Here is a 70,881-nt window from a genome sequence, read left to right as displayed (position 1 = left end):
GAGCACATCCTGTTGTTGAACAGCCACTTTAAACAATTCCACTTTATATAATGTTTACATACCCTACATTACTCATCTCATATGTATATACTGTACTCTATACCATCTACTGCATCTTGCCTATGCCATTCGGCCATCGCTCATCCATATATTTATATGTACATATTCTTATTCATTCCTTTACACTTGTGTGTATAAGGTAGTTGTTGTGAAATTGTTAGGTTATATTACATGTTAGATATTACTGCACTGTCGGAACTAGAAGCACAAGCATTTCACTGCACTCGCATTAACACCTGCTAAACATGTGTATGTGACAAATACATTTGATTTGATTTGAACGCTGAGCTGTAGTCAATGAACAGCATTCTCACCTAGGTGTTCCTTTTGTTCAAGTGTGAGGGCGTAGCGGGAGTGTGAGGGCCTGGCGGGAGTGTGAGGGCGTAGCGGGAGTGTGAGGGCGTAGCGGGAGTGTGAGGGCGTAGCGGGAGTGTGAGGGCGTAGCGGGAGTGTGAGGGCGTAGCGGGAGTGTGAGGGCCTAGCGGGAGTGTGAGGGCCTAGCGGGAGTGTGAGGGCCTAGCGGGAGTGTGAGGGCGGTGAGGGCGTAGCGGGAGTGTGAGGGCCTAGCGGGAGTGTGAGGGCCTAGCGGGAGTGTGAGGGCCTAGCGGGAGTGTGAGGGCCGTAGCGGGAGTGTGAGGGCGTAGCGGGAGTGTGAGGGCGTAGCGGGAGTGTGAGGGCGTAGCGGGAGTGTGAGGGCCTGGCGGGAGTGTGAGGGCCTGGCGGGAGTGTGAGGGCGTAGCGGGAGTGTGAGGGCCTGGCGGGAGTGTGAGGGCCTAGCGGGAGTGTGAGGGCGTAGCGGGAGTGTGAGGGCCTAGCGGGAGTGTGAGGGCGTAGCGGGAGTGTGAGGGCCTAGCGGGAGTGTGAGGGCCTGGCGGGAGTGTGAGGGCGTAGCGGGAGGGTAAGGGCGTAGCGGGATTTCTTTTAAGCGTCTGGATTAGTGTCCCGATCCTTTAAAAACGGCAGCCGTTTAGCTCAGTGCGGACGTTGCCTTTAAATCCATGGTTTCTGGTTGGGATATGTACGTACGTACGTACGTACGGTCACTGTGGGGACGACGACATCGTTGCACTTCTTAATGAAACTGGGTGTGTCGTGTGTCCCCCAGATGTCCTTCAGCGTGTTGAGGCCGGTGGAGATGCTGTTACTAGGCAACAACGCAGTCAGGGACGGGATCACACTTCTGCTGCTGCAGTCTCTCTCTCCCTCTCTCTCGCTCACACACACACTCAGTCACTCCCAGAGCCACAGCTAGCCAGTGCTTTGAGGCAGCCTCTGCAGTGGTAGCAGCAGTAGCAATGCTAAATGCTGCTGTCTGTAGCAGAGTTGCTAGGGAACACTTGGTTTAGGACATCGCCATGGTAGACAACTCCCTTTTTAAACCATTCCACTGGTTCTACTTTACAATCTCCACCCAGCCGTGCACTGGTTAGGAAGAGATACCCTCTCCTTTTCTGTCCTCTCCTCCTTTCAGTTCCTCTCCCCTCTCCTCCCCTCCCCTCTCCTTTCCTCCTCTCCTTTCCTCTCCTCTCTCCCTTCCTCTCGCCTCCCCTATCCTCCTTTCCTCTCCCCACCCCTCTCTCCTCTCCTTTCCTCCTCTCCTTTCCTCTCCTCTCTCCCTTCCTCCCCTCTCCTCCTTTCCTCTCCCCTCCCCTCTCCTCCTTTCCTCTCCCCTCTCCTCCTTTCCTCTCCCCTCTCCTCCTTTCCTCTCCCCACCCCTCTCTCCTCTCCCCACCCCTCTCTCCTCTCCCCACCCCTCTCCTCTCCTCCTTTCCTCTCCCCTCCCCTCTCCTCCTTTCCTCTCCCCACCCCTCTCTCCTCTCCCCACCCCTCTCCTCTCCCCACCCCTCTCCTCTCCTCCTTTCCTCTCCCCTCCCCTCTCCTCCTTTCCTCTCCCCTCCCCTCTCCTCCTTTCCTTTCCCCTCCCCTCTCCTCCTTTCCTCTCCCCTCCCCTCTCCTCCTTTCCTTTCCCCTCCCCTCTCCTCCTTTCCTCTCCCCTCCCCTCTCCTCCTTTCCTTTCCCCTCCCCTCTCCTCCTTTCCTCTCCCCTCCTTTCCTTTCCCCTCCCCTCTCCTCCTCTCCTCTCCTCCCCACTCAAGTCTCACTGTTGTGACCTGTGTGTTGGATGGTGTAACCTGTGTTTTGATTGAGACGAGGGTAGGAGAACATGTGACCATCTGTGACATATTAATTTAGGGTAACCTAAACCTTGGAAGCTACTTTACTGTTTATACCGAATCCCCCTCTCTCCCCCCCTCTCTCCAGGAGAGCTGCAGGAAGTGCCGTGTCCAGTGGAAGGAGCATGCTGGGAAGTCATGTGATCAGGTCATGGAACGAGATGAGATACGCATGAGGGTGGCCTTGTAAGTGCCTGACCAGAGAGAGAGCGGGTCCTTCCTCTCTCTCTCTCTCTAATGTTGATGTAAACCATGATGGTGACCTTGTAAGTGCCTGACCAGAGAGAGAGGGGGTCCTTCCTCTCTCTCTCTCTCTCTAATGTTGATGTAAACCATGATGGTGACCTTGTAAGTGCCTGACCAGAGAGAGAGCGGGTCCTTCCTCTCTCTCTCTCTCTAATGTTGATGTAAACCATGATGGTGACCTTGTAAGTGCCTGACCAGAGAGAGAGGGGGTCCTTCCTCTCTCTCTCTCTCTAATGTTGATGTAAACCATGATGGTGACCTTGTAAGTGCCTGACCAGAGAGAGAGAGGGGTCTTTGCCATCTCCCCTTCATATGTTATTATGGTCCATGCAGGTGGCCTTGTAAATGCCTGACCAGAGAGAGAGAAGGGGTCCTTCCTCTCTCTCTCTAATGTTGATGTAAACCATGAGGGTGACCTTGTAAATGCCTGACCAGAGAGAGAGGGGTCTTTGCTATCTCCCCTTCATATATTATTATGGTCCATGCAGGTGGCCTTGTAAGTGCCTGACCAGAGAGAGGGGTCCTCACCATCTCTCCTTCATACACTATATATACAACAGTATGTGGACACCCCTTTCAAATGAGTAGATTCGGGGAAATTTCCCTGATAAGCCATTTTTTTTTTTCTTCTGCCAAAGTGATGAAAGTATCCGTTCCAAATACTAGGATCTGTTCTGAGTGCATCCTGTCACAATGCCTGTTACTACGGCCCACATTACGCAAGAGACCTACTGTCGTCCTGCAGGGTAGCCTAGTGGTTAGAGTGGAGGGGGGGCAGGTAGCCTAGTGGTTAGAGTGGAGGGGCGGCAGGGTAGCCTAGTGGTTAGAGGGGAGGGGCGGCAGGTAGCCTAGTGGTTAGAGGGGAGGGACGGCAGGTAGCCTAGTGGTTAGAGTGGAGGGGCGGCAGGTAGCCTAGTGGTTAGAGTGGAGGGGAGGCAGGGTAGCCTAGTGGTTAGAGGGGAGGGGCGGCAGGTAGCCTAGTGGTTAGAGGGGAGGGACGGCAGGTAGCCTAGTGGTTAGAGTGGAGGGACGGCAGGTAGCCTAGTGGTTAGAGTGGAGGGGCGGCAGGGTAGCCTAGTGGTTAGAGGGGAGGGGCGGCAGGTAGCCTAGTGGTTAGAGTGGAGGGACGGCAGGTAGCCTAGTGGTTAGAGTGGAGGGGCGGCAGGTAGCCTAGTGGTTAGAGGGGGAGGCAGGTAGCCTAGTGGTTAGAGTGGAGGGGCGGCAGGTAGCCTAGTGGTTAGAGGGGAGGGGGGGCAGGTAGCCTAGTGGTTAGAGTGGAGGGACGGCAGGTAGCCTAGTGGTTAGAGTGTAGGGGCGGCAGGTAGCCTAGTGGTTAGAGGGGAGGGACGGCAGGTAGCCTAGTGGTTAGAGTGGAGGGACGGCAGGTAGCCTAGTGGTTAGAGTGGAGGGGCGGCAGGTAGCCTAGTGGTTAGAGGGGAGAGGCAGGTAGCCTAGTGGTTAGAGGGGAGGGACGGCAGGTAGCCTAGTGGTTAGAGGGGAGGGACGGCAGGTAGCCTAGTGGTTAGAGTGGAGGGACGGCAGGTAGCCTAGTGGTTAGAGTGGAGGGACGGCAGGTAGCCTAGTGGTTAGAGTGGAGGGACGGCAGGTAGCCTAGTGGTTAGAGTGTAGGGGCGGCAGGTAGCCTAGTGGTTAGAGTGGAGGGGCGGCAGGTAGCCTAGTGGTTAGAGGGGAGAGGCAGGTAGCCTAGTGGTTAGAGGGGAGAGGCAGGTAGCCTAGTGGCTAGAGTGGAGGGGCGGCAGGTAGCCTAGTGGCTAGAGTGGAGGGACGGCAGGTAGCCTAGTGGTTAGAGGGGAGGGACAGGTAGCCTAGTGGTTAGAGGGGAGGGACGGCAGGTAGCCTAGTGGTTAGAGTGGAGGGACGGCAGGTAGCCTAGTGGTTAGAGGGGGAGGCAGGTAGCCTAGTGGTTAGAGTGGAGGGGCGGCAGGTAGCCTAGTGGTTAGAGGGGAGGGGGGGCAGGTAGCCTAGTGGTTAGAGTGGAGGGACGGCAGGTAGCCTAGTGGTTAGAGTGTAGGGGCGGCAGGTAGCCTAGTGGTTAGAGGGGAGGGACGGCAGGTAGCCTAGTGGTTAGAGTGGAGGGACGGCAGGTAGCCTAGTGGTTAGAGTGGAGGGGCGGCAGGTAGCCTAGTGGTTAGAGGGGAGAGGCAGGTAGCCTAGTGGTTAGAGGGGAGGGACGGCAGGTAGCCTAGTGGTTAGAGGGGAGGGACGGCAGGTAGCCTAGTGGTTAGAGTGGAGGGACGGCAGGTAGCCTAGTGGTTAGAGTGGAGGGACGGCAGGTAGCCTAGTGGTTAGAGTGGAGGGACGGCAGGTAGCCTAGTGGTTAGAGTGTAGGGGCGGCAGGTAGCCTAGTGGTTAGAGTGGAGGGGCGGCAGGTAGCCTAGTGGTTAGAGGGGAGAGGCAGGTAGCCTAGTGGTTAGAGGGGAGAGGCAGGTAGCCTAGTGGCTAGAGTGGAGGGGCGGCAGGTAGCCTAGTGGCTAGAGTGGAGGGACGGCAGGTAGCCTAGTGGTTAGAGGGGAGGGACAGGTAGCCTAGTGGTTAGAGGGGAGGGACGGCAGGTAGCCTAGTGGTTAGAGTGGAGGGGCGGCAGGTAGCCTAGTGGTTAGAGGGGGAGGCAGGTAGCCTAGTGGTTAGAGTGGAGGGGCGGCAGGTAGCCTAGTGGTTAGAGTGGAGGGGCGGCAGGTAGCCTAGTGGTTAGAGTGGAGGGGAGGCAGGTAGCCAAGTGGTTAGAGGGGAGAGGCAGGTAGCCTAGTGGTTAGAGTGGAGGGGCGGCAGGTAGCCTAGTGGTTAGAGGGGGCGGCAGGTAGCCTAGTGGTTAGAGTGGAGGGACGGCAGGTAGACTAGTGGTTAGAGTGGAGGGACGGCAGGTAGACTAGTGGTTAGAGTGGAGGGGCGGCAGGTAGCCTACTGGTTAGAGTGGAGGGGCGGCAGGTAGCCTACTGGTTAGAGTGGAGGGGAGGCAGGTAGCCTAGTGGTTAGAGTGGAGGGGCGGCAGGTAGCCTAGTGGTTAGAGGGGGAGGCAGGTAGCCTAGTGGTTAGAGGGGAGGGGCGGCAGGTAGCCTAGTGGTTAGAGGGGAGGGACGGCAGGTAGCCTAGTGGTTAGAGTGGAGGGACGGCAGGTAGCCTAGTAGTTAGAGTGGAGGGGCTGCAGGTAGCCTAGTGGTTAGAGGGGAGGGGCGGCAGGTAGCCTAGTGGTTAGAGGGGAGAGGCAGGTAGCCTAGTGGTTAGAGGGGAGGGGATGGCAGGTAGCCTAGTGGTTAGAGTGGAGGAGAGGCAGGTAGCCTAGTGGTTAGAGTGGAGGGGCGGCAGGTAGCCTAGTGGTTAGAGGGGGAGGCAGGTAGCCTAGTGGTTAGAGTGGAGGGGCGGCAGGTAGCCTGTGGTTAGAGTGGAGGGGAGGCAGGTAGCCTAGTGGTTAGAGTGGAGGGGAGGCAGGTAGCCTAGTGGTTAGAGTGGAGGGGAGGCAGGTAGCCTAGTGGTTAGAGTGGAGGGGCGGCAGGTAGCCTAGTGGTTAGAGGGGAGGGACGGCAGGTAGCCTAGTGGTTAGAGGGGAGGGACGGCAGGTAGCCTAGTGGTTAGAGTGGAGGGACGGCAGGTAGACTAGTGGTTAGAGTGGAGGGGCGGCAGGTAGCCTAGTGGTTAGAGTGGAGGGGCGGCAGGTAGCCTAGTGGTTAGAGGGGGAGGCAGGTAGCCTAGTGGTTAGAGTGGAGGGACGGCAGGTAGACTAGTGGTTAGAGTGGAGGGGCGGCAGGTAGCCTAGTGGTTAGAGTGGAGGGGCGGCAGGTAGCCTACTGGTTAGAGTGGAGGGGAGGCAGGTAGCCTAGTGGTTAGAGGGGGGGGGGCAGGTAACCTAGTGGTTAGAGGGGGAGGCAGGTAGCCTAGTGGTTAGAGTGGAGGGACGGCAGGTAGCCTAGTGGTTAGAGTGGAGGGGCGGCAGGTAGCCTAGTGGTTAGAGTGGAGGGGCTGCAGGTAGCCTAGTGGTTAGAGGGGAGGGACGGCAGGTAGCCTAGTGGTTAGAGTGGAGGGGCGGCAGGTAGCCTAGTGGTTAGAGGGGAGAGGCAGGTAGCCTAGTGGTTAGAGGGGAGGGATGGCAGGTAGCCTAGTGGTTAGAGTGGAGGAGAGGCAGGTAGCCTAGTGGTTAGAGTGGAGGGGCGGCAGGTAGCCTAGTGGTTAGAGGGGGAGGCAGGTAGCCTAGTGGTTAGAGTGGAGGGGCGGCAGGTAGCCTGTGGTTAGAGTGGAGGGGAGGCAGGTAGCCTAGTGGTTAGAGTGGAGGGGAGGCAGGTAGCCTAGTGGTTAGAGTGGAGGGGCGGCAGGTAGCCTAGTGGTTAGAGGGGAGGGACGGCAGGTAGCCTAGTGGTTAGAGGGGAGGGACGGCAGGTAGCCTAGTGGTTAGAGTGGAGGGACGGCAGGTAGACTAGTGGTTAGAGTGGAGGGGCGGCAGGTAGCCTAGTGGTTAGAGTGGAGGGGCGGCAGGTAGCCTAGTGGTTAGAGGGGGAGGCAGGTAGCCTAGTGGTTAGAGTGGAGGGACGGCAGGTAGACTAGTGGTTAGAGTGGAGGGGCGGCAGGTAGCCTAGTGGTTAGAGTGGAGGGGCGGCAGGTAGCCTACTGGTTAGAGTGGAGGGGAGGCAGGTAGCCTAGTGGTTAGAGGGGGGGGGGCAGGTAACCTAGTGGTTAGAGGGGGAGGCAGGTAGCCTAGTGGTTAGAGTGGAGGGACGGCAGGTAGCCTAGTGGTTAGAGTGGAGGGGCGGCAGGTAGCCTAGTGGTTAGAGTGGAGGGGAGGCAGGTAGCCAAGTGGTTAGAGGGGAGAGGCAGGTAGCCTAGTGGTTAGAGTGGAGGGGCGGCAGGTAGCCTAGTGGTTAGAGGGGGAGGCAGGTAGCCTAGTGGTTAGAGTGGAGGGACGGCAGGTAGACTAGTGGTTAGAGTGGAGGGGCGGCAGGTAGCCTAGTGGTTAGAGTGGAGGGACGGCAGGTAGACTAGTGGTTAGAGTGGAGGGGCGGCAGGTAGCCTACTGGTTAGAGTGGAGGGGCGGCAGGTAGCCTACTGGTTAGAGTGGAGGGGAGGCAGGTAGCCTAGTGGTTAGAGTGGAGGGGCGGCAGGTAGCCTAGTGGTTAGAGGGGGAGGCAGGTAGCCTAGTGGTTAGAGGGGAGGGGCGGCAGGTAGCCTAGTGGTTACAGTGGAGGGACGGCAGGTAGCCTAGTGGTTAGAGGGGAGGGACGGCAGGTAGCCTAGTGGTTAGAGTGGAGGGACGGCAGGTAGCCTAGTGGTTAGAGTGGAGGGACGGCAGGTAGCCTAGTGGTTAGAGTGGTGGGGGCAGGCAGCCTGGTGGTTAGAGGGGAGGGGGCAGGTAGCCTAGTGGTTAGAGTGGAGGGACGGCAGGTAGCCTAGTGGTTAGAGTGGAGGGACGGCAGGTAGCCTAGTAGTTAGAGTGGAGGGGCTGCAGGTAGCCTAGTGGTTAGAGGGGAGGGACGGCAGGTAGCCTAGTGGTTAGAGGGGGAGGCAGGTAGCCTAGTGGTTAGAGTGGAGGGGCGGCAGGTAGCCTAGTGGTTAGAGGGGAGAGGCAGGTAGCCTAGTGGTTAGAGGGGAGGGATGGCAGGTAGCCTAGTGGTTAGAGTGGAGGGATGGCAGGTAGCCTAGTGGTTAGAGTGGAGGGGCGGCAGGTAGCCTAGTGGTTAGAGTGGAGGGGCGGCAGGTAGCCTAGTGGTTAGAGTGGAGGGGCGGCAGGTAGCCTAGTGGTTAGAGTGGAGGGGAGGCAGGTAGCCAAGTGGTTAGAGGGGAGAGGCAGGTAGCCAAGTGGTTAGAGTGGAGGAGAGGCAGGTAGCCTAGTGGTTAGAGTGGAGGGGCGGCAGGTAGCCTAGTGGTTAGAGGGGGAGGCAGGTAGCCTAGTGGTTAGAGTGGAGGGGCGGCAGGTAGCCTGTGGTTAGAGTGGAGGGGAGGCAGGTAGCCTAGTGGTTAGAGTGGAGGGGAGGCAGGTAGCCTAGTGGTTAGAGGGGAGGGACGGCAGGTAGCCTAGTGGTTAGAGGGGGAGGCAGGTAGCCTAGTGGTTAGAGTGGAGGGACGGCAGGTAGACTAGTGGTTAGAGTGGAGGGACGGCAGGTAGCCTAGTGGTTAGAGTGGAGGGACGGCAGGTAGCCTAGTGGTTAGAGTGGAGGGGCGGCAGGTAGCCTAGTGGTTAGAGGGGAGAGGCAGGTAGCCTAGTGGTTAGAGGGGAGGGACGGCAGGTAGCCTAGTGGTTAGAGGGGAGGGACGGCAGGTAGCCTAGTGGTTAGAGTGGAGGGGCGGCAGGTAGCCTAGTGGTTAGAGGGGGAGGCAGGTAGCCTAGTGGTTAGAGTGGAGGGGCGGCAGGTAGCCTAGTGGTTAGAGTGGAGGGGCGGCAGGTAGCCTAGTGGTTAGAGTGGAGGGGCGGCAGGTAGCCTAGTGGTTAGAGTGGAGGGGCGGCAGGTAGCCTAGTGGTTAGAGTGGAGGGGAGGCAGGTAGCCAAGTGGTTAGAGGGGAGAGGCAGGTAGCCTAGTGGTTAGAGTGGAGGGGCGGCAGGTAGCCTAGTGGTTAGAGGGGGAGGCAGGTAGCCTAGTGGTTAGAGTGGAGGGACGGCAGGTAGACTAGTGGTTAGAGTGGAGGGACGGCAGGTAGCCTAGTGGTTAGAGTGGAGGGACGGCAGGTAGCCTACTGGTTAGAGTGGAGGGGCGGCAGGTAGCCTACTGGTTAGAGTGGAGGGGCGGCAGGTAGCCTACTGGTTAGAGTGGAGGGGAGGCAGGTAGCCTAGTGGTTAGAGTGGAGGGGCGGCAGGTAGCCTAGTGGTTAGAGGGGGAGGCAGGTAGCCTAGTGGTTAGAGGGGAGGGGCGGCAGGTAGCCTAGTGGTTACAGTGGAGGGACGGCAGGTAGCCTAGTGGTTAGAGGGGAGGGGCGGCAGGTAGCCTAGTGGTTAGAGGGGAGGGACGGCAGGTAGCCTAGTGGTTAGAGTGGAGGGACGGCAGGTAGCCTAGTGGTTAGAGTGGAGGGACGGCAGGTAGCCTAGTGGTTAGAGTGGTGGGGGCAGGCAGCCTGGTGGTTAGAGGGGAGGGGGCAGGTAGCCTAGTGGTTAGAGTGGAGGGACGGCAGGTAGCCTAGTGGTTAGAGTGGAGGGACGGCAGGTAGCCTAGTAGTTAGAGTGGAGGGGCTGCAGGTAGCCTAGTGGTTAGAGGGGAGGGACGGCAGGTAGCCTAGTGGTTAGAGTGGAGGGGCGGCAGGTAGCCTAGTGGTTAGAGGGGAGAGGCAGGTAGCCTAGTGGTTAGAGGGGAGGGATGGCAGGTAGCCTAGTGGTTAGAGTGGAGGGGCGGCAGGTAGCCTAGTGGTTAGAGGGGGAGGCAGGTAGCCTAGTGGTTAGAGTGGAGGGGCGGCAGGTAGCCTAGTGGTTAGAGTGGAGGGGCGGCAGGTAGCCTAGTGGTTAGAGTGGAGGGGAGGCAGGTAGCCAAGTGGTTAGAGGGGAGAGGCAGGTAGCCTAGTGGTTAGAGTGGAGGAGAGGCAGGTAGCCTAGTGGTTAGAGTGGAGGGGCGGCAGGTAGCCTAGTGGTTAGAGGGGGAGGCAGGTAGCCTAGTGGTTAGAGTGGAGGGGCGGCAGGTAGCCTGTGGTTAGAGTGGAGGAGAGGCAGGTAGCCTAGTGGTTAGAGTGGAGGGGAGGCAGGTAGCCTAGTGGTTAGAGTGGAGGGGCGGCAGGTAGCCTAGTGGTTAGAGGGGAGGGACGGCAGGTAGCCTAGTGGTTAGAGGGGGAGGCAGGTAGCCTAGTGGTTAGAGTGGAGGGACGGCAGGTAGACTAGTGGTTAGAGTGGAGGGGCGGCAGGTAGCCTAGTGGTTAGAGTGGAGGGGCGGCAGGTAGCCTAGTGGTTAGAGGGGGAGGCAGGTAGCCTAGTGGTTAGAGTGGAGGGACGGCAGGTAGACTAGTGGTTAGAGTGGAGGGGCGGCAGGTAGCCTAGTGGTTAGAGTGGAGGGGCGGCAGGTAGCCTACTGGTTAGAGTGGAGGGGAGGCAGGTAGCCTAGTGGTTAGAGGGGGGGGGGCAGGTAACCTAGTGGTTAGAGGGGAGGGACGGCAGGTAGCCTAGTGGTTAGAGGGGAGGGGGGGCAGGTAGCCTAGTGGTTAGAGGGGAGGGGCGGCAGGTAGCCTAGTGGTTAGAGTGGAGGGACGGCAGGTAGCCTAGTGGTTAGAGTGGAGGGACGGCAGGTATCCTAGTGGTTAGAGGGGAGGGACGGCAGGTAGCCTAGTGGTTAGAGTGGAGGGGAGGCAGGTAGCCTAGTGGTTAGAGTGGAGGGGCGGCAGGTAGCCTAGTGGTTAGAGTGGAGGGGCGGCAGGTAGCCTAGTGGTTAGAGTGGAGGGGCGGCAGGTAGCCTAGTGGTTAGAGGTTGAGGGGAGGCAGGTAGCCTAGTGGTTAGAGGGGAGGGACGGCAGGTAGCCTAGTGGTTAGAGGGGAGGGACTGCAGGTAGCCTAGTGGTTAGAGGGGAGGGACGGCAGGTAGCCTAGTGGTTAGAGGGGAGGGACGGCAGGTAGCCTAGTGGTTAGAGGGGAGGGACGGCAGGTAGCCTAGTGGTTAGAGGGGAGGGGCGGCAGGTAGCCTAGTGGTTAGAGGGGAGGGACGGCAGGTAGCCTAGTGGTTAGAGTGGAGAGGCGGCAGGTAGCCTAGTGGTTAGAGTGGAGGGGCGGCAGGTAGCCTAGTGGTTAGAGGGGAGGGGCGGCAGGTAGCCTAGTGGTTAGAGTGGAGGGGCGGCAGGTAGCCTAGTGGTTAGAGGGGGGAGGCAGGTAGCCTAGTGGTTAGAGGGGGGAGGCAGGTAGTCTAGTGGTTAGAGGGTCGAGGCAGGTAGCCTAGTGGTTAGAGTGGAGGGGCGGCAGGTAGCCTAGTGGTTAGAGTGGAGGGGCGGCAGGTAGCCTAGTGGTTAGAGGGGGGAGGCAGGTAGCCTAGTGGTTAGAGGGGGGAGGCAGGTAGCCTAGTGGTTAGAGGGGGGAGGCAGGTAGCCTAGTGGTTAGAGGGGGGAGGCAGGTAGCCTAGTGGTTAGAGGGGGGAGGCAGGTAGCCTAGTGGTTAGAGGGGGGCGGCAGGTAGCCTAGTGGTTAGAGGGGGGCGGCAGGTAGCCTAGTGGTTAGAGGGGGGAGGCAGGTAGCCTAGTGGTTAGAGGGGGGAGGCAGGTAGCCTAGTGGTTAGAGGGGGGAGGCAGGTAGCCTAGTGGTTAGAGGGGGGAGGCAGGTAGCCTAGTGGTTAGAGGGGGGAGGCAGGTAGCCTAGTGGTTAGAGGGGGGAGGCAGGTAGCCTAGTGGTTAGAGTGGAGGGACGGCAGGTAGCCTAGTGGTTAGAGTGGAGGGGCGGCAGGTAGCCTAGTGGTTAGAGTGGAGGGGACGGCAGGTAGCCTAGTGGTTAGAGTGGAGGGGCGGCAGGTAGCCTAGTGGTTAGAGTGGAGGGGCGGCAGGTAGCCTAGTGGTTAGAGTGGAGGGGCGGCAGGTAGCCTAGTGGTTAGAGTGGAGGGGCGGCAGGTAGCCTAGTGGTTAGAGTGGAGGGGCGGCAGGTAGCCTAGTGGTTAGAGTGGAGGGGCGGCAGGTAGCCTAGTGGTTAGAGTGGAGGGGCGGCAGGTAGCCTAGTGGTTAGAGGGGGGAGGCAGGTAGCCTTGTGGTTAGAGTGGAGGGGAGGCAGGTAGCCTAGTGGTTAGAGTGGAGGGGCGGCAGGTAGCCTAGTGGTTAGAGTGGAGGGGCGGCAGGTAGCCTAGTGGTTAGAGTGGAGGGACGGCAGGTAGTCTAGTGGTTAGAGGGGGGGGGCAGGTAGCCTAGCGGTTGGGGGGGGGGCAGGTAGCCTAGTGGTTAGAGGGGGGGGCAGGTAGCCTAGTGGTTAGAGGGGGGAGGCAGGTAGCCTAGTGGTTAGAGGGGGGAGGGGCAGGTAGTCTAGCGGTTAGAGTGGAGGGACGGCAGGTAGTCTAGTGGTTAGAGGGGGGAGGCAGGTAGCCTAGTGGTTAGAGGGGGGAGGCAGGTAGCCTAGTGGTTAGAGGGTGGGAGGCAGGTAGCCTAGTGGTTAGAGGGGGAGGCAGGTAGCCTAGTGGTTAGAGGAGGGGGGGGGGGGCAGGTAGCCTAGTGGTTAGAGGAGGGGGGGCAGGTAGCCTAGTGGTTAGAGGGGGGAGGGGCAGGTAGTCTAGCGGTTAGAGTGGAGGGACGGCAGGTAGTCTAGCGGTTAGAGTGGAGGGACGGCAGGTAGTCTAGCGGTTAGAGTGGAGGGGGGGCAGGTAGCCTAGTGGTTAGAGTGGAGGGACGGCAGGTAGCCTAGTGGTTAGAGTGGAGGGACGGCAGGTAGCCTAGTGGTTAGAGTGGAGGGGGGGCAGGTAGCCTAGTGGTTAGAGTGGAGGGACGGCAGGTAGCCTAGTGGTTAGAGTGGAGGGGACGGCAGGTAGCCTAGTGGTTAGAGTGGAGGGACGGCAGGTAGCCTAGTGGTTAGAGTGGAGGGGCGGCAGGTAGCCTAGTGGTTAGAGTGGAGGGGACGGCAGGTAGCCTAGTGGTTAGAGTGGAGGGGAGGGCAGGTAGCCTAGTGGTTAGAGTGGAGGGAGGGCAGGTAGCCTAGTGGTTAGAGTGGAGGGACGGCAGGTAGCCTAGTGGTTAGAGTGGAGGGGGGGGCAGGTAGCCTAGTGGTTAGAGGGGCGGTAGGTAGCCTAGTGGTTAGAGAGCGTTGGACTAGTAACGGAAAGGTTGCTAGATCAAATCGCCGAGCTGACAAGGTACAAATCTGTCGTTCTGCCCCCTGAACGAGGCAGTTAACCCACTGTTCCCTAGTAGGCTGTCATTGAAAATAAAAATTTGTTCTTAACTGACTTGCCTGGTTAAATAAAGGTACAAAAAAAATACAAAATTGTCCCACCCCCAAGTCATCTGATATGACTGTAAAGCTGATCTTATTGGCCAACACGACTGTCCATCTTTCATTTGACCCCGCCCCCCCAGTCTAATGCTATATACCACAGGTCGTAGAGGTTTAAAAACTAAATATTCTTTGGTGCGTTAATGTAATCACTGGAGTTTTACGTTTTGATGTTGTAATTCAAGCTGTACGTTATCGTGGAGAATATTGCCAATAGGCTACATGTGTTTTGGTAACAATCTAATGGTTAATTTTTAGCTCAAACACAGACCACCGGGAAGCTTTTAACCTTGTAAGATGTCTAGTGAAAACCAAGTGGACAGTGACCTCGTTGACTCTCTGGGCTGTGGTCGGTCACTGGGCCGACCGACCTAGTGACATATCAGCTATGGAGTCTGGACAATGACCTTGTTGACTCTCTGGGCTAGTGGTCGGTCACAGGGCCGACCGATCTAGTGACATATCAGCTATGGAGTCTGGACAATGACCTTGTTGACTCTCTGGGCTAGTGGTCGGTCACAGGGCCGACCTAGTGACATATCAGCTGGGGAGTCTGGACAACGACCTTGTTGACTCTCTGGGCTAGTGGTCGGTCACAGGGCCGACCGATCTAGTGACATATCAGCTGGGGAGTCTGGACAACGACCTTGTTGACTCTCTGGGCTAGTGGTCGGTCACAGGGCCGACCTAGGGGATTACCGTTCTCGTTTTCAGACCACATTGAAGAAAACATTTTATTGGAAATGGTTAATGTGGTCCATGCGGGCGCCTGGTCAGAAAGAAGGGTCCTCGTCCTTCCCTTTTGCTCTCCTTAAAACTGGTCCTGTAGAACCAAAGGGTGTGTTAAAACCTTCCTTTGGGTCCCCTGGACTAGGATAACACTGAGCCCTAAAACCTTCCTTTGGGTGTCCTGGACTAGGATAACACTGAGCCCTAAAACCTTCCTTTGGGTCTCCTGGACTAGGATAACACTGGGCCCTAAAACCTTCCTTTGGGTCTCCTGGACTAGGATAACACTGGGCCCTAAAACCTTCCTTTGGGTCTCCTGGACTAGGATAACACTGAGCCCTAAAACCTTCCTTTGGGTCCCCTGGACTAGGATAACACTGAGCCCTAAAACCTTCCTTTGGGTCTCCTGGACTAGGATAACACTGAGCCCTAAAACCTTCCTTTGGGTCTCCTGGACTAGGATAACACTGAGCCCTAAAACCTTCCTTTGGGTCTCCTGGACTAGGATAACACTGAGCCCTAAAACCTTCCTTTGGGTCTCCTGGACTAGGATAACACTGAGCCCTAAAACCTTCCTTTGGGTGTCCTGGACTAGGATAACACTGAGCCCTAAAACCTTCCTTTGGGTCCCCTGGACTAGGATAACACTGAGCCCTAAAACCTTCCTTTGGGTCTCCTGGACTAGGATAACACTGAGCCCTAAAACCTTCCTTTGGGTGTCCTGGACTAGGATAACACTGGGCCCTAAAACCTTCCTTTGGGTCTCCTGGACTAGGATAACACTGGGCCCTAAAACCTTCCTTTGGGTCTCCTGGACTAGGATAACACTGGGCCCTAAAACCTTCCTTTGGGTCCCCTGGACTAGGATAACACTGAGCCCTAAAACCTTCCTTTGGGTCTCCTGGACTAGGATAACACTGAGCCCTAAAACCTTCCTTTGGGTCCCCTGGACTAGGATAACACTGAGCCCTAAAACCTTCCTTTGGGTCTCCTGGACTAGGATAACACTGGGCCCTAAAACCTTCCTTTGGGTCTCCTGGACTAGGATAACACTGGGCCCTAAAACCTTCCTTTGGGTCCCCTGGACTAGGATAACACTGGGCCCTAAAACCTTCCTTTGGGTGTCCTGGACTAGGATAACACTGGGCCCTAAAACCTTCCTTTGGGTCCCCTGGACTAGGATAACACTGAGCCCTAAAACCTTCCTTTGGGTCTCCTGGACTAGGATAACACTGAGCCCTAAAACCTTCCTTTGGGTCCCCTGGACTAGGATAACACTGGGCCCTACAACCTTCCTTTGGGTGTCCTGGACTAGGATAACACTGAGCCCTAAAACCTTCCTTTGGGTCCCCTGGACTAGGATAACACTGAGCCCTAAAACCTTCCTTTGGGTCCCCTGGACTAGGATAACACTGGGCCCTAAAACCTTCCTCTGGGTCCCCTGGACTAGGAGAGGCTTTAGCTCCAACCCTGCTCTAACACGGTTCCCATCCAGCCCTTAGGTTGTTGTTATCGGGGGGTGTATTCATATGTGCAACACCGTAGCGAAAGTTTTTTTGCGTTGAAAATGAGTGTTTCTAAATGGACGAACTCGGCTGGTTCTGTTCGTCGTTCATAGTGAATACTACACTCCAGGTTTTAGTGCAGGGATGGAGCTAAACGCCTGCTGTTTGTCCTGTTCCTCTCACACCAGAGAGGGTACTGGGTAAACAGCTCTGTTTCCCGGATGACTGGGCAGGAAGTTTAGCAGGCGGGAATGCTTCCTGTCTCTCCACACTAACACACACACACACACACACACACACACACACTCTAATACACACACACACACACTCTAATACACACAGTGTTAATACACGCTAACACACACACACACACACACTCTAATACACACACACACACACACTAATACACACAGTGTTAATACACGCTAACACACTTTAATACACTCACAACAAACACACTTACCACACGCGTCCAGTACTTCCTGTTGTTGCTATCCACAGCTCCTCAGACTTCCTGCAGCTGACAGACAGGAAGTAGTCTGCCAGAACCATCAGATCTGACTAGTCAGGCTCCCATCTAGGGCCCCAACTGGGGTCCCAACTAGGGCCCGAACTGGGGCCCCAACTAGGGCCCCATCTAGGGTCCCATCTAGGGTCCCATCTAGGGTCCCAACTAGGGTCCCAACTGGGGTCCTAACTAGGGTCCTAACTAGGGCCCCAACTGGGGTCCCAACTGGGGTCCCAACTAGGGTCTCATCTGGGGTCCCAACTAGGGTCCCAACTAGGGTCCCATGTAGAGTCTCATCTAGGGTCCCATCTACCAACTAGGGTCCTAACTAGGGCCCCATCTACCAACTAGGGCCCCAACTAGGGCCCCAACTAGGGCACTAACTAGGGCCCCATCTGGGGCCCCAACTAGGGCCCCAACTAGGGTCCTAACTAGGGTCCCATCTAGGGTCCCATCTAGGGCCCCAACTAGGGTCCTAACTAGGGTCCCATCTAAGGTCCTAACTAGGGCCCCATCTAGGGCCCCAACTAGGGTCCTAACTAGGATCCCATCTAGGGTCCCAACTAGGGCCCCATCTAGGGCCCCAACTAGGGCACTAACTAGGGTCCAAACTAGGATCCTAACTCCTCTCTATCCCCTACAGTGAGGAGCGTATGACAGCGGCGCGGGTCAGGAAGTGTGTGAAGTGCGGAACGGGTCTGGTGAAGTCTGAAGGGTGTAACAGGATGTGGTGTCGTTGTGGAAGCTACATGTGTTACCTGTGCCGAGAGCCAATCAGTGGATACAACCACTTCTGTCAGCACGCTCGCTCACCTGGCGCTCCCTGTAGGCACTGCCGCAAGTGTTCCCTCTGGACAGACCCCACGGTGAGACACACACACACACACACACACACACACACACACACACACAGACCCCACGATGAGCACACACACACACACACACACACACAGACCCCCACGGTGAGCACACACACACAGACCCCCACGGTGAGCACACACACAGACCCCCACGGGGAGCACACACACACACACACACACACACACACACACACACACACACACACACACACACACAGAGACAGACCCCACGGTGAACACACACACACACACACACACACACAGACCCCACAGTGAGCACACACTCCACAGTGACACACACACACACACACACAGACCCCACGGTGAGCACACACACACACACGGACCCCACGGTGAACACACACACACACACATACACACACTCCACAGTAACACACACACACACACACACACACACACACACACACACACACACACACACATACACACACTCCACAGTAACACTCACACACACACACACACACACAGACCCCACAGTGAACACACACCCTACCTGTTATATACAGAGCATTAACAGCACTAACAGCAGTAGCCACGTTAGCCCAGCGCTAACAGCAGTAGCCACGTTAGCCCAGCGCTAACAGCAGTAGCCACGTTAGCCCAGCGCTAACAGCAGTAGCCACGTTAGCCCAGCGCTAACAGCAGTAGCCACGTTAGCCCAGCGCTAACAGCAGTAGCCACGTTAGCCCAGCGCTAACAGCAGTAGCCACGTTAGCCTAACAAAGAGCTAACGCTAGTTAAGAGTTAGCACGCTAGCCAACCAAGGTGTTCTTGGCCAACAGCTAATTATAATATTATAAAATGGCTTTCAGCAGATGATTTTATCCAAAGCGACTTAGTCCTGCGTGCATACATTTTGCGTATGGGTGGTCCCCGGGAATCGAACCCACTCCCCTGCCGTTGCTAGCGCCGTTGCTAGCTACAGAGGACCGGCTAATGTGTGTGTGTCTCTCTACAGCAAGACGACGAGCGCATCATTCAGGAGATTCAGAAAGAGGGGGAGAAAGAACTCAACAAGAAGAACGCAGGTCGGTGTTACTGTCTAATACTGTCCCTCTGGCACTATGGGTAATCTACTAACAGCTATCACCCTGACTAACTGATAGGTCATCTATCACCCTGACTAACTGATAGGTCATCTATCACCCTGACTAACTGATAGGTCATCTATCACCCTGACTAACTGATAGGTCATCTATCACCCTGACTAACTGATAGGTCATCTATCACCCTGGACTAACTGATAGGTCATCTATCACCCTGGACTAACTGATAGGTCATCTATTACCCTGGACTAACTGATAGGTCATCTATCATCTGGACTAACTGATAGGTCATCTATCATCTGGACTAACTGATAGGTCATCTATCACCCTGGACTAACTGATAGGTCATCTATCACCCTGGACTAACTGATAGGTCATCTATCACCCTGGACTAACTGATAGGTCATCTATTACCCTGGACTAACTGATAGGTCATCTATTACCCTGGACTAACTGATAGGTCATCTATTACCCTGACTAACTGATAGGTCATCTATCACCCTGACTAACATCTATCACCCTGACTAACTGATAGGTCATCTATCACCTGGACTAACTGATAGGTCATCTATCACCCTGGACTAACTGATAGGTCATCTATTACCCTGGACTAACTGATAGGTCATCTATCATCTGGACTGATAGGTCATCTATCATCTGGACTGATAGGTCATCTATCACCCTGGACTAACTGATAGGTCATCTATCACCCTGGACTAACTGATAGGTCATCTATCACCCTGGACTAACTGATAGGTCATCTATCACCCTGACTAACTGATAGGTCATCTATCACCCTGGACTAACTGATAGGTCATCTATCACCCTGGACTAACTGATAGGTCATCTATCATCTGGACTAACTGATAGGTCATCTATCACCCTGGACTAACTGATAGGTCATCTATCATCTGGACTAACTGATAGGTCATCTATCACCCTGGACTAACTGATAGGTCATCTATCACCCTGACTAACTGATAGGTCATCTATCACCCTGGACTAACTGATAGGTCATCTATCACCCTGATAGGTCATCTATCACCCTGATACGTCATCTATCACCCTGATAGGTCATCTATCACCCTGATAGGTGATCTATCACCCTGATAGGTCATCTATCACCCTGGACTAACTGATAGGTCATCTATCACCCTGGACTAACTGATAGGTCATCTATCACCCTGATAGGTCATCTATCACCCTGATAGGTCATCTATCACCCTGATAGGTCATCTATCACCCTGATAGGTCATCTATCACCCTGATAGGTCATCTATCACCCTGATAGGTCATCTATCACCCTGATAGGTCATCTATCACCCTGATAGGTCATCTATCACCCTGATAGGTCATCTATCACCCTGATAGGTCATCTATCACCCTGGACTAACTGATAGGTCATCTATCACCCTGGACTAACTGATAGGTCATCTATCACCCTGGACTAACTGATAGGTCATCTATCACCCTGGACTAACTGATAGGTCATCTATCACCCTGGACTAACTGATAGGTCATCTATCACCCTGGACTAACTGATAGGTCATCTATCACCCTGGACTAACTGATAGGTCATCTATCACCCTGGACTAACTGATAGGTCATCTATCACCCTGGACTAACTGATAGGTCATCTATCACCCTGACTAACGGATAGGTCATCTATCACCCTGATAGGTCATCTATCACCCTGACTAACTGATAGGTCATCTATCATCCTGGACTAACTGATAGGTCATCTATCATCCTGGACTAACTGATAGGTCATCTATCATCCTGACTAACTCATAGGTCATCTATCATCCTGGACTAACTGATAGGTCATCTATCACCCTGATAGGTCATCTATCACCCTGATAGGTCATCTATCACCCTGGACTAACTGACATTTCTCTCTTCCTCCTCTCTCTCACTGTCTCTCAGAGACTTCAGGGAAGAGGGTCGGCCCGCCCCCGGAACCTGTGGTGGTTGCTAAGCGACCTCGAGCAGCCCTCCCTCCACAGGCGGTGCGAGCGCCCCTATTGGTCCCTCCTCGTGTCATTCTGCCTCATCGCCAGCCCTTGCCCCCCGCCCCCTACGTGCCCCCGCTCCTCCACCTGCCCCCCCTCAACTACCACCCCCCTCTCAACCAGGTCAACAACAACCCAAACAATATAGACATCAACATGCCCATGCACTATGGACCCCCCCCTCGTTACTACAGACACCTATAACCCCCCCCCTCCTCTACTACAGACCCCTATAACCCCCCCCCTCCTCTACTACAGACCCTATAACCCCCCTCCTCTACTACAGACCCCTATAACCCCCCCTCTACTACAGACCCCTATAACCCCCCCTCCTCTACTACAGACCCCCCCTCCTCTACTACAGACCCCTATAACCCCCCCTCCTCTACTACAGACCCCTATAACCCCCCCTCCTCTACTACAGACCCCTATAACCCCCCCTCCTCTACTACAGACCCCTATAACCCCCCCTCCTCTACTACAGACCCCTATAACCCCCCCTCCTCTACTACAGACCCCTATAACCCCCCCTCCTCTACTACAGACCCCTATAACCCCCCCTCCTCTACTACAGACCCCTATAACCCCCCCTCCTCTACTACAGACCCCTATAACCCCCCCTCCTCTACTACAGACCCCCCCTCCTCTACTACAGACCCCTATAACCCCCCCTCCTCTACTACAGACCCCTATAACCCCCCTCCTCTACTACAGACCCCCCTCCTCTACTACAGACCCCTATAACCCCCCCTCCTCTACTACAGACCCCTATAACCCCCCCTCCTCTACTACAGACCCCTATAACCCCCCTCCTCTACTACAGACCCCTATAACCCCCCCTCCTCTACTACAGACCCCCCCTCTACTACAGACCCCTATAACCCCCCCTCCTCTACTACAGACCCCTATAACCCCCCCTCCTCTACTACAGACCCCTATAACCCTCCTCCTCTACTACAGACCCCTATAACCCCCCCTCCTCTACTACAGACCCCTATAACCCCCCTCCTCTACTACAGACCCCTATAACCCCTCCTCCTCTACTACAGACCCCTATAACCCCTCCTCCTCTACTACAGACCCCTATAACCCCCCCTCCTCTACTACAGACCCCCCCTCCTCTACTACAGACCCCTATAACCCCCCTCCTCTACTACAGACCCCCCTCCTCTACTACAGACCCCTATAACCCCCCTCCTCTACTACAGACCCCTATAAACCCCCCTCCTCTACTACAGACCCCTATAACCCCCCTCCTCTACTACAGACCTCTATAACCCCCCCTCTACTACAGACCCCTATAACCCCCCCTCTACTACAGACCCCTATAACCCCCCTCCTCTACTACAGACCCCTATAACCCCCCCTCTACTACAGACCCCTATAACCCCCCCTCCTCTACTACAGACCCCTATAACCCCCCTCCTCTACTACAGACCCCTATAACCCCCCTCCTCTACTACAGACCCCTATCACCCCCCCTCCTCTACTACAGACCCCTATAACCCCCCTCCTCTACTACAGACCCCTATAACCCCCCTCCTCTACTACAGACCCCTATAACCCCCCCCTCTACTACAGACCCCTATAACCCCCCCTCCTCTACTACAGACCCCTATAACCCCCCCTCCTCTACTACAGACCCCTATAATCCCCCCTCCTCTACTACAGACCCCTATAACCCCCCCCTCTACTACAGACCCCTATAACCCCCCATCTCTACTACAGACCCCTATAACCCCCCCTCCTCTACTACAGACCCCTATAACCCCCCCTCCTCTACTACAGACCCCTATAACCCCCCCTCCTCTACTACAGACCCCTATAATCCCCCCTCCTCTACTACAGACCCCTATAACCCCCCCTCCTCTACTACAGACCCCTATAACCCCCCTCCTCTACTACAGACCCCTATAACCCCCCCTCCTCTACTACAGACCCCTATAACCCCCCCTCCTCTACTACAGACCCCTATAACCCCCCTCCTCTACTACAGACCCCTATAACCCCCCCTCCTCTACTACAGACCCCTATAACCCCTCCTCCTCTACTACAGACCCCTATAACCCCCCTCCTCTACTACAGACCCCTATAACCCCCCCTCCTCTACTACAGACCCCTATAACCCCCCTCCTCTACTACAGACCCCCCCCTCCTCTACTACAGACCCCCCCCTCCTCTACTACAGACCCCCCCCTCCTCTACTACAGACCCCTATAACCCCCCTCCTCTACTACAGACCCCTATAACCCCCCCTCCTCTACTACAGACCCCTATAACCCCCCCTCCTCTACTACAGACCCCTATAACCCCCCCTCCTCTACTACAGACCCCTATAACCCCCCTCCTCTACTACAGACCCCTATAACCCCCCTCCTCTACTACAGACCCCTATAACCCCCCTCCTCTACTACAGACCCCTATAACCCCCCCTCCTCTACTACAGACCCCTATAACCCCCCTCCTCTACTACAGACCCCCCCCCTCCTCTACTACAGACCCCTATAACCCCCCTCCTCTACTACAGACCCCTATAACCCCCCCTCCTCTACTACAGACCCCTATAACCCCCCCTCCTCTACTACAGACCCCTATAACCCCCCCTCCTCTACTACAGACCCCTATAACCCCCCCTCCTCTACTACAGACCCCTATAACCCCCCTCCTCTACTACAGACCCCTATAACCCCCCCTCCTCTACTACAGACCCCTATAACCCCCCCTCCTCTACTACAGACCCCTATAACCCCCCCTCCTCTACTACAGACCCCTATAACCCCCCCTCCTCTACTACAGACCCCTATAACCCCCCCTCCTCTACTACAGACCCCTATAACCCCCCCTCCTCTACTACAGACCCCTATAACCCCCCCTCCTCTACTACAGACCCCTATAACCCCCCCTCCTCTACTACAGACCCCTATAACCCCCCCTCCTCTACTACAGACCCCTATAACCCCCCCTCCTCTACTACAGACCCCTATAACCCCCCCTCCTCTACTACAGACCCCTATAACCCCCCCTCCTCTACTACAGACCCCTATAACCCCCCCTCCTCTACTACAGACCCCTATAACCCCCCCTCCTCTACTACAGACCCCTATAACCCCCCCTCCTCTACTACAGACCCCTATAACCCCCCCTCCTCTACTACAGACCCCTATAACCCCCCCTCCTCTACTACAGACCCCTATAACCCCCCCACCTCTACTACAGACCCCTATAACCCCCCTCCTCTACTACAGACCCCTATAACCCCCCCTCCTCTTCCAGACTGGTACCAGTTAACAGACTGATTTCTAGGTGAGGACCAGGTGACTCCAGACATCAGTGAATAGACTGAGATGTGATCAGAGCAGAGCGAACCCTGCTGGCTGTTGCTTTCTACTCTTTACGTTTGTTTTGTTCAGTTTTTTGAAGGGTTGGTGCTGACCTCTGACCATTGACCTTGCTACTGTTCCAGAGATATTTTTTGATTAAAGGATAACGCTGTTCTGAGTACTGTTTCTGCTCAATAAACATTTAGTTTTCACATTCTGATCCTGCCTGGTGGTTCCACACACACACAGATCTTTATACACTTAGCTTAGCTTAAGGTAGTCCATCGTATCCTAGACCTTTATACACTTAGCTTAGCTTAAGGTAGTCCATCGTATCCTAGACCTTTATACACGCTTAGCTTAGCTTAAGGTAGTCCATTGTATCCTAGACCTTTATACACTTAGCTTAGCTTAAGGTAGTCCATCGTATCCTAGACCTTTATACACTTAGCTTAGCTTAAGGTAGTCCATCGTATCCCATGATGACTTCCACTACTGCTTGTTCGCTGATGACTGTGTAATCCGACGTGAGATGCACACTGTCTGCACCCAGACAGAGCACACCAAGGCCCCCCGGGGCCCTCAGTTCCAGCTGTCCGTACAGCATCTTTCCCTGCGCGAGATCCTCTGGCGATCGTCTGGATAGGTCGAAACCATCTAAGCTGGTGGTGTGGGATGGACGGCCTCAATGCTCCTGCAGTTGATTCTCTGTAGGATCTCTGAGTGTGTTGGGAGAAACAAGGTCCTGCCAGGTCACTTTTCATGTGGAAAGGATTCCAGTTATTTTAAAGTGTTTTCACGTTGCTGATGTAGTTTAGATGCACGTACTGCCTGGTAGACTGCATCATTAGGTTGCTACTGTTTTAAAAACCTTCTTCCTTATGAGAGGATGCTACCAGGCTATTTAAAGGGACAGGATGCTACCAGGCTATTTAAAGTGAGAGGATGCTACCAGGCTATTTAAAGGGACAGGATGCTACCAGGCTATTTAAAGTGAGAGGATGCTACCAGGCTATTTAAAGTGACAGGATGCTACCAGGCTATTTAAAGTGAGAGGATGCTACCAGGCTATTTAAAGTGAGAGGATGCTACCAGGCTATTTAAAGTGACCGGATGCTACCAGGCTATTTAAAGTGACAGGATGCTACCAGGCTATTTAAAGTGACAGGATGCTACCAGGCTATTTAAAGTGACAGGATGCTACCAGGCTATTTAAAGTGACAGGATGCTACCAGGCTGTTTAAAGTGACAGGATGCTACCAGGCTATTTAAAGTGACAGGATGCTACCAGGCTATTTAAAGTGGCAGGATGCTACCAGGCTATTTAAAGCGACAGGATGCTACCAGGCTATTTAAAGGGACAGGATGCTACCAGGCTATTTAAAGGGACAGGATGCTACCAGGCTATTTAAAGTGAGAGGATGCTACCAGGCTATTTAAAGTGACAGGATGCTACCAGGCTATTTAAAGGGACAGGATGCTACCAGGCTATTTAAAGTGACAGGATGCTACCAGGCTATTTAAAGTGGCAGGATGCTACCAGGCTATTTAAAGTGAGAGGATGCTACCAGGCTATTTAAAGGGACAGGATGCTACCAGGCTATTTAAAGTGACAGGATGCTACCAGGCTATTTAAAGCGACAGGATGCTACCAGGCTATTTAAAGTGAGAGGATGCTACCAGGCTATTTAAAGTGAGAGGATGCTACCAGGCTATTTAAAGGGACAGGATGCTACCAGGCTATTTAAAGTGACAGGATGCTACCAGGCTATTTAAAGCGACAGGATGCTACCAGGCTATTTAAAGTGAGAGGATGCTACCAGGCTATTTAAAGCGAGAGGATGCTACCAGGCTATTTAAAGTGACAGGATGCTACCAGGCTATTTAAAGTGACAGGATGCTACCAGGCTATTTAAAGTGAGAGGATGCTACCAGGCTATTTAAAGTGACAGGATGCTACCAGGCTTTTTAAAGCGAGAGGATGCTACCAGGCTATTTAAAGCGACAGGATGCTACCAGGCTATTTAAAGTGACAGGATGCTACCAAGCTATTTAAAGTGACAGGATGCTACCAGGCTTTTTAAAGCGAGAGGATGCTACCAGTCTATTTAAAGCGAGAGGATGCTACCAGGCTATTTAAAGTGACAGGATGCTACCAAGCTATTTAAAGTGACAGGATGCTACCAGGCTTTTTAAAGCGAGAGGATGCTACCAGTCTATTTAAAGTGAGAGGATGCTACCAGGCTATTTAAAGCGAGAGGATGCTACCAGGCTATTTAAAGTGACAGGATTCTACCAAGCTATTTAAAGTGACAGGATGCTACCAAGCTATTTAAAGTGACAGGATGCTACCAAGCTATTTAAAGTGACAGGATGCTACCAAGCTATTTAAAGTGAGAGGATGCTACCAGGCTATTTAAAGGCGGAGCACCGGCAGCGGGTGCTACCAGCGGGGGGCTACCGTCTTAAGCGAGGGTGCACCAGGCATGGCGGTGCACCAGGCTATTTAAAGCGAGAGGATGCTACCAGGCTATTTAAAGTGACAGGATGTGGGTGTTTCAGGCGGGAAGGTCTGATGACCGCTGACATAGCACCTCTGTTTGGGATGTTTAAAAGACACGTCCATTTTGCTGTGTGCTCTGCGACCCATAACCCCATGCTGCTGGGGTTATGGGTCGTAAGAGTGCAGTGATCTACGTACAGGGGGACAAGTAACGCGTTCAGATTTGAACTTTTTTGGCAGCTTGGAGCCTCCTAACGTCGAAGAGGTTCCGGTCCAATCTGAAGTCCAGAGTCAAACTTCCCACTCTCTGTTTCCATGTCCTCGTTCAGGACTGTTGTGACACACAGGAAGTAGACATGTCCTCGTTCAGGACTGTTGAGACACACAGGAAGTAGACATGTCCTCGTTCAGGACTGTTGTGATACACACAGGAAGTAGACATGTCCTCGTTCAGGACTGTTGAGACACACAGGGAGTAGACATGTCCTCGTTCAGGACTGTTGAGACACACAGGAAGTAGACATGTCCTCGTTCAGGACTGTTGAGACACACAGGGAGTAGACATGTCCTCGTTCAGGACTGTTGTGATACACACAGGAAGTAGACGTGTCCTCGTTCAGGACTGTTGTGACACACAGGAAGTAGACATGTCCTCGTTCAGGACTGTTGTGACACACAGGAAGTAGACATGTCCTCGTTCAGGACTGTTGTGACACACAGGAAGTAGACATGTCCTCGTTCAGGACTGTTGTGACACACAGGAAGTAGACATGTCCTCGTTCAGGACTGTTGAGACACACAGGAAGTAGACATGTCCTCGTTCAGGACTGTTGAGACACACAGGGAGTAGACATGTCCTCGTTCAGGACTGTTGTGACACACAGGAAGTAGACATGTCCTCGTTCAGGACTGTTGTGACACACAGGAAGTAGACATGTCCTCGTTCAGGACTGTTGTGACACACAGGAAGTAGACATGTCCTCGTTCAGGACTGTTGTGACACACAGGAAGTAGACATTGAATAGAACCGGCCCGAGCCTCACGCCCGAGCCTCACGCTAGTGTAAACTCCAAAGATTTTAGACTCCTGAACCGACAACTGTTACTCCGGCCGTCATCCCTTAATAATGGAACCGATGCAGAACGTTCACACATTTCCCAGGGCAGCCGTGCTCCAGGAGGACCCGTTCACACATTTCCCAGGGCAGCCGTGCTCCAAGGAGGACCTGATCACACATTTCCCAGGGCAGCCGTGCTGCAGGAGGACCTGTTCACACATTACCCAGGGCAGCCGTGCTCCAGGAGGACATGTTCACACATTTCCCAGGGCAGCCGTGCTCCAGGAGGACCTGTTCACACATTACCCAGGGTCGCCGTGCTCCAGGAGGACCTGATCACACATTTCCCAGGGCAGCCGTGCTGCAGGAGGACCTGTTCACACATTACCCAGGGCAGCCGTGCTGCAGGAGGACCTGTTCACACATTTCCCAGGGCAGCCGTGCTCCAGGAGGACCTGTTCACACATTACCCAGGGTCGCCGTGCTGCAGGAGGACCCGTTCACACATTTCCCAGGGCAGCCGTGCTGCAGGAGGACCTGTTCACACATTACCCAGGGCAGCCGTGCTCCAGGAGGACATGTTCACACATTTCCCAGGGCAGCCGTGCTCCAGGAGGACCTGTTCACACATTTCCCAGGGCAGCCGTGCTCCAGGAGGACCTGTTCACACATTACCCAGGGTCGCCGTGCTCCAGGAGGACCTGATCACACATTTCCCAGGGCAGCCGTGCTCCAAGGAGGACCTTCCAAAGGAGTTCACAGGGTCGTGTGTCGAAGACTTTGGACAGGTCCACAAAAGGCCATGAACAGGCCTTGTTTCTGTTCTGAAGCTGCTCTGGGACTCAGATAACAGGTCATCAGTGATGGTGGGACTCAGGTAGCAGGTCGTGACCTTCGCCAGGACTTCGCCAGCAAAGGATGGATATGATCCTGACTAGACAACGTTACAGCTGTAAGGAGGGATATGGCCCATAATCTCCTCCCTACACAGCCAGAAGAGGACTGGCCACCCCTCATAGCCTGGTTCCTCTCTACCCAGTATAGCCAGAAGAGGACTGGCCACCCCTCATAGCCTGGTTCCTCTCTACCCAGTACAGCCAGAAGAGGACTGGCCAACCCTCATAGCCTGGTTCCTCTCTACCCAGTACAGCCAGAAGAGGACTGGCCACCCCTCATAGCCTGGTTCCTCTCTACCCAGTACAGCCAGAAGAGGACTGGCCACCCCTCATAGCCTGGTTCCTCTCTAGGTTTCTTCCTAGGTTCTGGCCTTTCTAGGGAGTTTTTCCTAGCCACTGTGCTTCTACACCTGCATTGCTTGCTGTTTGGGGTTTTACGCTGGGTTTCTGTACAGCACTTTGAGATATCAGCTGATGTAAGAAGGGCTTTATAAATAAATGTGATTTGATTTGACTAGGCTGGTCACCAGGATGGTGGGCTGCGTTGGGATCGTCTCCAGGACTGAGTAGCCGTCTGGTCTGGGTCCCTCAGAAGTGGGGTTGTTGATTTGAGGCTTTTATGTACCTTGTGTGTTTACAGTCCAGTAGGATGGAGGTGGAGTTTTCCCTCTAACCGGGCCTGAGGTTTATTACTGCTGCAGCCGATGGAGTGGTGCTGCAACACACACACACACACACACACACACACACACACACACACACACACACACACACACACACACACACACACACACACACACACACACACACACACACACACACACACACACACACACACACACACACACCCTCCCAGTCTGATGTGGTGGAGCAGCCTGACCCTCCTCTAAAGGCCTTTAGTTATGGCTATGTCAACGTGTCTTCTTTTTCTTCCCTCCCTCTCTCTCTCTGCTCTACCTTTCATCCTCTCTACCCTCTGCCTTTCACCCTCTCTCTCTCCTCTACCCTCTGCCTTTCACCCTCTCTACCTTCTACCTCTCTCTCCTCTACCCTCTACCTCGCTCTCCTCTACCCTCTCTCTCTCTCTCTCCTCTATCCTCTACCTCTCTCTCCTCTACCCTCTACCCCTCTCTCCTCTACCCTCTACCCCTCTCTCCTCTACCCTCTACCTCGCTCTCCTCTACCCTCTCTCTCTCTCTCCTCTACCCTCTACCTCGCTCTCCTCTACCCTCTCTCTCTCTCTCCTCTATCCTCTACCTCTCTCTCCTCTACCCTCTACCCCTCTCTCCTCTACCCTCTACCCCTCTCTCCTCTACCCTCTACCCCTCTCTCCTCTACCCTCTACCTCTCTCTCCTCTACCCTCTCTCTCTCTCTCCTCTACCCTCTACCTCGCTCTCCTCTACCCTCTCTCTCTCTCTCCTCTATCCTCTACCTCTCTCTCCTCTACTCTCTACCTTTCGCCCTCTCTCTCTCTCCTCTACCTTTTCACCCTCTCTCTCCTCTACCTTTCACCCTCTCTCACTCTCTCCGCTACCCTCTGCCCACCCTCTCTCATCTGCCTTTCACTCTCTCTCTCCGCTACCCTCTACCTTTCACTCTCTCTCTCCTCTAACCTCTGCCTCTCTCTCTCTCCTCTACCCTATACCTCTCTACCCTCTCTCTCCTCTACCCTCTACCTCTCTCTCCTCTACCCTCTACCTCGCTCTCCTCTACCCTCTACCTTTCACCCCCTCTCTCTCCTCTACTCTCTACCTTTCACCCCCTCTCTCTCCTCTACTCTCTACCTTTCACCCCCTCTCTCTCCTCTACTCTCTACCTTTCACCCCCTCTCTCCACTACCCTCTACCTTTCACGCTCTCTCCGCTACCCTCTACCTTTCACCCCCTCTCTCTCTCCTCTACCTTTCACCCCCTGGGCTAGCTCGTGTTTGTGTAGAAACTTGCTCTGTGTTCTCCCAGGTCCTCTCACCTCCTCTCCGTTTTTTTTTAATCCAGTGTGTTTTTACAGCTGTGCAGCGCAGCGCTGTGACCTCTGAGACTGGTGTGACCCCCCGTCGTGTGTTTGTGTCCTGTCTGTCTCTTCGTGTAAAATCTGTCATATTCATTCAATCTGTTTCCGAGAGAGAGTCTGTTTCCTTACAGATTACTGACTGACCAACAAACTGCATAGACTTGCTGCCTGCGGGGGGTTTACAGTGTGTGTACGTTTGTGTGTGTTTGCATACTGTTGTTTGTGTCAGACATGGTGTTATGTTGTAGGAGATTGAGTTTACGAGGAGCTGAGAGAGAAAGTCAGGGAGGAAGGAAGGGAGAGGGAACGGGAGGCAGGTAGCCTAGCGGTTTAAAAGCGTTGGGCCAGTAACCTGAAAAGGTCGCTGATTTGACTCTCCGAGCCAACTGTGAAAAAAATATGGTTTGTGTTTTTGATTAAGGCGCTTAAAACCTCTTTGGGGAAGGTGTGTCGCTAGGAACATCTGGGGAAATTGCAGAGCGCGAAATTTAAAAAAGACATAATTCGTAATAATAATAATAATAATAATAATAATAATAATAATAAAAAACATTCATCAAAATACAAGTGTCTTACATCGTCTAAAAGCTTAACTTCTTGTTAATCCGGTCGCTTTGTCAGATTTCAAAAAGGCTTTACGGCGAAAGCACACCATGTGATTATCTGAGGACAGCGCCCCGCGTACAAAACATTCTCCAACCAAGCCGAGGCGTCAGAAATAACGATAAAATAAATCACTTACATTTGAAGATCTTCCTCTGTTTGCAATCACAAGGGTCCCAGCTACATCACAAATGGTCCTTTTGTTCGATAAGGTCCTTCTTTATATCCCAAAAAAGTCAGTTTCGTTGGCGCGCTTGACTCAGTAATCCACCGGTTTCCCTCGTTCAAAATGCATACAAATTAATCCCGTAAGTTACCAATAAACTTCGTCCAAACAAGTCAAACAACGTTTCTAATAAATCCTCAGGTACCATAATATGTAAATAAACAATCAAATTTGGTCTAAACAGCCTGATAGAACAGAATGATATACTGCTCTGGTCTGAACAGAATGATATAACAGAATGATATACTGCTCTGGTCTGAACAGAATAATATACTGCTCTGGTCTGAACAGAATGATATAACAGAATGATATACTGCTCTGGTCTGAACAGACTGATATAACAGAATGATATACTGCTCTGGTCTGAACAGAATGATATACTGCTCTGGTCTGAACAGAATGATATAACAGAATGATATACTGCTCTGGTCTGAACAGAATGATAGAACAGAATGATATACTGCTCTGGTCTGAACAGAATAATATACTGCTCTGGTCTGAACAGAATGATATAACAGAATGATATACTACTCTGGTCTGAACAGAATGATATACTGCTCTGGTCTGAACAGAATGATATAACAGAATGATATACTGCTCTGGTCTGAACAGAATGATAGAACAGAATGATATAACAGAATGATATACTGCTCTGGTCTGAACAGACTGATATAACAGAATGATATACTGTTCTGGTCTGAACAGAATGATATAACAGAATGATATACTGCTCTGGTCTGAACAGAATGATAGAACAGAATGATATACTGCTCTGGTCTGAATGATAGAACAGAATGATATACTGCTCTGGTCTGAATGATAGAACAGAATGATATACTGCTCTGGTCTGAATGATAGAACAGAATGATATACTGCTCTGGTCTGAATGATAGAACAGAATGATATACTGCTCTGGTCTGAATGATAGAACAGAATGATATACTGCTCTGGTCTGAATGATAGAACAGAATGATATACTGCTCTGGTCTGAATGATAGAACAGAATGATATACTGCTCTGGTCTGAACAGAGTGATATAACAGAATGATATACTACTCTGGTCTGAACAGAATGATATACTGCTCTGGTCTGAACAAAATGATATAACAGAATGATATACTGCTCTGGTCTGAACAGAGTGATATAACAGAATGATATACTGCTCTGTTATTTCACCCCCCCCTCATTACCCCCCCCCCCCCCCCTTTCCCCCCGTCTCTCACAAGTAGGCTGTCTCTGTCAATGATATGCCTCAACACTGGCGTGCACAGACACACACACACTCACTCTGATCCCCCCCCCCCCCCCCCCCTCCAGACCGACGGGTGGGGTGGTGAGAGGGAGGGGGGAGGGGCTGGCTCCGTGCTGCAGCTGGTGTTGCCACGGTAACAGAGCTTTCAGATGTGGGTTGAAGCAGCAGCCGTTTGGCACCGTCTTCCATCCCCCGCCCATCACCACTACTGGAGAGAGGAGAGAGACTAACACAGGAGAGGGAGACAAAATGGAGAGAGAGACTGACACAGGAGAGGGAGACAAAATGGAGAGAGACAGACACAGGAGAGGGAGACAAAATGGAGACAGACAGACAGGGAGGGAGGGAGGGAGGGAGGGAGACTGACACAGAGAGGGAGGGAGACAAAATGGAGAGAGACAGACACAGGAGAGGGAGACAGACAGGCAGGGAGGGAGACAAAATGGAGAGAGACTGACAAAGGAGAGGGAGACAAAATGGAGACAGACAGACAGGGAGGGAGGGAGGGAGGCTGACACAGAGAGGGAGGGAGACAAAATGGAGAGAGACTGACAGATAGACAGGGAGGGAGGGAGGGAGGGAGGGAGGGAGGGAGTGAGAACTGAGGGAGAGAGAGAGACTGACACAGACGGAGGGAGAAAGCGAGGAGAGGGGGGGAGAGACCGGGGACCAGCCTCTGCAGCTGCAACTCTTTACCCATAACCCTCAGTGTGAGTTGCAGGGATCTGGGTCATATTAGTGTGACTCATCTTTTCAGCTAAATCACTCATTCAGACCCAGGGAGGGGGCTGTTCCTTTGGGATCTCTGTTTTTTTCCCAGGCTGCCTCTCTAACAGAGTGGATTGGAGACATGCTGCACCTCGAGGTGTGTGTGTGTGTTCTTCTGGGATCTCTATATTTCCCAGGCTGCCTCTCTGTCCTTTCCCTGCACCTCGATAAAAATGCTGCAGCACAAAGGGTCTATTCAGCTCGGAGGAAAGTGTGTGTGTGTGTGTGTGTGTGTGTGTGTGTGTGTGTGTGTGTGTGTGTGTGTGTGTGTGTGTGTGTGTGTGTGTGTGTGTGTGTGTGTGTGTGTGTGTGTGTGTGTGTGTGTGTGTGTGTAGGTAAAGACATGAGAACTGTTAAATCCCTCTGGTTCGATGATGAATTGATAGATGTTCTACACAAGAGGTCAGTCTGCTCAGCTGACAGACTGTCATTAGAGACATTTTGTGACTAAACTTAACAACAACAAAAAACATGTAATTATATTATCAAAACAAGATAGAAGACTTTGGAACTCCTTAAATAATAATATGGTCAGAAAAACCCGATTCGTCTCCGTCATTTATAACAAACCCTTTTGATGTGGCCAGTCATTTATCAACGACTATTACACTGGTAACGTGGACAAACAGAAGTGAAATGACAACATTGAAGAGTAAACCGTCATATTTTTTTTTGTAAAAATCTAGTAAGTGAAAAAGAAAGATTTCTTGTTTGAATTTCTGTTGTCAACTTCATGTGGGGGAAAAAACTATTGTTATTCAATCAATAATTTGGTATTTTATTAGGATCCTAAATTTAGCCGCTGCAAAAATCATCGGCTAATCTTCCTGGGGGTCCACATGAAACATGAGATTTAATATATATTACAGAGCTTTATTAGTCAAGGACTGAAATACATTTTACATGTCTCACACACAGCCTACATACACACAATAAACTAGGTCTAATACACAATACAGTGTAAATTAGGTCTCTAGGTCTAATACAGGATAAATTACAATACAAGAGAAAGAGCATTATGAACCCTTTCCCTTTCTTACACAATCCGTTACAGCCTTATTCTAAAATGTATTAAATACATTTAAAACACAATACCCCATAATGACAAAGCAAAAAAAAAAACATGTTTGTAGAATATTTTGGGAAAATGTATTAAAAATAAATTTGCATGAGTGTTCAGGACCCTTTGCTGTGAGACTTGAAATGGAGCTCAGGTGCTTCCTGTTTCCATTGATCATCCTTGAGATGTTTCTACAACTTGATTGGAGTCCACCTGTGGTAAATTCAATTGATTGGACATGATTTGGAAAAGGCACACACCTGTCTATATAAGGTCCCACAGTTGACAGCGCATGTCAGAGCAAAAACCAAGCCGTGAGGTCGAAGGAACTGTCCGTAGAGCTCAGAGACAGGATTGTGTCGAGGCACAGATCTGGGGAAGGGAACCAAAACATTTATACAGTATTGAAGGTCCCCAAGAACACAGTGGCCTCCATCATTCTGAAATGGAAGAAGTTTGGAACCACCAAGACTCTTCCTAGAGCTGGCCGCCCGGCCAAACTGAGCAATCGGGGGAGAAGGGCCTTGGTCAGGGAGGTGAACAAGAACCCGATGGTCACTCTGACAGAGCTCCAGAGTTCCTCTGTGGAGATGGGAGAACCTTCCAGAAGGACAACCATCTCTGCAGCACTCCACCAATCAGGCCTTTACGGTAGAGTGGCCAGACAGAAGCCACTCCTCAATAAAAGGCACATGACAGCCAGCTTGTCCGAGTGGCCATTTGATTATCTGTTCAGTAGTCTTATGGCTTGGGAGTAGAAGCTGTTAAGGAGCCTTTTGGTCCTAGACTTGGCGCTCCGGTACCGCTTGCCGTGCGTTAGCAGAGAGAACAGTCTATGACTTGGGTGCCTGGAGTCTTTTTGGGGCTTTCCTCTGACACCGCCTGGTATATACAGTTGAAGTCAGAAGTTTACATACACCTCAGCCAAATACATTTAAACTCAGTTTTTCACAATTCCTGACATTTAATCCTAGTAAAAATTCCCTGTCTTAGGTCAGTTAGGATCACCACTTTATTTTAAAGATGTGAAATGTCAGAATAATAGTAGAGAGAATTGATTTATTCCAGCTTTTATTTCTTTCATCACATTCCCAGTGGGTCAGAAGTTTACATACACTCAATTAGTATTTGGTAGCATTGCCTTTAAATTGTTTAACTTGGGTCAAACGTTTCGGGTAGCCTTCCACAAGCTTCCCACAATAAGTTGGGTGAATTTTGGCCCCTTCCTCCTGAAAGAGCTGGTGTAACTGAGTCAGGTTTGTAGGCCTCCTTGCTCGAGCCACACATTTTCTATAGGATTGAGGTCAGGGCTTTGTGATGGCCACTTCAATACCTTGACTTTGTTGTCCTTAAGCCATTTTGCCACAACTTCAGAAATATGCTTGGTCATTGTCCATTTGCGACCAAGCTTTAACTTCCTGACTGATGTCTTGAGATGTTGCTTCAATATATCCACATAATTTTACATCCTCATTATACCATCTATTTTGTGAAGTGCACCAGTCCCTCCTGCAGCAAAGCACCCCCACAACATGATGCTCTCACCCCCGTGCTTCACAGTTGGGATGGTGTTCTTCGGCTTGCAAAGCCTCCCCCTTTTTCCTCCAAACATAACGATGGTCATTATGGCCAAACAGTTCTATTTTTGTTTCATCAGACCAGAGAACATTTCCCCAAAAAGTACGATATTTGTCCCCATGTGCAGTTGCAAACCGTAGTCTGGCTTTTTTATGGTGGTTTTGGAGCAGTGGCTTCTTCCTTGCTGAGCGGCCTTTCAGGTTATGTCGATTATAGGACTCGTTTTACTGTGGATATAGATACTTTTGTACCCGTTTCCTCCAGCATCTTCACAAGGTCCTTTGCTGTTGTTCTGGGATTGATTTGCACCAAAGTAAGTTAATCTCTAGGAGACAGAGCGAGTCTCCGTCCTGAGCGGTATGACGGCTGCGTGGTCCCATGGTGTTTATACTTGCGTACTATTGTTTGTACAGATGAACGTGGTACCTTCAGGCATTTGGAAATTGCTCCCAAGGATGAACCAGACTTGTGGAGGCCTACAATTTTTTGGTCTTGGCTGATTTCTTTTGATTTCCCCATGATGTCAAGCAAAGAGGCACTGAGTTTTGAAGGTAGGCTTTGAAATACATCCACAGGTAAACCTTCAATTGACTCAAATAATGTCAATTAGCCTGTCAGAAGCTTCTAAAGCCGTGACATCATTTTCTGTAATTTTCCGGAGTTAAATAAAGGTAAAATTAAAAAAGCCAGTCGGGGTTTCTTCAGTCCCCAAATCCAGAACAAATTCAAGGGAACGTACATTATCCCATCTCAAATTTGACCTTTATTTTAACTAGGCAAGTCAGTTTAAGAACAAATTCTTATTTTACAAATGACGGCCTACTAGCGATTAACTGCCTCGTTCAAAGGGCAGAAAGATTTTTTTTTTTTTTTTACACCTTGTCAGCTCGAGGCAACCTTTCAGTTACTCTAACCCCCCCCCCCCCCAAGGCTACCTTCCACCCCCTTAAAATGTTTCAGTTGTAAAGTATGTAATTTTTTGTGTCAGACCCCAGCGAGACTAGCTGTCCCCATTGTGGTCGTCAGTCAGGACCGCGGCTGGTAAATGTAAGTTGAGGCCCTGGAGATGTAGAAGCTCTATGTTGTCCGAAAGTTAATAAATCGGATTACGTGTTTAGAAATAGAATGAATAGAACGTACGAATCACTGACCTTGAAATGGGGACTCGCCGTTCTATTCAATAGGCAAAATACAGATTATTTTTGGGGTAAAAAAAAACTGGGCCCCTAAAACCATATTTAGAGGAGGAGATGTGGACTAAAAAAAATGTTTCAAATCACAAAGAAATCCTCCACTTCCTGATTCGACAGGACGACGTAAAGCCCGCCCATCACGATGTGTTGCAGTGTCCAATAAAAACAGAGAGAACAGACACGTAGGTAGTAAGTGTTCAAAATCCCCTTTTATTGGTTGTTGGCATCCAGGTGAACCAATGGCACAAGAGTAAGATTTAATCACCAAAAAAATAAAACAGAGAGTTCCAGTTTCACAAAGTAAAAAAAAATAAAAAAAAGTGGATTTTTTATTTATTTATATAGTTACATTTAGTAAATTACCCAGAAACACTTGAGTCATACACAGGCATTACCAAGAACTACAGTGAGGTACTCTAACCTCTCACCTGTGTGAACCAACAGTCAACACACACATATCCATCCACTAACACCACATCATTGACCTCTTGGACTAGATCACAGTGGATCACATTTACATGATAATGGAGGAGATGAAGCACCAGATTCCAGTTGTGGAGGAGGAGTGAAACCAGGAAGTGAGATGGTTTTTATATCAATGACCAACAGATCATTCTCCATGATAATGGCTGTGCCTTTAGAGAGGGAAATTAAAAGAAATTCTTCCAGTCAGAGAGGTTTTAACGTCCGAACGGGATCGGCGATCCCGTCAGAGAGGTTAACGTCCGACCGGCGATCCCGTCAGAGAGGTTAACGTCCGACCGGCGATCCCGTCAGAGAGGTTAACGTCCGACCGGGATCGGGGATCCCGTCAGAGAGGTTAACGTCCGACCGGGATCGGGGATCCCGTCAGAGAGGTTAACGTCCGACCGGGATCGGGGATCCAGTCAGAGAGGTTAACGTCCGACCGGGATCGGGGATCCAGTCAGAGAGGTTAACGTCCCACCAGATCAGAGCTCTGGACAGCTGTAAGGACACACACTTCCTTCATGAAAACAACATTTAACAGGTTATTTCCTGTCTGGGAGATCAAAATCTCCACCAATGAGCTCACAGCTAGAGGAAGACATAATTTCCTCTAGGTTAACATTGTAAATTTCCTGTGATTCAATATGAGATGAGGGACTAAAACCCATTCCAGAATCCGCTTCCAGTTTTTACACAACGCTCAGAGACCAGCGGGTCTCTACTTCCAGAAAGGCCCGGATTCAATACCATCACTGCTTTTTTTAGACAATGCGCCATTTAAAAAATACAAATAAAATGGCGCATTGTCCAAAAATCTCCAACCAATGAGCTCACAGCTAGATGACATCATTTCCTTTAGGTTACACATTGGAACATTTTACATTTCCTGTGATTCAATATTATGAGATGAGGGAGTAAAACCCCATTCCAGAATCCACTTCCAGTTTTTCCACGGCGCTCAGAGTCCAGCGGGTCTCTACTTCCAGACAGAACCGATTCTGTATCATCACTGCTTTTATTTCTTCTTCTAAAAGGGTCATTTCAAAATAAGCCGACATATGCAGCGTTTACCGTAAACATTGCATTGTGGGATTGAATCCTGGCCAACAAAATCAGGTCATGGATGATAAATACTGTCTGTCACCACGTGTTGTTTAATACAGAGACAGACAGGTGGAGGGAGACACCTGGATACAAAGACCAAAATAAACACACAGAGACGGATAGAGAGAGAGAGAGAGACGGATAGAGAGAGAGACACGGATAGAGAGAGAGAGAGAGAGAGAGAGACGGAGAGAGAGAGAGAGAGAGAGACGGATAGAGAGAGAGAGACAGAGACGGATAGAGAGAGAGACACGGATAGAGAGAGAGAGAGAGACACGGATAGAGAGAGAGAGAGACACGGATAGAGAGAGAGAGAGAGACACGGATAGAGAGAGAGAGAGAGAGACACGGATAGAGAGAGAGAGAGAGAGAGACGGATAGAGAGAGAGAGAGAGAGACGGATAGAGAGAGAGAGAGAGAGAGACGGATAGAGAGAGAGAGAGAGAGAGACGGATAGAGAGACGGATAGAGAGAGACGGATAGAGAGAGACGGATAGAGAGAGACGGATAGAGAGAGACGGATAGAGAGAGACGGATAGAGAGAGACGGATAGAGAGACGGATAGAGAGACGGATAGAGAGACGGATAGAGAGACGGATAGAGAGACGGATAGAGAGAGAAAGACGGATAGAGAGAGAAAGACGGATAGAGAGAGAAAGACGGATAGAGAGAGAAAGACGGATAGAGAGAGAAAGAGTTCAGTTGAAGAAGTGTTTAGCTAAGGGGGGAGGGGCTTTAACAAAGCTCTGCTCTGTGTGTGGGGGGGGGGGGGGTCAGCTGTTTGAGAATGGGCCAATCATACATCTGGGACTGAGTGACACATCGAGCCACGCTGCTATTGGACGGGGGGAAAAGTGCACAGCCCCACTAACTTTGGCAACAAATACAGGTGGGTACTGCAGAATGGAACTGTGAGGGGGGGAAAGGGAGAGAGAGAGGGGGGGGAAAGGGAGAGAGAGAGGGGGGAAAGGGAGAGAGAGAGGGGGGGAAAGGGAGAGAGAGAGGGGGGGAAAGGAGAGAGAGAGGGGGGAGAGGGAGAGAGAGAGGGGGGAAAAGGGAGAGAGAGAGGGGGGGAAAAGGGAGAGAGAGAGAGGGGGGAAAGGGAGAGAGAGAGAGGGGGGAAAAGGGAGAGAGAGAGGGGGGAAAAAGGGAGAGAGAGAGGGGGGGGAAAGGGAGAGAGAGAGAGGGGGGGAAAGGGAGAGAGAGAGAGGGGGGGAAAGAGAGAGAGAGAGAGGGGGGGAAAGAGAGAGAGAGAGAGGGGGGGAAAGGGAGAGAGGGGGAAAGGGAGAGAGAGAGGGGGGGAAAGGGAGAGAGGGGGAAAGGGAGGTGAAGAAAGCCTTACATAAGGACATACCTCCCCCAGCCCTCCCTCCCTCCCTCCCTCCTTTGTCGTGTTCAAGAACAGTGGAAACGTCACAACAGTCACATAGAAACGTACGGTGTAGAATCGAAGAGATGGGATTCATTATCAAGTAAAACAGATAATGGTGTCAAACTCTAGGTGTTTACCCCCCCCCCCCCCCCCCCCCCACCCATCTACAATATCGTGGACATTTCACCACACTGAACACAGCCCCCGGGGGTTCTGGGAAGGGGTTAGGACAAGAGTTGAGAGAAAGATGGGAGGGATGGAGAGAGGTCACAGGAGTTAAGGGAGGGGGGGGGGGGGGAAGGGTCGCTGTGCCGCGTTGTCGTAGTAACGGGATCTCTCGGAAAGGGTCAGTACTCCCAGAGCGTGGCGGTCTCCAGGTCGTCGGCGTTGGCCTTCAGGACGCCGGCGTGGTCGCCGTGGAGATACTTCCCGTCGGCGACGGAGCGGATAGCGACCTTGTTGTAGTCGCAGAACTCTAACAGGAAGTCAACGGGGGTGTCACTGCTGCTCACCACTGACGCCTCGTTGCCCACCATCCAGAATTTCCCCGTCGAGTCTGAGGAGAGGGGGACCGTTCAGAACAGGTACAACCAAAATGAGTCAAATAACTATTCTAAAATTTTAAACTGGTGGTTTCCTGGAAACAAGATTATGAATAGTCCTGGATTAAGAAGCATGTTCAGTGGAGGTGTTTTATAATCCAGGACGAGTCCTAATCTGTGTCCTGGAAACATGTTTTATAATCCAGGACGAGTCCTAATCTGTGTCCTGGAAGCATGTTTTATAATCCAGGACGAGTCCTAATCTGTGTCCTGGAAGCATGTTTTATAATCCAGGACGAGTCCTAATCTGTGTCCTGGAAGCATGTTTTATAATCCAGGACTAGTCCTAATCTGTGTCCTGGAAGCATGTTTTATAATCCAGGACGAGTCCTAATCTGCTCGTTGTTGTCATGGTGAGGCTCCTCCAGTCCATCTGAGCTGTCAGACACCGTCCTCTGGAAAAGGGCAGTCTAACTGCTCGTCCAAACATACAATCCCATTATTTCGTCGGTGTTCATCCGTCCACTTTAAATCCTACAGACATTAGTTTGGGAAGCCAACGGCCAAATCTTCAGGTCTCAGGCAAAGCCTGTGTGTCCATGTATGTCTGTACGGACCCTGTAGGGCCCCTCTCTGAAGGTCAGGGTAAAGTAGTGTGTATACTAACCCTGTAAGCTGTAGGGCCCCTCTCTGAAGGTCAGGGTAAAGTAGTGTGTATACTAACCCTGTAAGCTGTAGGTCCCCTCTCTGAAGGTCAGGGTAAAGTAGTGTGTATACTAACCCTGTAAGCTGTAGGGCCCCTCTCTGAAGGTCAGGGTAAAGTAGTGTGTATACTAACCCTGTAAGCTGTAGGGCCCCTCTCTGAAGGTCAGGGTAAAGTAGTGTGTATACTAACCCTGTAAGCTGTAGGGCCCCTCTCTGAAGGTCAGGGTAAAGTAGTGTGTATACTAACCCTGTAAGCTGTAGGTCCCCTCTCTGAAGGTCAGGGTAAAGTAGTGTGTATACTAACCCTGTAAGCTGTAGGTCCCCTCTCTGAAGGTCAGGGTAAAGTAGTGTGTATACTAACCCTGTAAGCTGTAGGGCCCCTCTCTGAAGGTCAGGGTAAAGTAGTGTGTATACTAACCCTGTAAGCTGTAGGGCCCCTCTCTGAAGGTCAGGGTAAAGTAGTGTGTATACTAACCCTGTAAGCTGTAGGGCCCCTCTCTGAAGGTCAGGGTAAAGTAGTGTGTATACTAACCCTGTAAGCTGTAGGGCCCCTCTCTGAAGGTCAGGGTAAAGTAGTGTGTATACTAACCCTGTAAGCTGTAGGGCCCCTCTCTGAAGGTCAGGGTAAAGTAGTGTGTATACTAACCCTGTAAGCTGTAGGGCCCCTCTCTGAAGGTCAGGGTAAAGTAGTGTGTATACTAACCCTGTAAGCTGTAGGGCCCCTCTCTGAAGGTCAGGGTAAAGTAGTGTGTATACTAACCCTGTAAGCTGTAGGTCCCCTCTCTGAAGGTCAGGGTAAAGTAGTGTGTATACTAACCCTGTAAGCTGTAGGTCCCCTCTCTGAAGGTCAGGGTAAAGTAGTGTGTATACTAACCCTGTAAGCTGTAGGGCCCCTCTCTGAAGGTCAGGGTAAAGTAGTGTGTATACTAACCCTGTAAGCTGTAGGTCCCCTCTCTGAAGGTCAGGGTAAAGTAGTGTGTATACTAACCCTGTAAGCTGTAGGTCCCCTCTCTGAAGGTCAGGGTAAAGTAGTGTGTATACTAACCCTGTAAGCTGTAGGGCCCCTCTCTGAAGGTCAGGGTAAAGTAGTGTGTATACTAACCCTGTAAGCTGTAGGTCCCCTCTCTGAAGGTCAGGGTAAAGTAGTGTGTATACTAACCCTGTAAGCTGTAGGTCCCCTCTCTGAAGGTCAGGGTAAAGTAGTGTGTATACTAACCCTGTAAGCTGTAGGGCCCCTCTCTGAAGGTCAGGGTAAAGTAGTGTGTATACTAACCCTGTAAGCTGTAGGGCCCCTCTCTGAAGGTCAGGGTAAAGTAGTGTGTATACTAACCCTGTAAGCTGTAGGGCCCCTCTCTGAAGGTCAGGGTAAAGTAGTGTGTATACTAACCCTGTAAGCTGTAGGGCCCCTCTCTGAAGGTCAGGGTAAAGTAGTGTGTATACTAACCCTGTAAGCTGTAGGGCCCCTCTCTGAAGGTCAGGGTAAAGTAGTGTGTATACTAACCCTGTAAGCTGTAGGGCCCCTCTCTGAAGGTCAGGGTAAAGTAGTGTGTATACTAACCCTGTAAGCTGTAGGGCCCCTCTCTGAAGGTCAGGGTAAAGTAGTGTGTATACTAACCCTGTAAGCTGTAGGGCCCCTCTCTGAAGGTCAGGGTAAAGTAGTGTGTATACTAACCCTGTAAGCTGTAGGGCCCCTCTCTGAAGGTCAGGGTAAAGTAGTGTGTATACTAACCCTGTAAGCTGTAGGGCCCCTCTCTGAAGGTCAGGGTAAAGTAGTGTGTATACTAACCCTGTAAGCTGTAGGGCCCCTCTCTGAAGGTCAGGGTAAAGTAGTGTGTATACTAACCCTGTAAGCTGTAGGGCCCCTCTCTGAAGGTCAGGGTAAAGTAGTGTGTATACTAACCCTGTAAGCTGTAGGGCCCCTCTCTGAAGGTCAGGGTAAAGTAGTGTGTATACTAACCCTGTAAGCTGTAGGGCCCCTCTCTGAAGGTCAGGGTAAAGTAGTGTGTATACTAACCCTGTAAGCTGTAGGGCCCCTCTCTGAAGGTCAGGGTAAAGTAGTGTGTATACTAACCCTGTAAGCTGTAGGGCCCCTCTCTGAAGGTCAGGGTAAAGCAGTGTGTATACTAACCCTGTAAGCTGTAGGGCCCCTCTCTGAAGGTCAGGGTAAAGTAGTGTGTATACTAACCCTGTAAGCTGTAGGGCCCCTCTCTGAAGGTCAGGGTAAAGTAGTGTGTATACTAACCCTGTAAGCTGTAGGGCCCCTCTCTGAAGGTCAGGGTAAAGTAGTGTGTATACTAACCCTGTAAGCTGTAGGGCCCCTCTCTGAAGGTCAGGGTAAAGTAGTGTGTATACTAACCCTGTAAGCTGTAGGGCCCCTCTCTGAAGGTCAGGGTAAAGTAGTGTGTATACTAACCCTGTAAGCTGTAGGGCCCCTCTCTGAAGGTCAGGGTAAAGTAGTGTGTATACTAACCCTGTAAGCTGTAGGGCCCCTCTCTGAAGGTCAGGGTAAAGTAGTGTGTATACTAACCCTGTAAGCTGTAGGGCCCCTCTCTGAAGGTCAGGGTAAAGTAGTGTGTATACTAACCCTGTAAGCTGTAGGGCCCCTCTCTGAAGGTCAGGGTAAAGTAGTGTGTATACTAACCCTGTAAGCTGTAGGGCCCCTCTCTGAAGGTCAGGGTAAAGTAGTGTGTATACTAACCCTGTAAGCTGTAGGGCCCCTCTCTGAAGGTCAGGGTAAAGTAGTGTGTATACTAACCCTGTAAGCTGTAGGGCCCCTCTCTGAAGGTCAGGGTAAAGTAGTGTGTATACTAACCCTGTAAGCTGTAGGGCCCCTCTCTGAAGGTCAGGGTAAAGTAGTGTGTATACTAACCCTGTAAGCTGTAGGGCCCCTCTCTGAAGGTCAGGGTAAAGTAGTGTGTATACTAACCCTGTAAGCTGTAGGGCCCCTCTCTGAAGGTCAGGGTAAAGTAGTGTGTATACTAACCCTGTAAGCTGTAGGGCCCCTCTCTGAAGGTCAGGGTAAAGTAGTGTGTATACTAACCCTGTAAGCTGTAGGGCCCCTCTCTGAAGGTCAGGGTAAAGTAGTGTGTATACTAACCCTGTAAGCTGTAGGGCCCCTCTCTGAAGGTCAGGGTAAAGTAGTGTGTATACTAACCCTGTAAGCTGTAGGGCCCCTCTCTGAAGGTCAGGGTAAAGTAGTGTGTATACTAACCCTGTAAGCTGTAGGGCCCCTCTCTGAAGGTCAGGGTAAAGTAGTGTGTATACTAACCCTGTAAGCTGTAGGGCCCCTCTCTGAAGGTCAGGGTAAAGTAGTGTGTATACTAACCCTGTAAGCTGTAGGGCCCCTCTCTGAAGGTCAGGGTAAAGTAGTGTGTATACTAACCCTGTAAGCTGTAGGGCCCCTCTCTGAAGGTCAGGGTAAAGTAGTGTGTATACTAACCCTGTAAGCTGTAGGGCCCCTCTCTGAAGGTCAGGGTAAAGTAGTGTGTATACTAACCCTGTAAGCTGTAGGGCCCCTCTCTGAAGGTCAGGGTAAAGTAGTGTGTATACTAACCCTGTAAGCTGTAGGGCCCCTCTCTGAAGGTCAGGGTAAAGTAGTGTGTATACTAACCCTGTAAGCTGTAGGGCCCCTCTCTGAAGGTCAGGGTAAAGTAGTGTGTATACTAACCCTGTAAGCTGTAGGGCCCCTCTCTGAAGGTCAGGGTAAAGTAGTGTGTATACTAACCCTGTAAGCTGTAGGGCCCCTCTCTGAAGGTCAGGGTAAAGTAGTGTGTATACTAACCCTGTAAGCTGTAGGGCCCCTCTCTGAAGGTCAGGGTAAAGTAGTGTGTATACTAACCCTGTAAGCTGTAGGGCCCCTCTCTGAAGGTCAGGGTAAAGTAGTGTGTATACTAACCCTGTAAGCTGTAGGGCCCCTCTCTGAAGGTCAGGGTAAAGTAGTGTGTATACTAACCCTGTAAGCTGTAGGGCCCCTCTCTGAAGGTCAGGGTAAAGTAGTGTGTATACTAACCCTGTAAGCTGTAGGGCCCCTCTCTGAAGGTCAGGGTAAAGTAGTGTGTATACTAACCCTGTAAGCTGTAGGGCCCCTCTCTGAAGGTCAGGGTAAAGTAGTGTGTATACTAACCCTGTAAGCTGTAGGGCCCCTCTCTGAAGGTCAGGGTAAAGTAGTGTGTATACTAACCCTGTAAGCTGTAGGGCCCCTCTCTGAAGGTCAGGGTAAAGTAGTGTGTATACTAACCCTGTAAGCTGTAGGGCCCCTCTCTGAAGGTCAGGGTAAAGTAGTGTGTATACTAACCCTGTAAGCTGTAGGTCCCCTCTCTGAAGGTCAGGGTAAAGTAGTGTGTATACTAACCCTGTAAGCTGTAGGGCCCCTCTCTGAAGGTCAGGGTAAAGTAGTGTGTATACTAACCCTGTAAGCTGTAGGGCCCCTCTCTGAAGGTCAGGGTAAAGTAGTGTGTATACTAACCCTGTAAGCTGTAGGGCCCCTCTCTGAAGGTCAGGGTAAAGTAGTGTGTATACTAACCCTGTAAGCTGTAGGGCCCCTCTCTGAAGGTCAGGGTAAAGTAGTGTGTATACTAACCCTGTAAGCTGTAGGTCCCCTCTCTGAAGGTCAGGGTAAAGTAGTGTGTATACTAACCCTGTAAGCTGTAGGGCCCCTCTCTGAAGGTCAGGGTAAAGTAGTGTGTATACTAACCCTGTAAGCTGTAGGGCCCCTCTCTGAAGGTCAGGGTAAAGTAGTGTGTATACTAACCCTGTAAGCTGTAGGGCCCCTCTCTGAAGGTCAGGGTAAAGTAGTGTGTATACTAACCCTGTAAGCTGTAGGGCCCCTCTCTGAAGGTCAGGGTAAAGTAGTGTGTATACTAACCCTGTAAGCTGTAGGGCCCCTCTCTGAAGGTCAGGGTAAAGTAGTGTGTATACTAACCCTGTAAGCTGTAGGGCCCCTCTCTGAAGGTCAGGGTAAAGTAGTGTGTATACTAACCCTGTAAGCTGTAGGGCCCCTCTCTGAAGGTCAGGGTAAAGTAGTGTGTATACTAACCCTGTAAGCTGTAGGGCCCCTCTCTGAAGGTCAGGGTAAAGTAGTGTGTATACTAACCCTGTAAGCTGTAGGGCCCCTCTCTGAAGGTCAGGGTAAAGTAGTGTGTATACTAACCCTGTAAGCTGTAGGGCCCCTCTCTGAAGGTCAGGGTAAAGTAGTGTGTATACTAACCCTGTAAGCTGTAGGGCCCCTCTCTGAAGGTCAGGGTAAAGTAGTGTGTATACTAACCCTGTAAGCTGTAGGGCCCCTCTCTGAAGGTCAGGGTAAAGTAGTGTGTATACTAACCCTGTAAGCTGTAGGGCCCCTCTCTGAAGGTCAGGGTAAAGTAGTGTGTATACTAACCCTGTAAGCTGTAGGGCCCCTCTCTGAAGGTCAGGGTAAAGTAGTGTGTATACTAACCCTGTAAGCTGTAGGGCCCCTCTCTGAAGGTCAGGGTAAAGTAGTGTGTATACTAACCCTGTAAGCTGTAGGGCCCCTCTCTGAAGGTCAGGGTAAAGTAGTGTGTATACTAACCCTGTAAGCTGTAGGGCCCCTCTCTGAAGGTCAGGGTAAAGTAGTGTGTATACTAACCCTGTAAGCTGTAGGGCCCCTCTCTGAAGGTCAGGGTAAAGTAGTGTGTATACTAACCCTGTAAGCTGTAGGGCCCCTCTCTGAAGGTCAGGGTAAAGTAGTGTGTATACTAACCCTGTAAGCTGTAGGGCCCCTCTCTGAAGGTCAGGGTAAAGCAGTCATAGGAGGAACGGTTGGAGTCCAGGGTTCCCGTGACTTTACGACACCCGATGAAACCGTGTTCCCCACGGAGGACTATGATTGGACGGTTAATCAGCTTCATCAGGAACTCCTCAGACTCACCTGGAAGGACAAAAAAAAAAAAACACATTACCCATGCCGTCAGAAAGCCTTTAGGTCAAAGGTTATACCCTCCTCTCCTGGGGTGTCACTCAGTCTCTCACACCCTAGCCTGGGGACGCTCTCTCTCCAACACCCCAGGGAGAAACTGACTAGGAGTTGGTATGACCCTTGACCCAAACCATCTGGAACACACTGCTGTGTTTATTTTTACTACCCAGAAGGCAGAGCTGTTTTAACACACACACTGACCGGCAACGTCGATGGTAGCGGCTAGCTGGCCGTTCTTCTTGGCGGCGACGTATTTCCCGTTGGCGGCACGGAGGGTCAGCTTCTTACCACAGTACTCCATGTCAAAGTAACAGTTGGCAGTCCTACACACACACACACACACACACACACACACACACACACACACACACACACACACACACACACACACACACACACACACACACACACACACACACACACACACACACACACACACACAGTTAATATAATTCTCAACAGGGTAGAACATTGTAATAACATCTATTACTGGAGCCACCCCTTTATGGAGCAATGAAGCAGGGTGCTGGTCGATATACTGCAGCTAACTGCAGCTAAATTACTGCAGCTAGCTGACAGCTAAATTACCGCAGCTAAATTACCCCAGCTAAATTACCCCAGCTAAATTACTGCAGCCAACAGTCGATATACTGCAGCTAAATTACAGGACCCACACCACCCCGTGGGCGACAGAGCACTCGAGAAACTTGACACCAGCCGTCAAACGTCGAAATCACAACAACCTGAGAAGGTCTGCTGGATCATTACCACTCAGCATTCATGGTGTGTGTGTGTGTGTGTGTGTGTGTGTGGACCTGAAGTCCCCACAAGAAGAGTAAACAAACAAAAAAATCTGACTAACTGGGGGACATTTTGTTAGTCCCCACGAGGTCAAAACGCTAATTCTAAGGGGGTTTAAGTTAGAATTAGTGTTAGATTTTCGTTAGGAGTTGAGGGTTAGGAGTTGAGGGTTAGGAGTTGAGGGTTAGGAGTTGAGGGTTAGGAGTTGAGGGTTGAGGTCAGGAGTTGAGGGTTAGGGAAAATAGGGTTTTGAATGGGACTGAATTGTGTCCCCCCCACACAAGGTTAGCTGTACAAGACTCTGTGTGTGTGTGTGTGTGTGTGTGGGTGTGTGTGTGTGTGGTATGTGCGTGTATGGTATGTGTGTGTGTGTATGGTATGTGTATGTTATTACTTAGTGGAGGCGGTACACTGTGTGTATGGTGTGTGTGTGTGTGTGTGTATGGTGTGTGTGTGTGTGTGTGTGTGTGTGTGTGTGTGGTGTGTGTGTGTGTGTGTGTGTGTGTGTGTGCATTGTGTGTGTATGGTATGGTGTGTGTATTGTGTGTGTATGGTATGGTGTGTGCATTGTGTGTGTATGGTGTGGTGTGTGTATTGTGTGTGTATGGTGTGGTGTGTGTATTGTGTGTGTATGGTATGGCGTGTGTATTGTGTGTGTATGGTATGGCGTGTGTGTGTGTTATTACTTAGTGGAGGCGGTACACTGCAATCCTCCAGAGGTGGTGAGGGTCCAGTACTTCCCGGCGGCGGTCCGGAACGCGCACTTCCTGTTCTCACGACTCATCTCCACCTGGAACACTTCCTGGTCTCCCTCCTCATCCTGATTGGCTGACAGGTCCATGCCTAGGCGGGGCCAAGAGGAGAGCAGGGTTAGAGACTGACAAGAGGGTCAGGAAAGAACAGAAACGCACTACAGATTTGAAGAAAACATTAAAAACACCTCCCTAATATTGAGTTACAGCCCCCTTTGGCCCTCAGAACTGCCCTATTTAGTCGGGGCATGAACTCTACAAGGTGTCGAAAGCTTCCCACATGTCGACTCCAAAAGCTTCCCACATGTCGACTCCAAAAGCTTCCCACATGTCGACTCCAAAAGCTTCCCACATGTCGACTCCAAAAGCTTCCCACATGTCGACTCCAAAAGCTTCCCACATATCGACTCCAAAAGCTTCCCACATATCGACTCCAAAAGCTTCCCACATATCGACTCCAAAAGCTTCCCACATATCGACTCCAAAAGCTTCCCACATATCGACTCCAAAAGCTTCCCACATATCGACTCCAAAAGCTTCCCACATATCGACTCCAAAAGCTTCCCACATATCGACTCCAAAAGCTTCCCACATGTTCTGTCTGGATGTCCTTGAGGAGGTGGTGGACCATTCTTGTTACACACTGGAAACTGTTGAGTGTGAAGAAAAAAAAAAACAGCAGCGTTGCAGTTCTTGACTCAAACACACAGTGCACCTGACACCTACTACCATCCCCCGTTCAAAGACAACAAACATTTTGTCTCGCTCATACACCCTCCGAATGGCGCGCACACACACACTGCCTCATTTGTCTCAAGGCTTAGAAATCCTTCTTTAACCTGTCTCCTCTTCTCCTTCATCTACACTGATTGGAAGTGGATTTAACAAGTGACATCAATAAGGGATCGTAGCTTTACCTGGATTCACCTGGTCAGTCTAATGTCATGGAAAGAGAAGGCATTCTTAATGTTTTGTATACATGTCATGTGTATTATAGACAGAGATCAGGTCTCTATGTGAGACAGCCACTATATATATATATATATATATAACACACACATATACATATATACATATATATACTATATACATATATATACATATATATATATATCCATATACATATACATATATATATATATCATGTTTATTATATGTATATATGGCACAGCCAGAAGAGGACTAGCCACCCCTCATAGCCTGGTTCCTCTCTACCCAGTACAGCCAGAAGAGGACTGGCCACCCCTCATAGCCTGGTTCCTCTCTACCCAGTACAGCCAGAAGAGGACTGGCCACCCCTCATAGCCTGGTTCCTCTCTACCCAGTACAGCCAGAAGAGGACTAGCCACCCCTCATAGCCTGGTTCCTCTCTACCCAGTACAGCCAGAAGAGGACTGGCCACCCCTCATAGCCTGGTTCCTCTCTACCCAGTACAGCCAGAAGAGGACTGGCCACCCCTCATAGCCTGGTTCCTCTCTACCCAGTACAGCCAGAAGAGGACTGGCCACCCCTCATAGCCTGGTTCCTCTCTACCCTGTACAGCCAGAAGAGGACTGGCCACCCCTCATAGCCTGGTTCCTTCTCTACCCAGTACAGCCAGAAGAGGACTAGCCACCCCTCATAGCCTGGTTCCTCTCTACCCAGTACAGCCAGAAGAGGACTGGCCACCCCTCATAGCCTGGTTCCTCTCTACCCAGTACAGCCAGAAGAGGACTGGCCACCCCTCATAGCCTGGTTCCTCTCTACCCAGTACAGCCAGAAGAGGACTGGCCACCCCTCATAGCCTGGTTCCTCTCTACCCAGTACAGCCAGAAGAGGACTGGCCACCCCTCATAGCCTGGTTCCTCTCTACCCAGTACAGCCAGAAGAGGACTGGCCACCCCTCATAGCCTGGTTCCTCTCTACCCAGTACAGCCAGAAGAGGACTGGCCACCCCTCATAGCCTGGTTCCTCTCTACCCAGTACAGCCAGAAGAGGACTGGCCACCCCTCATAGCCTGGTTCCTCTCTAGGTTTCTTCCTAGGTTCTGGCCTTTCTAGGGAGTTTTTCCTAGCCACCGTGCTTCTACATCTGCATTGCTTGCTGTTTTTGGGGGTTTTAGGCTGGGTTTCTGTACAGCACTTTGAGATATCAGCTGATGTAAGAAGGGCTTTATAAATAAATTTGATTATATGATTTAACGGGTCATTCTGTCATGCAAAGAGCAGTATACACACACTCCACGTCAGTCACGCCAAGTGTGTCATTACCAGAGTTCCAGACGTCAGTCACATACTGTCTGGTCAAGATCAGCAACATCAGAGAGCTGGGATTAGAGGATGTCCTACAGCTGTACGTACACACACACACACACACACACACACACACACACACACACACACACACACACACACACACCCCCCCCCCCCGCCCCGCCAGGCTACAGCCAGACCCTGCCACAGCTCCAGGGTTTAATCCCCCATGGAATTATGGGTTATAAATCAGTTAGGAGGACACAGCCAGAGGAATGAAAGATTGAGGAGCACCAAAGGTCATTCTTCACATCAGGAGCACATAAAGACAGAAACACAGAGACAGGAGTCAGCTACAGAACACAGCCCCGTCTGGCCTGGGGAGGAGGAGAGGCAGAGAGCCCCGTCTGGCCTGGGGAGGAGGAGAGGCAGAGAGCCCCATCTGGGCAGGAGGAGAGGCAGAGAGCCCCGTCTGGTCTGGGGAGGAGGAGAGGCAGAGAGGCCCGTCTGGCCTGGGGAGGAGGAGAGGCAGAGAGGCCCGTCTGGCCTGGGGAGGAGGAGAGGCAGAGAGCCCCGTCTGGCCTGGGGAGGAGGAGAGGCAGAGAGCCCCGTCTGGCCTGGGGAGGAGGAGAGGCAGAGAGCCCCATCTGGGCAGGAGGAGAGGCAGAGAGCCCCGTCTGGTCTGGGGAGGAGGAGAGGCAGAGAGACACCAGGGTCGGTGAAGCCGTGTTGAAACTTCCACGTTCCGTTTCAGAACCTCTCTTCTCCCGTTGAGTGACTCCTGAAAAACGTTACCTCTACCCTCCAGGATACAGCTGGTTCTCACACACACACACACACACACACCAACATGAGAACCACATGGTGATAATTGACTGACTGGAGCAGAGACAGCGAGGAGCAGGATGGGAAGGGTTTAACCCAGACCTGAGGGGGTTTTAGAGAGGGTTGGTTGTCTGGGTAGACAGGACAGAACTGAGGGGGTTTTAGAGAGGGTTGGTTGTCTATTGTAACAGGGTAGACAGGACAGATCTGAGGGGTTTTAGAGAGAGTTGGTTGTCTGACGGGGTAGACAGGACAGATCTGATCTGAGGGGGTTTTAGAGAGGGTTGGTTGTCTGACGGGGTAGACAGGACAGATCTGAGGGGGTTTTAGAGAGGGTTGGTTGTCTATTGTAACAGGGTAGACAGGACAGATCTGAGGGGGTTTTAGAGAGGGTTGGTTGTCTCTTGTAACGGGGTAGACAGGACAGGAAGTACTATCCTCTGGAATGTTCCACGAGGAAAACACACCAGCTACTTTTCATACTTTACATCCACTATAGACTTTACATTTAGTGAAAGGTTTTCATAGAGCTACTTTACATCCACTATAGACTTTACATTTAGTGAAAGGTTTTCATAGAGCTACTTTACATCCACTATAGACTTTACATTTAGTGAAAGGTTTTCATAGAGCTACTTTACATCCACTATAGACTTTACATTTAGTGAAAGGTTTTCATAGAGCTACTTTACATCCACTATAGACTTTACATTTAGTGAAAGGTTTTCATAGAGCTACTTTACATCCACTATAGACTTCACATTTAGTGAAAGGTTTTCATAGAGCTACTTTACATCCACTATAGACTTTACATTTAGTGAAAGGTTTTCATAGAGCTACTTTACATCCACTATAGACTTTACATTTAGTGAAAGGTTCGCTTCTGATGGAAACCATTTGGGAATTTTCAGAGGCGCAAGAGGGGGGACTAGAATAGGGAAATCACTATCCAGGAAGTAGGATAGAGTTTATTCCTGGTAACTAAAGTCGCAATCACAAAGATGGTATGACGAGATCATTTATGTAATTATCTACTGCTTCTTTAGCCTGACCCCCAACACCACCACCGACAGGGGGCCGCCAGCCCAGGGGTCTACCCACCGACGGGGGCCGCCGGCCCGGGGGTCTACCCACCGACGGGGGCCGCCGGCCCGGGGGTCTACCCACCGACGGGGGCCGCCAGCCCGGGGGTCTACCCACCGACGGGGGCCGCCAGGGGCCGCCAGCCTACCCACTGATTGTCCCCACACACACAATGCCGTGACCTAGTGAGAGGCCAGTCAGTGTATTTGGTCCACCAGTCTCTCTAGCGTTGACAGCCACAACATACCGTTGTTCTGTTTCTCCTTCTCAGCAGCAGACTAAATGATCGATAATATCAAAAACGCCACTCTGAAGTCATAAAAACACAGCTCCCACAATCTGTTTTAGGTCCTCTGGGTGCAGAGACAGTCCGACTGCAGTCCCTCCATCTCCTGACCTTTAAACCCTGCCGACACAGGATCATACTGCTGCCAGGGGGTTACTAGGAGACTATGTGGGTGTGTGTGTGTGTGTGTGTGTGTGTGTGTGTGTGTGATGATCTCTGGTCGCTCGTCTTTTCAGTTCGCTGCAGCCAGCGACTAAAACACACTCAACACAACAGGCTGGGTTGAACAGGACAGCAGCTGGGATACATGGGGAGCCAGATCAGTCTGTGTTCTGCACACACACACACACCTACTGATTCTTACAGCAGCTAGAGCCAGCCAGCCAGCCAACACCAGCCCACTCCCTAGCCAGAACCCTGCCCCGCTGTAATCAGGAGACTCACACAGGAGAGAGAGACCAGACGAGAGAGCTGATGCAATCGTCATCACACTGCCCTGTCCCCATCTGGACAAGAGGAACAACCATGTAAGAATGCTGTTCACCGACTACAGCATTCAGCATTTAACACCATAGTACCCTCAAAAACCCATCATTAAGCTCAGAGCTCTGGGTCTGAACCCTGCCCTTGGCCCCAAAGAACCTCAAACTTTTACAGATGCACAAATCGAGAGCATCCTGACGGGCTGTATCACCGCCTGGTACGGCAGCTGCCCCGCCCGCAACCACAGGGCTCTCCAGAGGGTAGTGAGGTCTGCACAACGCATCACCGGGGGCAGACTTCCTGTCCTCCAGGACACCTACACCACCAGATTTCACAGGAAGGCCAAAAATATCATCAAGGACATCAACCACCCGAGCCACTGCCTGTTCACCCCGCTATCATCCAGAAGGCGAGGTCAGTACAGGTGCATCAAAGCTGGGACCGAGAGACTGAAAAACAGCTTCTATCTCAAGGTCATCAGACTTAAATAGCTGGCCTCCACCCAGTACCCTGCCCTTAGCCACTGTTACTAGCCAGCTATCACCCAGTACCCTGCCCTTAGCCACTGTTACTAGCCAGCTATCACCCAGTACCCTGCCCTTAACCACTGTTACTAGCCAGCTATCACCCAGTACCCTGCCCTTAGCCACTGTTACTAGCCAGCTATCACCCGGTACCCTGCCCTTAGCCACTGTTACTAGCCAGCTATCACCCAGTACCCTGCCCTTAACCACTGTTACTAGCCAGCTATCACCCAGTACCCTGCCCTTAGCCACTGTTACTAGCCAGCTATCACCCAGTACCCTGCCCTTAGCCACTGTTACTAGCCAGCTATCACCCAGTACCCTGCCCTTAACCACTGTTACTAGCCAGCTATCACCCAGTACCCTGCCCTTAACCACTGTTACTAGCCAGCTATCACCCAGTACCCTGCCCTTAGCCACTGTTACTAGCCTCCACCCAGTACCCTGCCCTTAGCCACTGTTACTAGCCAGCTATCACCCAGTACCCTGCCCTTAGCCACTGTTACTAGCCAGCTATCACCCAGTACCCTGCCCTTAGCCACTGTTACTAGCCAGCTATCACCCAGTACCCTGCCCTTAGCCACTGTTACTAGCCAGCTATCACCCAGTACCCTGCCCTTAGCCACTGTTACTAGCCAGCTATCACCCAGTACCCTGCCCTTAGCCACTGTTACTAGCCAGCTATCACCCAGTACCCTGCCCTTAGCCACTGTTACTAGCCAGCTATCACCCAGTACCCTGAACTTAGCCACTGTTACTAGCCAGCTATCACCCAGTACCCTGCCCTTAACCACTGTCACTAGCCAGCTATCACCCAGTACCCTGCCCTGAACTTAGCCACTGTTACTAGCCAGCTATCACCCGGTACCCTGCCCTGAACTTAACCACTGTTACTAGCCAGCTATCACCCAGTACCCTGCCCTTAACCACTGTTACTAGCCAGCTATCACCCAGTACCCTGAACTTAACCACTGTTATCACCCAGTACCCTGCCCTTAGCCACTGTTACTAGCCAGCTATCACCCAGTACCCTGCCCTGAACTTAGCCACTGTCACTAGCCAGCTATCACCCAGTACCCTGAACTTAGCCACTGTTACTAGCCTCCACCCGGTACCCTGCCCTTAGCCACTGTCACTAGCCAGCTATCACCCGGTACCCTGCCCTTGGCCACTGTTACTTGCCAGCTATCACCCAGTACCCTGCCCTTAGCCACTGTTACTTGCCAGCTATCACCCAGTACCCTGCCCTTAGCCACTGTTACTAGCCAGCTATCACCCAGTACCCTGCCCTTAGCCACTGTTACTAGCCAGCTATCACCCAGTACCATGCCCTTAGCCACTGTTACTAGCCAGCTATCACCCAGTACCCTGCCCTTAGCCACTGTTACTAGCCAGCTATCACCCAGTACCCTGCCCTTAGACCACTGTTACTAGCCAGCTATCACCCAGTACCCTGCCCTTAGCCACTGTTACTAGCCAGCTATCACCCAGTACCCTGCCCTTAGCCACTGTTACTAGCCAGCTATCACCCAGTACCCTGCCCTGAACTTAGCCACTGTTACTAGCCAGCTATCACCCAGTACCCTGCCCTTAACCACTGTTACTAGCCAGCTATCACCCAGTACCCTGCCCTGCCCTTAGCCACTGTTACTAGCCAGCTATCACCCGGTTACTCTACCCTGCACCTTGTGTCACGTAGAGAGAGCAAAGGGTTGAGGGAAATAGGGATTGTTTTTACCTAAACAAATTAGGGATTTTGGTAACATAACTTTTTCCAGTCAGAAATTGCTGTGATTGTTACAGCTTCGGCAACACTGACAGAGAGACAGACAGACAGAGACAGACAGAGACAGACAGACAGACAGACAGAGACAGACAGACAGAGACAGACAGACAGACAGACAGAGACAGACAGACAGACCGGGTCCCAGTCACAGGGAAGAGAGAGAGAGAACGGGTGCTAGTCAGTCATGCGTTTGTTGTGTATTTTTAGCACAGCACAGACCCAGAACAATCAAATGAACTGTGGTTAAGACTCCCTCTAGTCATTTGTGTGTCTTAATTATTTAATCAAACAGTGTGCTTAAAGTATCAGACAGTGTATAGATTAAAAACACGTAGTCTGCCTCTGCCTCTGCCTCTGCCTCTGCCTCTGCCTCTGCCTCTGCCTCTGCGCTCCTAAACCCACTTCCTGTTTGGGATCCATGAAGAAGACAAGAGCTTTTTCCACAGACTCACGGACTGTCCTGTAGCACAACGACACGTGTTGTGGTCACGACCAGACAGCGTCCAGGTCTCATCTCTGGATCACACACAGTCCAGTGTGTTGCAGTCCCTCCCTTGGCATAAATCCAGACAAACGCCTGCACTGTAGCTGCCACACAAGAGGAGTCTCTCTCTCTCCCCCCCTCCCCTCCCACCCAGCCCGGCCCTAAGACAGTGTGTGTGTGTGTCTGTGTGTGGAGAGAGTGTGGGAGGCATCATCAGTAAACTACTGCAGGGATCACTGGGGCAGAATAGCTACAGAATAACACACAAACACGACAGGCAGGCAGGGTGTCAGAGCTGTTTCTCAGCCAGACACAAAATGGAGCCTCTCCTCTCTCTCAGGCTCTCGCCATCCCTCCCCCTCCCTCGCTCATCGCCATCCCTCTCTCTCTCGCTCTCGCCATCCCTCCCTCTCCCGCCCCCATCTCTCCATCTCCCGCCCCCCCCCCCCCCATCTCTCGCCCCCCTCGCCATCTTGCAGACCTTCTCCTTTCTCTATATGATAAATAGAACATGAGTTGTGTCTCTGGTCCAGGAGGAGGAGGAGGAGGAAAGGAGCTGAGGAAAGAGGAAGAGAAGCTGCTGGGTGTCTGCAGTGCACAGTTCAGAGAACTGACTGATTAAACACTCGCTGCGAGACACAGAGACACACAGAGACACACAGAGACACACAGAGACACACAGAGACACACAGAGACACACAGAGACACACAGAGACACACAGAGACACACAGAGACACACAGAGACACACAGAGAGTTAAGAACATACAGATATAGAATACCGCTGTGACCTTATATCATAGGAATAGAATAATCACAACATTATTCTATTCCCTATGAGATACTATCGCAACAGCGCTCTAACAACGTTCTGGGTCCACGTGGGTTAAGACAGAACCAGAACGAAGAGGTCCACCCTCCGTCTTTACAACTTTACCGCCAGGTCTATGAGCAGAATGTTCCCTGGCCTTCCATTACGTTCTGGGTTACCGCCAGGTCTACGAGCAGAAGGTTGTGATGGTCCTACCTCACCTGGTGGGGTTCTAGTCCTGTTCTAGAAGGTTGTGATGGTCCTACCTCGCCTGGTGGGGTTCTAGTCCTGTTCTAGAAGGTTGTGATGGTCCTACCTCACCTGGTTAGATTCTAGTCCTGTTCTAGAAGGTTGCGATGGTCCTACCTCGCCTGGTGGGGTTCTAGTCCTGTTCTAGAAGGTTGCGATGGTCCTACCTCGCCTGGTGGGGTTCTAGTCCTGTTCTAGAAGGTTGTGATGGTCCTACCTCGCCTGGTTAGCTTCTAGTCCTGTTCTAGAAGGTTGCGATGGTCCTACCCTGCCTGGTGGGGTTCTAGTCCTGTTCTAGAAGGTTGCGATGGTCCTACCTTGCCTGGTTAGGTTCTAGAAGGTTGTGATGGTCCTACCTTGCCTGGTGGAGACGTTCCTCTCGTTGCTGGCGGTGAGAACCACCTGAGGGTGACTCTGCTCCAGAGAGAACATCTCATCCTTCCCCACGCGACTAGTCTTCCCGCTCTTCATGGTCCCGCTGGGACCCGACGGAGCCAGGTATCGCCCGGAACAATCCCTGAACGCCACCTTCCCGGAGCGGAACTCCAGCGTGTATCCGGTGGTCTTGTCCGGCGCGGCCTCCAGGCTGCCGTCGTTCTTCAGAAAGCGGTTATCAGACGTCTGCAGGTGGTAACGTTGGTCCAGGAACACCAGGGTGATCAGGGAGTCGACCCCCCACGGGACGTCGCGGTCTATAGAGACCTCGTCCACCTTGGAGGACAGGTGGGCGTAACGCTTCCTGGTCACACTGAAGATGTTCACCTGGACGGGAGAGGTGCAGGGGTCAAAGGGGGTTGTAGGTGTGTTACCTGAGGGCGCATGGCAATGTGGACGCTTCATTTAGGGGGGGAGGGGGGGGTTGTAGGTGTGTTACCTGAGGATGCATGGCAATGTGGACGCTCCATTTTTCAGCCACTGACGCAGTCTGGGAGAGAGACCAAATATTACAGTCCACACACACACACACACACACGTTACAGTCCACACACACACACACACGTGTTACAGTCCACACACACGTTACAGTCCACACACACGTTACAGTCCACACACACGTTACAGTCCACACGTTACAGTCCACACACACACACGTTACAGTCCACACACACGTTACAGTCCACACGTTACAGTCCACACACACACACGTTACAGTCCACACACACACACACGTTACAGTCCACACACACGTTACAGTCCACACACACGTTACAGTCCACACACACACACACACACACACACACACACACACACACACACACACGTTACAGTCCCCACACACACACACACACACGTTACAGTCCCCACACACACACACACACACGTTACAGTCCCCACACACACACACACACACACACACGTTACAGTCCACACACACACACACACGTTACAGTCCACACACACACACACACGTTACAGTCCACACACACACGTTACAGTCCACACACACACGTTACAGTCCACACACACACGTTACAGTCCACACACACACACGTTACAGTCCACACACACACACACACGTTACAGTCCACACACACACACGTTACAGTCCACACACACGTTACAGTCCACACACACGTTACAGTCCACACACACGTTACAGTCCACACACACACACACACACACACGTTACAGTCCACACACGTTACAGTCCACACACACACACACGTTACAGTCCACACACACACACACACGTTACAGTCCACACACACACACACACGTTACAGTCCACACACACACACGTTACAGTCCACACACACACACACACACACACGTTACAGTCCACACACACACACGTTACAGTCCACACACACGTTACAGTCCACACACACGTTACAGTCCACACACACGTTACAGTCCACACACACACACACACACGTTACAGTCCACACACACACACACACACACGTTACAGTCCACACACACACACACACACACGTTACAGTCCACACACACACACACACACACGTTACAGTCCACACACACACACACACACACACGTTACAGTCCACACACACACACACACACACGTTACAGTCCACACACACACACACACACGTTACAGTCCACACACACACACACACACGTTACAGTCCACACACACACACACACGTTACAGTCCACACACACACACACGTTACAGTCCACACACACACACACGTTACAGTCCACACACACACACGTTATAATGTCCATTCGCTCGTTCAGGAAGTTGAAAACCCACCTACCTGGGCAAAGCAGCTGATCCTGTCCTCTGTGCCTCCCAGGTATCTGCCATGGACCTCCGACTGCAGAGAAACACAATATAATATATATCACACACACTACGTAGCCTTATAACCCTCCTTCTGACAAAACAATACCCTCCACACACACTACGTAGCCTTATAACCCTCCTGACAAAATACCCTCCACACAGACACTACGTAGCCTTATAACCCTCCTGACAAACAATACCCTCCACACACACACTACGTAGCCTTACAACCCTCCTTCTGACAAAACAATACCCTCCACAGACACTACGTAGCCTTATAACCCTCCTGACAAACAATACCCTCCACACACACACTACGTAGCCTTATAACCCTCCTGACAAACAATACCCTCCACAGACACTACGTAGCCTTATAACCCTCCTGACAAAATACCCTCCACACAGACACTACGTAGCCTTATAACCCTCCTTCTGACAAACAATACCCTCCACACACACACTACGTAGCCTTATAACCCTCCTGACAAACAATACCCTCCACACAGACACTACGTAGCCTTATAACCCTCCTGACAAACAATACCCTCCACACAGACACTACGTAGCCTTATAACCCTCCTGACAAAACAATACCCTCCACAGACACTACGTAGCCTTATAACCCTCCTGACAAACAATACCCTCCACAGACACTACGTAGCCTTACAACCCTTATCTTCCATATCAGAGAGAAACACAAGCTGTGTGTCTCCAGTTGCGCCAAACTACATTTCCTCCCCAGTTACAGACACACACACACACACACACGTGTTGCCTAAAGAGAGACCGTTACCGTGGTTACTCCATGGTTACCAGTCTCTTCAGAATGTTGAATTAAAACCCCTATTTTTATAAAAAACTTCACCGGTTATACATGTCGTTAGTCCTTTTTTGGCAGAAGGAGGAAGTGGGATTCACAGGGGGAAAAAAAAGTGTTGATTAACCCACTTTTTTGGTTTTTGTTTTGCGTCGGTCGGTTCTGTTGCACGTGATGTACAACACGTAAACAAATAAAATCAACGTCTTTCGAATGAAGCACATTTCCCCCTCCCATAATCCACTGGAAATGAAGCACATTTCCCCCTCCCATAATCCACTGGAAATGAAGCACATTTCCCCCTCCCATAATCCACTGGAAATGAAGCACATTTCCCCCTCCCATAATCCACTGGAAATGAAGCACATTTCCCCCTCCCATAATCCACTGGAAATGAAGCACATTTCCCCCTCCCATAATCCACTGGAAATGAAGCACATTTCCCCCTCCCATAATCCACTGGAAATGCGTTTGCCATTCGGTTATAAGGCTCTGACACGTCGTGCAAGTGTTTGTCACGTGAGAATTGAAACAAAAAATAATAAAAACTGAAATACAAAAACGAAGTCCAGACCAGCGTTAGTGAGCATTTCTCCTTTACCAAGATAATCCATCCCACCTGACAGGTGTGGCCTATCGAGAAGTTGATTAAACAGCATGATCATTACATAGGTGCACCTTGTGCTAGGGGGACAATAAAAGGCCACTCTAAAATGCGCAGTTTTGTCACACAACAATGCCACAGATGGTCTCAAGTTTTCAGGGAACGTGCAACTGGCATGCTGACTGCAGGAATCTCAACCAGAGCTGTTGCCAGAGAATTTAAATGTTCATTTCTCTACCATAAACCGCCTCCAACTTAGGGCTTATGCCCTCCCAGGCCCACCCAGGCTGCGCACCTGCCCAGTCATGTGATTGACATCCATAGATTCTGGCATTTTCATATATGAACTGTAACAAAGTAAAAATAATATTTTAAATTTAACTCAACATCGGGTCACTGGGCTAAGGTGTTCAAAACACGCTAGATGGCGAATTTGCAAAGGGTGCCACCTATGGACGGCAGGTTAGTGGTTAGAGGGGGGAGGCAGGTAGCCTAGTGGTTAGAGGAGGGGAGGCTGGTTAGTGGTTAGAGTGGAGGGGAGGCAGGTAGCCTAGTGGTTAGAGGAGGCAGGGTAGCCTAGTGGTTAGAGTGGAGGGGCGGCGGGTAGCCTAGTGGTTAGAGTGGAGGGGCGGCGGGTAGCCTAGTGGTTAGAGTGGAGGGGCGGCAGGTAGCCTAGTGGTTAGAGGGGGGAGGCAGGTAGCCTAGTGGTTAGAGGGGGGAGGCAGGTAGCCTAGTGGTTAGAGGAGGGGAGGCTGGTAGCCTAGTGGTTAGAGTGGAGGGGAGGCAGGTAGCCTAGTGGTTAGAGGAGGGGAGGCTGGTAGCCTAGTGGTTAGAGGGGAGGCAGGGTAGCCTAGTGGTTAGAGGAGGGGAGGCAGGTAGCCTAGTGGTTAGAGGAGGGGCGGCAGGTAGCCTAGTGGTTAGAGTGGAGGGGCGGCAGGTAGCCTAGTGGTTAGAGTGGAGGGGCGGCGGGTAGCCTAGTGGTTAGAGTGGAGGGGCGGCGGGTAGCCTAGTGGTTAGAGTGGAGGGGCGGCGGGTAGCCTAGTGGTTAGAGTGGAGGGGCGGCGGGTAGCCTAGTGGTTAGAGTGGAGGGGCGGCGGGTAGCCTAGTGGTTAGAGTGGAGGGGCGGCGGGTAGCCTAGTGGTTAGAGTGGAGGGGCGGCGGGTAGCCTAGTGGTTAGAGTGGAGGGGCGGCGGGTAGCCTAGTGGTTAGAGTGGAGGGGCGGCGGGTAGCCTAGTGGTTAGAGTGGAGGGGCGGCGGGTAGCCTAGTGGTTAGAGTGGAGGGGCGGCGGGTAGCCTAGTGGTTAGAGTGGAGGGGCGGCGGGTAGCCTAGTGGTTAGAGTGGAGGGGCGGCGGGTAGCCTAGTGGTTAGAGTGGAGGGGCGGCGGGTAGCCTAGTGGTTAGAGTGGAGGGGCGGCGGGTAGCCTAGTGGTTAGAGTGGAGGGGCGGCGGGTAGCCTAGTGGTTAGAGTGGAGGGGCGGCGGGTAGCCTAGTGGTTAGAGTGGAGGGGCGGCGGGTAGCCTAGTGGTTAGAGTGGAGGGGCGGCGGGTAGCCTAGTGGTTAGAGTGGAGGGGCGGCGGGTAGCCTAGTGGTTAGAGTGGAGGGGCGGCGGGTAGCCTAGTGGTTAGAGTGGAGGGGCGGCGGGTAGCCTAGTGGTTAGAGTGGAGGGGCGGCGGGTAGCCTAGTGGTTAGAGTGGAGGGACGGCGGGTAGCCTAGTGGTTAGAGTGGAGGGACGGCGGGTAGCCTAGTGGTTAGAGTGGAGGGGCGGCGGGTAGCCTAGTGGTTAGAGTGGAGGGGCGGCAGGTAGCCTAGTGGTTAGAGTGGAGGGACGGCAGGGTAGCCTAGTGGTTAGAGTGGAGGGGCGGCAGGTAGCCTAGTGGTTAGAGGGGGGCGGCAGGTAGCCTAGTGGTTAGAGTGGAGGGACGGCAGGTAGCCTAGTGGTTAGAGTGGAGGGGCGGCAGGTAGCCTAGTGGTTAGAGTGGAGGGGCGGCAGGTAGCCTAGTGGTTAGAGTGGAGGGACGGCAGGTAGCCTAGTGGTTAGAGTGGAGGGACGGCAGGTAGCCTAGTGGTTAGAGTGGAGGGGCGGCAGGTAGCCTAGTGGTTAGAGTGGAGGGGCGGCAGGTAGCCTAGTGGTTAGAGTGGAGGGGCGGCAGGTAGCCTAGTGGTTAGAGTGGAGGGACGGCAGGTAGCCTAGTGGTTAGAGTGGAGGGACGGCAGGTAGCCTAGTGGTTAGAGTGGAGGGGCGGCAGGTAGCCTAGTGGTTAGAGTGGAGGGGCGGCAGGTAGCCTAGTGGTTAGAGTGGAGGGACGGCAGGTAGCCTAGTGGTTAGAGTGGAGGGACGGCAGGTAGCCTAGTGGTTAGAGTGGAGGGACGGCAGGTAGCCTAGTGGTTAGAGTGGAGGGGCGGCAGGTAGCCTAGTGGTTAGAGTGGAGGGGCGGCAGGTAGCCTAGTGGTTAGAGTGGAGGGACGGCAGGTAGCCTAGTGGTTAGAGTGGAGGGACGGCAGGTAGCCTAGTGGTTGGGGGGGGGGGGGGGTAGCCTAGTGGTTAGAGTGGAGGGGCGGCGGGTAGCCTAGTGGTTAGAGTGGAGGGCGGCGGGTAGCCTAGTGGTTGGGGGGGGGGGTAGCCTAGTGGTTAGAGTGGAGGGGCGGCGGGTAGCCTAGTGGTTAGAGTGGAGGGGCGGCGGGTAGCCTAGTGGTTAGAGTGGAGGGGCGGCGGGTAGCCTAGTGGTTAGAGTGGAGGGGGGAGGCAGGTAGCCTAGTGGTTAGAGTGGAGGGACGGCAGGTAGCCTAGTGGTTAGAGTGGAGGGACGGCAGGTAGCCTAGTGGTTAGAGTGGAGGGACGGCAGGTAGCCTAGTGGTTAGAGTGGAGGGACGGCAGGTAGCCTAGTGGTTAGAGTGGAGGGACGGCAGGTAGCCTAGTGGTTAGAGTGGAGGGGCGGCAGGTAGCCTAGTGGTTAGAGTGGAGGGGCGGCGGGTAGCCTAGTGGTTAGAGTGGAGGGGCGGCAGGTAGCCTAGTGGTTAGAGTGGCGGGACGGCGGGTAGCCTAGTGGTTAGAGTGGAGGGACGGCGGGTAGCCTAGTGGTTAGAGTGGAGGGACGGCGGGTAGCCTAGTGGTTAGAGTGGAGGGACGGCGGGTAGCCTAGTGGTTAGAGTGGAGGGACGGCGGGTAGCCTAGTGGTTAGAGTGGAGGGACGGCGGGTAGCCTAGTGGTTAGAGTGGAGGGGCGGCGGGTAGCCTAGTGGTTAGAGTGGAGGGGCGGCGGGTAGCCTAGTGGTTAGAGTGGAGGGGCGGCGGGTAGCCTAGTGGTTAGAGTGGAGGGGCGGCGGGTAGCCTAGTGGTTAGAGTGGAGGGGCGGCGGGTAGCCTAGTGGTTAGAGTGGAGGGGCGGCGGGTAGCCTAGTGGTTAGAGTGGAGGGGCGGCGGGTAGCCTAGTGGTTAGAGTGGAGGGGCGGCGGGTAGCCTAGTGGTTAGAGTGGAGGGGCGGCGGGTAGCCTAGTGGTTAGAGTGGAGGGGCGGCGGGTAGCCTAGTGGTTAGAGTGGAGGGGCGGCGGGTAGCCTAGTGGTTAGAGTGGAGGGGCGGCGGGTAGCCTAGTGGTTAGAGTGGAGGGGCGGCGGGTAGCCTAGTGGTTAGAGTGGAGGGGCGGCGGGTAGCCTAGTGGTTAGAGTGGAGGGGCGGCGGGTAGCCTAGTGGTTAGAGTGGAGGGGCGGCGGGTAGCCTAGTGGTTAGAGTGGAGGGGCGGCGGGTAGCCTAGTGGTTAGAGTGGAGGGACGGCGGGTAGCCTAGTGGTTAGAGTGGAGGGGCGGCGGGTAGCCTAGTGGTTAGAGTGGAGGGGCGGCGGGTAGCCTAGTGGTTAGAGTGGAGGGGCGGCGGGTAGCCTAGTGGTTAGAGTGGAGGGGCGGCGGGTAGCCTAGTGGTTAGAGTGGAGGGGCGGCGGGTAGCCTAGTGGTTAGAGTGGAGGGGCGGCGGGTAGCCTAGTGGTTAGAGTGGAGGGGCGGCGGGTAGCCTAGTGGTTAGAGTGGAGGGGCGGCGGGTAGCCTAGTGGTTAGAGTGGAGGGGCGGCGGGTAGCCTAGTGGTTAGAGTGGAGGGGCGGCGGGTAGCCTAGTGGTTAGAGTGGAGGGGCGGCGGGTAGCCTAGTGGTTAGAGTGGAGGGGCGGCGGGTAGCCTAGTGGTTAGAGTGGAGGGGCGGCGGGTAGCCTAGTGGTTAGAGTGGAGGGGCGGCGGGTAGCCTAGTGGTTAGAGTGGAGGGGCGGCGGGTAGCCTAGTGGTTAGAGTGGAGGGGCGGCGGGTAGCCTAGTGGTTAGAGTGGAGGGGCGGCGGGTAGCCTAGTGGTTAGAGTGGAGGGGCGGCGGGTAGCCTAGTGGTTAGAGTGGAGGGGCGGCGGGTAGCCTAGTGGTTAGAGTGGAGGGGCGGCGGGTAGCCTAGTGGTTAGAGTGGAGGGACGGCGGGTAGCCTAGTGGTTAGAGTGGAGGGGCGGCGGGTAGCCTAGTGGTTAGAGTGGAGGGGCGGCGGGTAGCCTAGTGGTTAGAGTGGAGGGGCGGCGGGTAGCCTAGTGGTTAGAGTGGAGGGGCGGCGGGTAGCCTAGTGGTTAGAGTGGAGGGGCGGCGGGTAGCCTAGTGGTTAGAGTGGAGGGACGGCGGGTAGCCTAGTGGTTAGAGTGGAGGGGAGGCGGGTAGCCTAGTGGTTAGAGTGGAGGGACGGCGGGTAGCCTAGTGGTTAGAGTGGAGGGGCGGCAGGTAGCCTAGTGGTTAGAGTGGAGGGGCGGCAGGTAGCCTAGTGGTTAGAGTGGAGGGGCGGCAGGTAGCCTAGTGGTTAGAGTGGAGGGACGGCAGGTAGCCTAGTGGTTAGAGTGGAGGGACGGCAGGTAGCCTAGTGGTTAGAGTGGAGGGGCGGCAGGTAGCCTAGTGGTTAGAGTGGAGGGGCGGCAGGTAGCCTAGTGGTTAGAGTGGAGGGACGGCAGGTAGCCTAGTGGTTGGGGGGGGGGGGGGGGGGGTAGCCTAGTGGTTAGAGTGGAGGGGCGGCGGGTAGCCTAGTGGTTAGAGTGGAGGGCGGCAGGTAGCCTAGTGGTTAGAGTGGAGGGGCGGCAGGTAGCCTAGTGGTTAGAGTGGAGGGGGGAGGCAGGTAGCCTAGTGGTTAGAGTGGAGGGGGGAGGCAGGTAGCCTAGTGGTTAGAGTGGAGGGACGGCAGGTAGCCTAGTGGTTAGAGTGGAGGGACGGCAGGTAGCCTAGTGGTTAGAGTGGAGGGACGGCAGGTAGCCTAGTGGTTAGAGTGGAGGGACGGCAGGTAGCCTAGTGGTTAGAGTGGAGGGACGGCAGGTAGCCTAGTGGTTAGAGTGGAGGGACGGCAGGTAGCCTAGTGGTTAGAGTGGAGGGACGGCAGGTAGCCTAGTGGTTAGAGTGGAGGGGCGGCAGGTAGCCTAGTGGTTAGAGTGGAGGGGCGGCAGGTAGCCTAGTGGTTAGAGTGGAGGGGCGGCAGGTAGCCTAGTGGTTAGAGTGGAGGGACGGCAGGTAGCCTAGTGGTTAGAGTGGAGGGGCGGCAGGTAGCCTAGTGGTTAGAGTGGAGGGGCAGCAGGTAGCCTAGTGGTTAGAGTGGAGGGACGGCAGGTAGCCTAGTGGTTAGAGTGGAGGGACGGCAGGTAGCCTAGTGGTTAGAGTGGAGGGACGGCAGGTAGCCTAGTGGTTAGAGTGGAGGGACGGCAGGTAGCCTAGTGGTTAGAGTGGAGGGGCGGCAGGTAGCCTAGTGGTTAGAGTGGAGGGGCGGCAGGTAGCCTAGTGGTTAGAGTGGAGGGGCGGCAGGTAGCCTAGTGGTTAGAGTGGAGGGGCGGCAGGTAGCCTAGTGGTTAGAGTGGAGGGACGGCAGGTAGCCTAGTGGTTAGAGTGGAGGGACGGCAGGTAGCCTAGTGGTTAGAGTGGAGGGACGGCAGGTAGCCTAGTGGTTAGAGTGGAGGGACGGCAGGTAGCCTAGTGGTTAGAGTGGAGGGACGGCAGGTAGCCTAGTGGTTAGAGTGGAGGGACGGCAGGTAGCCTAGTGGTTAGAGTGGGGAGGCAGGTAGAGTAGTGGTTAGATTGGAGGGGCGGCAGGTAGCCTAGTGGTTAGAGTGGAGGGGCGGCAGGTAGTCTAGTGGTTAGAGGGGAGGGACGGCAGGTAGACTAGTGGTTAGAGTGGAGGGACGGCAGGTAGCCTAGTGGTTAGAGTGGAGGGACGGCAGGTAGCCTAGTGGTTAGAGTGGAGGGACGGCAGGTAGCCTAGTGGTTAGAGTGGAGGGACGGCAGGTAGCCTAGTGGTTAGAGTGGAGGGACGGCAGGTAGCCTAGTGGTTAGAGTGGAGGGACGGCAGGTAGCCTAGTGGTTAGAGTGGGGAGGCAGGTAGAGTAGTGGTTAGAGTGGAGGGGCGGCAGGTAGCCTAGTGGTTAGAGTGGAGGGGCGGCAGGTAGCCTAGTGGTTAGAGTGGAGGGGCGGCAGGTAGTCTAGTGGTTAGAGCGTTGGACTAGTAACTGAAAGGTTGCAAGTTTTTATCCCCGAGCTGACAAGATAAAAATCTGTTGTTCTGTGACACTTGTTCTGTTCCCCTGAACAAGGCAGTTAACCCACCGTTCCCCTGAACAAGGCCGTTAACCCACCGTTCCCCTGAACAAGGCAGTTAACCCACCGTTCCCCTGAACAAGGCAGTTAACCCACCGTTCCCCTGAACAAGGCAGTTAACCCACCGTTCCCCTGAACAAGGCAGTTAACCCACCGTTCCCCTGAACAAGGCAGTTAACCCACCGTTCCCCTGAACAAGGCAGTTAACCCACCGTTCCCCTGAACAAGGCAGTTAACCCACCGTTCCCCTGAACAAGGCAGTTAACCCACTGTTCCCCGGTTGGCTGTCATTGTAAATCAGAATTTGTTCTTAACTGACTTGTCCTCGTTAAATAAAAGGTCAAATAAACAAAATATGGCAGTGTGGGAACATTAACCCTATAAAAAAAGGTTGTGTAGAACTAGAAATATAGGCTACCGTTTATAATGTATTAATATTCCCTGCTGATATGAAAGATACATTCCTTATGTTTCTGAAACACTACCGCACAGGGCATTGAGGCGTCACTACAAAAACACCCTGGTTCGAATCTTAGGCTGTATCACAAAAAAACGGCGGTGAATGGGAGTCCCATAGGGCGGCGCACAATTGGCCCAGCGTCAGTCCGTGGTTTTTTTAACCGGTGTAGGCCGTCCATTGTAAATAATAATTTGTTTTTAACTGGACTTGTCTAGTTAAATAAATAAAAAGTGTAATTTAAAAATAAATTCAACGTTTAGAGAAAGCATCCGGGCCTTTTATAGACCACCAGTCAGAAGATATAATCGTTAATTACTATAATTAATAGGCGACAGAGCAGTTTACGTCTATAACTGAGGTAACAATACATAGGCAAGTCTTTCTCATGCTTTCAACTCACACCCCTCATCCTCCCTCATCCTACCTGCAGAGACCATCTTCCATCGTCGTGAGCCGTGATGACGAACCGAGTTTCGGGTCCAGAACTCTCACTATCTCCGGTAACGTTCCCGTCTTTATCCACCGCTATGTACCGACCCAGATGTGACTTGAGACAGAACACATTACCGCTAGTTTCTTCCCCGCTTCCTTGCTCCAGAGTCCAAATCTGTTTCTTCTTTAAACTCGTAGCCGAAGCGTTGATTTTAAAACCGAACGTTTCAGCGGTTAAATATTTATTCCCGCAGTTGATCAAACCGAACTGGATCTGAAGCATGTCGCTGGTCCCGTTACTCGCTCCGTTACTACACATGATCAATCAATCTCCTCCTCTCGGTTCTAAACCGGTCCCGGTTACAGTGTATCGGGTGTGTGTTATTTTTTTTCTCCCTGATCAACGAGGATTCGGTGGTTCCCGACGGATGCACTCTTGTTCCTCCGCCTCGCCTGTTTCTCTTTGTTTGGGAAGTGTCTGAAAGAGGGAGGATACGGTGTGTCGGTATGGAGAACGCGCAATTTCTCTGTGCTCTCGGCCACAGCATGCGCTCCGCGACCCAGCTGCGGTATTTATAGTGATTGGTGACGACAGACCTCAGGTCACTCCCCTCTGGATACAGCCACGGATGCATCTCAACAGTGGGATGAGGCTCTCCTCTCCTCTCCTCTCCCCTCCTCTCCCCTCCCCTCCTCTCCTCTCCTCTCCTCTCCTCTCCTCTCCTCTCCTCTCCTCTCCCCTCCCCTCCTCTCCTCTCTTCTCCTCTCCTCTCTTCTCTTCTCCTCTCCTTTCCCCCTCTCTCTTCCTCTCCTCTCTACAGTATCTATCTATTCTACAGTATCTCTATCTATCTATCTATCTATCTATCTATCTATCTATCTATCTATCTATCTATCTATCTATCTATCTATCTATCTATCTATCTATCTATCTATCTATCTATCTATCTATCTATCTATCTATCTATCTATCTATCTATCTATCTATCTATCTATCTATCTATATATTCTACAGTATCTCTCTATTCTACAGTATATATTTATTCTACAGTATATATTTATTCTACAGTATATATTTATTCTACAGTATCTATTTATTCTACAGTATATATTTATTCTACAGTATCTCTCTATTCTACAGTATCTATTTATTCTACAGTATCTATTTATTCTACAGTATATATTTATTCTACAGTATATATCTATTCTACAGTATCTATTTATTCTACAGTATCTATCTATTCTACAGTATCTCTCTATTCTACAGTATCTATTTATTCTACAGTATCTATTTATTCTACAGTATCTCTCTATTCTACAGTATCTATTTATTCTACAGTATCTATCTATTCTACAGTATCTATCTATTCTACAGTATCTATTTATTCTACAGTATCTATCTATTCTACAGTATCTATCTATTCTACAGTATCTATCTATTCTACAGTATGTATTTATTCTACAGTATCTATCTATTCTACAGTATCTATTTATTCTACAGTATGTATTTATTCTACAGTATCTATCTATTCTACAGTATCTATTTATTCTACAGTATCTATCTATCTATCTATCTATCTATTCTACAGTATGTATTTATTCTACAGTATCTATCTATTCTACAGTATATATTTATTCTACAGTATATATTTATTCTACAGTATCTATTTATTCTACAGTATGTATTTATTCTACAGTATCTATCTATTCTACAGTATCTATTTATTCTACAGTATGTATTTATTCTACAGTATCTATTTATTCTACAGTATGTATTTATTCTACAGTATCTATCTATTCTACAGTATCTATTTATTCTACAGTATCTATCTATCTATCTATATATTCTACAGTATCTCTCTATTCTACAGTATATATTTATTCTACAGTATCTATTTATTCTACAGTATATATTTATTCTACAGTATCTATTTATTCTACAGTATATATTTATTCTACAGTATCTCTCTATTCTACAGTATCTATTTATTCTACAGTATCTATTTATTCTACAGTATATATTTATTCTACAGTATCTATTTATTCTACAGTATATATTTATTCTACAGTATCTCTCTATTCTACAGTATCTATTTATTCTACAGTATCTATTTATTCTACAGTATATATTTATTCTACAGTATCTCTCTATTCTACAGTATCTATCTATTCTACAGTATCTATCTATTCTACAGTATCTATTTATTCTACAGTATCTATCTATTCTACAGTATCTCTCTATTCTACAGTATCTATTTATTCTACAGTATCTATTTATTCTACAGTATCTCTCTATTCTACAGTATCTATTTATTCTACAGTATCTATCTATTCTACAGTATCTATCTATTCTACAGTATCTATCTATTCTACAGTATGTATTTATTCTACAGTATCTATCTATTCTACAGTATCTATTTATTCTACAGTATCTATCTATTCTACAGTATCTATCTATTCTACAGTATCTATCTATCTATCTATCTATCTATCTATCTATCTATCTATCTATCTATCTATCTATCTATCTATCTATCTATCTATCTATCTATCTATCTATCTATCTATCTATCTATCTACAGTATCTATCTATCTATCTATTCTACAGTATCTATCTATCTATCTATCTATCTATCTATTCTACAGTATCTATCTATCTATCTATCTATCTATCTATCTATCTATCTATCTATCTATCTATCTATCTATCTATCTATCTATCTATCTATCTATCTATCTATCTATCTACATCTATTCTATCTATCTATCTATTCTACAGTATCTATTTATTCTACAGTATCTATTTA

The 70,881-nt window shown here is 51.6% G+C and overlaps 2 protein-coding genes across 2 annotated transcripts in view; one reads left to right on the top strand and one right to left on the bottom strand.

Annotated features, from left to right (window-relative positions):
• rnf216 (ring finger protein 216) overlaps window positions 1-22,190 on the top strand; it is a 50,290-nt gene extending 28,100 nt beyond the window's left edge. Inside the window, exons 11-14 of the mRNA XM_082976188.1 lie at window positions 2,322-2,419; window positions 16,728-16,950; window positions 17,924-17,993; window positions 19,938-22,190. Of these exons, the coding sequence (XP_082832314.1) occupies window positions 2,322-2,419; window positions 16,728-16,950; window positions 17,924-17,993; window positions 19,938-20,227 (681 nt within the window). The 3' untranslated portion in view covers window positions 20,228-22,190. The remainder of the gene's footprint in view (window positions 1-2,321; window positions 2,420-16,727; window positions 16,951-17,923; window positions 17,994-19,937) is intronic.
• Window positions 22,191-36,680: 14,490 nt separating this feature from the next.
• On the bottom strand, window positions 36,681-68,639 carry LOC106593115 (fascin). The gene is made up of 8 exons (XM_082976187.1): window positions 68,067-68,639; window positions 59,156-59,215; window positions 57,805-57,855; window positions 57,287-57,692; window positions 48,104-48,260; window positions 46,818-46,939; window positions 46,401-46,568; window positions 36,681-39,990 (listed from the first exon to the last, which is right to left on the bottom strand). The coding sequence occupies exons 1-8, from the start codon at window positions 68,391-68,393 to the stop codon at window positions 39,782-39,784; spliced, it is 1,500 nt and encodes a 499-aa protein (XP_082832313.1). The 5' UTR covers window positions 68,394-68,639; the 3' UTR covers window positions 36,681-39,781.
• Between the last annotated feature and the right edge of the window lie 2,242 nt (window positions 68,640-70,881).

Source organism: Salmo salar, chromosome 06, assembly GCF_965601325.2.
Source record: "Salmo salar chromosome 06, fSalSal1, whole genome shotgun sequence".
Lineage (NCBI taxonomy): Eukaryota > Metazoa > Chordata > Actinopteri > Salmoniformes > Salmonidae > Salmo > Salmo salar.
The sequence above is the reverse complement of the archived record's forward strand: the minus strand, read 5'-3'. Positions and strand labels throughout refer to the sequence as shown.

Coding starts and splice junctions, on each gene's coding strand:
- LOC106593115 (XM_082976187.1), bottom strand. CDS start 68,393: ATGTGTAGTAACGGAGCGAGTAACGGGACCAGCGACATGCTTCAGATC. Junction 59,216..68,066: donor ATGGAAGATGGTCTCTGCAG/GTAGGATGAGGG, acceptor GTTTCTCTGCAG/TCGGAGGTCCATGGCAGATA. Junction 39,991..46,400: donor GGGGCCCTACAGCTTACAGG/GTTAGTATACAC, acceptor CCCTCTCCTCAG/ACTCGACGGGGAAATTCTGG.